This window comes from Cornus florida, unplaced genomic scaffold, assembly GCF_030987335.1.
Source record: "Cornus florida cultivar Cherokee Brave unplaced genomic scaffold, ASM3098733v1 CherokeeBrave_3.0.0_Hap2_Chr04, whole genome shotgun sequence".
Taxonomy (NCBI): domain Eukaryota; kingdom Viridiplantae; phylum Streptophyta; class Magnoliopsida; order Cornales; family Cornaceae; genus Cornus; species Cornus florida.
In genome coordinates, this window is record NW_026775574.1 from 34,117,699 (window position 1) to 34,189,787 (window position 72,089).

Sequence of the window (72,089 nt, forward strand, 5' to 3'; positions counted from 1 at the left end):
AAGGTATATTTCTTAATTTTCTACCGGTATGTATTCATTTCATTATTTACTCATTTTTTTCAACTTTTTTTTTCCCCAAAGGGTACTGTGCAATGCTCAGATCTATTAAGCTTTCTAAATCACTCATGTAACGAGTTTTCAGCTAATGACTCCTAAACCAGAAAGTTTTAGGGCATTAGGTGTTAAAACACCCCTAAGGACCTAATTGCTCAAGTAATTATGTAGCGAGTTTTCTGTTAATGACCCCCAAACCAAATAGTTTTAGGGTATTAGGTGTTGAAACACCCCTAAGGAATTAATTGCTCAAGCAATCTAGGTACAGACCTAAACTTGACCCTTTATTTCTTTCTCTCTTTTTTTTTTTCCTTCTTAGTGAAAAAGCCCTCTATTTTTTTTTTTTTTCTATTGCATACAGACCATTTTTTAATATACCTTGGTTCTCAAAATCATCAAATTCACCTGCTCATCTTAGTTTAACACAAATTAAAATAAGATTTCAAGTTTATACCCTACAGAATGCATGTAAGTGTGAACATGTGCAAAGTGAAGTATTCTAGAGAACAAAATTATCAAATTGCAAGTATCCTGACATAGTGGACCACAGGCCACCAACTGATATAAAAAAATTTTCAAAAATTCCTATTTAACATGAATTCGGCATACAAACCATCTTAAACCAATATCAGACTGCATATGGACATCATAACAATCAACATACTCAAATTCATGCTTAATAGTTAAATTTCATTCCCTTGTGCACAATATATCTTCAGCAAAATTTTAAAGGACAAGGACACCGTCTTACCCCCAAACTTAATGTTCACATTGTCCTCAATGTGTGAAAACAGATGTAAAGTTAAAAAGATATTACCAAATATGCAAAACCAGGAAAGATCAAGAATTGTAGCACAAAAGGGCAAAATAGACATCTCATCCCCAAACTTAGTCCTTAGTACCTAACAAAATAATCAAACTCCACAGCACATATCAGAGTATCTAGTATATGGAGTAAAATAGATACATATCATCATACACAAGTAAAACTTTTTTTTTTTTTTTAATTAATAACCTAAAATAACCTGATCTAAAAATAAAAGAGAAATACACAAATAAACTAAAAACCTAGAAAAACTAAAAAGAATAAAAATAAAAATAAAAATAAACTAATCTAAAAGAAAATTAACTAAACAAAAACCTATAAAAACAAAATAAAAGGAAAAATCAAAATCAAAATAAACTAATCTACAACTACAAAGGAGACATGGTAAGCCCCTTTGAGATGCTAAGTTTAGCGTCTCTAGCAGACATGGGGGCGACTCGCTAGTCAAAACTATCAAAAACGAGATACAGAGTTCCACATTTAATCTCTTATCAATTTTTCCCATTACCTATTCATTCATAACAGTGAGATAATCTTCCAAAGAAATATCTTGAAAATAAATGGAAGATTTAATTAATATCGTTCCCTTCATCCATGGTCTTGAAAACAAAACAAATAGTAGTTTGCCTTGCATCCTTGTTGTGCTTTTGAAGTATATTCAAAGAATTACTTCCTTTGTTGTTTAGCAAGACAATATCTTTCAAAGACTCAATTGGATTTTTAGGAAATGCACCCTCTTCATCCCTTTTCTCTTCCTCTATATTGACTACCGTCTCCTCACCCTCTAAGGTATTGATAGCCTGAATAAATTTATGATCTAAATTACAAGAAATATCCTCATCAATCATGTTGTGCTCTATTGGATTTGCCATTAGTTGACTTACAACCTCCTCCTCTTGAAATAGAATACTCACTATTTGCTCAACATGAGCCTCTAGCTTGGCTAGGGCTTGAGAATGAGAATGGAGAAGTTGGGTTTGAGCATTAAGTTCAACATGAGCATTTAATACTTTATCTTCAAATCCAGGCGAGTACCTAAAAGGTGATGGAGTTGGTTCATCATAGAATTGTTAGGGAGGGTAGTAGTTATAAGGAGGATAAAAAGAGTAATCAAGTCCATAATAAGATGGTGATGCTTGTAGCGAATTGGACACAATGTCATAAGGAACAAAACATGATGGAGGGTTATAAGTAGAAGGGATGTAATGGTCCCTATAACCTAGATCTAAAAATTCTACCATTCACACTCAATTCCCTTTAACATAAATAATAATAATAATAATAATAATAATATACAACAAAATTAAGTGCAAGGATAAGAATAAGAAAAACTCACAAAAGGTTCTAAAAATTTTATTCCTTTTGCTTTATTGCTCCAGCGCTTAAAATCTTGCATCTGAAAATAAAAAGAAATCAAAAAAATAAAAATAAAAAATATATACAAAGTCCGAAACTATAAATTAAAATAGAACTAATCTAGAACTCAATAAATCCGTGACACAGTCCCCGGCAACGGTGTAAAAAAATTGATGTGTGTATTTATATATCAATAATAAATTACCACTCGCAATAGAACAAATCCTTGTAGGATAGGACTATATTGAGGGTGTCGAACCTCAAGGACTGTGGTGGTTTATCAAGTTTTCAATTAATTGCTATTTTAATTAAGAAGGAAGATGATTTCATTTATTGTGGTGCAATAACATGAATAGAAAATAAACAAAGTAAAGGGATTGAGATCACGAGAAGAAATACTTAGGGATTGACTTCACCACGAATCTCATATTATGGGCAACCATTCTACCTTGAAATTTTACAATTTATGTATCAGATGAATTAAACTCAATAACATTAATTTAATTCAGGTTTAAAGAAAGATGTTCCATGAAATTCAACTAACTATAACCTATCTTCGGTTGGCACAAATTATCTACTTACCTACTTCTAACTAATGTTGCAGTATAACTCGTCTTCCCTAGGCATAGATTATGAAAACATTCATTCATGAAAAATGTTGGAACACACCATTGCATAATCTACATTCTTATGTCCGATAGGCATCGACCAGTTCCGTACAATAAGAATGGGTTGAGAACAATTAAATCTAAGATAAGGTATTAATTATTCAAACACCATTATTTTATTAAAACATCAATTGATATGTAATCAATTACTCGTAACTATACAATCAAAATACATAATAAATTAAATTCCCAAAGTATAGAATTCGGATTCGGGTTATATCAATGCCCTAAGATGGAGTTTAGCTACTCATCGTGAGGAAATATATCTTCGTTGATGTTGTAGAAGCCATCTCCATGGACCACCAAAAACTCCTTTGGATCTTTGTCTGCAAAACCCTAAAAGCCGCCACTTAGATCTAGAATTATTTACAAGAGAGAAAGAGATAGATAAATTATTCCCTTAATATGTCTTCTTTGCTTCTTTTATAGTGGAAAATAAGTCCTAATCCCCTTTGGATTTGTTTTATAGCTTTTCGGAACAATTGGGCCCCATAAGAAAATAAATAGGGATGAAAATATATAATTCCGAAATGTATTTTTAACCTCCAGGATGTCTTGGCTCGAGCCCATGAGTTTGGGCTCGAGCCTTTTCTGTTAGCACACTGTTCTAAAGTTGTAACGCAATTTTGATATCTTTGGAGTGTGAATCTTGAAATTGCTATTAGAGACAAAAACATCAGGCTTCAAGTCTTCTTTCCATAGCCACTAAGTTTGCTTAATTTGAAGTTTCGAGTCAAAAGTTATACCTAAAATACTGAAGCAAGTTCAGAATTTTCTGAGTTGTGCTCGAGCCCAAAGTCTTGAGCTCGAGCCCTGGGAGCAAAATTTGTCCGAAATGTCTTTTTATTCAATACTTAGCCATTTTAGGACTTCTTCTTGAGAGTGCTCAATCACTTTAGCTTGGAGCTTGAGCCTTGGAAGTTGGGCTTGAGCCTTATGGACAAAGGCTCAAGCTTTTTGATAAAGGCTCGAGATTTGGCAACTTAATATTTTTTGAAGCATCTTTTGGCGTTTCGAGGCACTTTTGGCTCGATCACTTTTGTAAGGGTTCGAGCACCTTTAGTTTAGGCTCAACCCTTTTTGCCTTAGTTGGATTTCTTGCTTCAGTTTGATATTGGCTCGAGCCTTAGGAATATAGGCTCGAGCCTTGGTACTTAAACTTCTCCAAAATTACCCTTTTGACCTTAGAATAGCTTCAGATGACCGGCAACGACTCTGTAAGCTTCAATGTCAGTTTTTTCATCACAAAAACTCGATTTTAACCATTTCTTTGGGAAAACACCTAAAAACATGAAATAAACATCAATTAGTATAAAACTGGATAGAAGTATCACTTTAGGTCTTAACATATGCGTATTTAGGGGTTCGAATATGCAATATTTAGCGCTCATCAATAATTTAAAACGTTCCAAAGCTTCATACAAGCATCCACAACGTGGAAAATCAAAAGTAATGTGTGAAACATGCTCAAATGCATAATTTAACACAAAAACACATAAACTTCCAAAAGATGGCTCCAAGGCCTAAAATTAGGGTTGTGTAAGTTTACGAACATGCCAACAAACGTAATTTACATATTAAAATGCGTTACAATGGCTTACGCATTACATGTCAAATACCAAAAATCATGTTTCAAAGGTCCATAATTACAAAACTACGTCAAAATAAGCATGTTAAACATTTTGCACGCATTCAAAAGATGTGTGTGTCCATGACAAAAGTCCACAACAGACTAAGGATGATGTGCATCCAAGAACAACACTTCTTTACCTGAAAAATCACATATCAACTAAGGTGAGTAAACAAGTTACTCCGTAGGATGAAACATATGCGTATACCCTAAAGTTTCATCAGTTCTTTACAACGTGATATAAACCAAACACATGTGGATCATGCATCATAACGTCTAGTCTCAATGGGAAGCTAAGGGATCATCCTAAGCTATATATGAAAAAATTTGAAAATAATCCACAAAGGTAAAATGTACAACAATATTGGAACTTCCAATGAAAATAACAAACTACAGCTTCAAAAGTAATGTCAACTTGTAAATGAACGCTAAATCATGCAATGTGGAAAACTTAGGAGTGGCATCCAGTTATGAACATCACAACACAAGATAATTAGTTATTTCAGGTTATTAACCCTCATGGAACTACCAAAGTGCGCACTATATTGGGGAGAACTCGTACCTCGCGCACTAAGGCCTTACCCTAGCCATTTCAATAATATCTTTGCCCCAAGTGTTTCCAAAATCAATCAAGAAGGATACAACTATCATATAATGTAGACAATGCAAGTAATCAACTTCCATACACATCTAATTTCTGAACTACACATAAGATATACCCTAAGTCCTCAAGCTATGATGGCATACACAATGTCAAGTTCACAATGAATATCAATCCAATTTACTACAACATTATCAATATATAAAATCTATTCAAGCTAGTATTAAATGAGTTTCAAATCCATGAATTTAACAAAAACACAGTGTTAATTACATAATTAAATCATTGGCAATAAATAAATAAAATCTCTAAAGTTACACTAACCAAATCATATGATTTCAAGTCATCACCAAATGAAACAAGATTAGTACAATGTAAAGATCATCCACAATCCTTAAATAATGTGAAACCCTAAGTCAATTTCATATTATACACATTTAGATACAACCCTAGAAATCAAGAAAAACATGTATACAATGTATATCATCAACAAAGAATGCAAGATACTATAAGAAGATAAACATGGGATAACCCCTACCTCACTAGAGGATTGCTCCTCTAGAATCCAAAGCAAATGTAAGCAAATTGAAAAGCTGAGTAAAGGTGTTCTAGAGAAGGAAAAGATGAAGATTTGATCTTCAAAGTAGAAGACCAAATTCTCAAAGGAAGGGGTTCGAATTTGAGAAGTGATGGCTAGGGTTTCAAGGTTCAACAATGGTGTTTCTTTGTGAGGAAGACAATTTCTCAACTTTCTTCACAAACTAATGGCTTTGATAGTCAATTGCACTATACCAACACTACCTTTCACACACACACACACACACATCCACCCTCCACTTGTCACAAAACTAGGCCCCTTCACAAGATGAAATCAAGGCCTTACACTTGTTACCAATCTAGGCTTCCAAGTGTTCCAATGGCAAGTGAACATGTTGCCCAATGAATGAGTGACACTTGTCACTATTTTTCCCAAATTGCAAGTTAGTCCCTCCACAAAATATCCCAAAGAATAATTGCACAAAAATCCCTAAGGCAAAATATCTCAAAAACATAATTACATAAAGCACCCCGAAAAATAAAAATGTTTTCAAAGAAACTATGCATCCATACCCTTGGAAATAAAAAATAAACGAGCATGCTTTACAATAAAATTAAGACATACGCGGGCAGTAAAAGACAATATAATGCAATGCACGTTGTAATGACCGTGTTTTCTTTTTCCCTTTCCGATTTTCGGTCATAAATTTATTATTATTATTTATTTATATGATTAATTATTTAATCATTTGATTTAATCTTTTTCTTGTGACCTAAGGGTTTCGTCTGACCCGGAGTAGGTTTCGGTGCTTGGAAATGATTTTTGACACCATGTGCGTTACGTTATTTTGCCTTTTACTGGCTACGTATGTCTTTATTTATATGAAAAGCATGTTCGTAAATTTATATTTTGTAGGGGTATGGATGCATAGTTTCTTTGGAAACATTTTCGTTTTTCGGGGTGTTTTGTGTAATTATGTTTTTGAGATATTTTGCCTTAGGAACTTTTGTGCAATTATTTTTGCTAGATATTTAGAGGAAGGACTAAGTTGAAATTAGGGGAAAGAGTGACAAATGGCACTCTCCCATTGGACCATGTCTTAACTTTCCATTGGATATACTTGGAAGCCTAGGATGGTGACAAGTACTAAGCCTTGATCAAACCTTGTGAGAAGGCCTAGATGGATGACAAGTGGAGGGCCTAAATTTGGTCTTGCATATATGTGTGAGAGAGGTGGTGTTTGTGTGTGTGTGGTTTGCCAACAAATACTAGGGTTAGTGGGAAAGTTAGAAAATTCACATAAGCTCCATTTCAGCCAAACAGGAGCTGATTTGCCACTTTCGAATTTTGACACCCTTGCCTTAGGATTTTGAGATCTTGGGCCTTGAAGATCGTAACCTCCTCTCTTCTTGATCTAAAACACATTTTCTCAGTTTCTCCATTGGAGGTTGTTTGTCTTGGATTCTAAAGGTGTAAATCTCGTGTAGGCAGTTTGAGGTATCCTGAGAACTTCTTTGCCATTTTCAGTTTTTGAACCCCTTGCCTTGGGAGTTTAATCTTGGACCTTGAATATCATATCTTCCTCTCCTCTTAATCTAGAACAATTTTTTTCCAGTTTTCCATTTTTACCTTGTTTGCATGCGATTCCAGAGGGGTGAATCTCGGGTTGCCAGTTTGGGGAATACTGGGAACTGTTTGCCATTTTTGAAATTTGACCTCTTTGCTTGAGGAATTGGGTCTCCAACATTAAAGATCATAGCTTCCTCTCTTCATGATCTAGAATACAAATTTTTAGTTTGTTTGCCTCGGATTCTAGAGGGACAATCCTATAGTGAGGTAGGGGTTGTACTATGTTTATACTCTTACTTTGGTTTCTTATTTTCCTTGTTGTGATATATATTTTATGCATGTAAACTAATATTCTAGGATTGTATTAGATATATTTTGATTATATCTAACCTAGGGCGTTATTTTACACAAGGCTTATATGTGATTGCTCACTTGTATAATTGTAGTTATACTTTGTAGAATTTGAAATTTCATATGTAGACTTGTAGTTGTTACCATGATATTCTTGTATATTTATTGTTCCAAATTGTATTGTGAGTTTTGAATATACCATTGTTAATTTAGAAATTTAATGAGTACCATGTGAGCATTATTAAAATCTCTATGTTGGTTACCTAGTATTTAGGTTACTTTGATTCATTTGGTGATGACTTGAAATCACATGATTTTGTTAATGTAACTTTGGTGATTTTAGTAAATTATTGTTAATAATTTAATTGAGTAATTAACACTATGTTGTGGTTAATTTCATGGAATTGGAACTTATTCTATATTAACATGAAAGGATTTCATATGTTAATAATGTATATATAGATAACTTGTGTAGAGGAGTTATTTATTTTAGTAGATTACTGAATTATTGTGATTTCATAGTATTATGAATACGGAATGCTTGTTGTGCATTATTTTGAGTTAAATTGCTAACTTGTTACTATGTGTAGTAATATGGAATTCTTGTGAATTATTGATATTAATTGCCTTGTAAACTCATTGCTACACTATTGTAGAATTGGAGTTTAAAGTTTACCATGGAGGCATGATTTAAATTGTCAAGTGAATGATATCATATTGTACATTGTATCATAGTATAGATTTAACATTATGTATGCCATTTACCTTGAGGACTTAGGGCATGACTTGTGTGTTTCCAAAATTTGATTGCGCTATTTGTTGATTTTGGAAACTTGGGATTGGTATTTGGTTAAGTGCTTTTGGTATATATGTATATACATTTGTTGCACTTTTGGTTTATTTTGGAAACTTGGGATTGGTATTTGGTTAAGGGCTTTTGGTATATATGTATATATATTTGTTGCGCTATTTGTTGATTTTGGAAACTTGGGATTGGTATTTGGTTAAGTGCTTTTGGTATATATGTATATACATTTGTTGCACTATTTGTTGATTTTGGAAACTTGGGATTGGTATTTGGTTAAGTACTTTTGGTGTATATGTATATACATTTGTTGCACTATTTGTTGATTTTAGAAATTTGGGATATCATTGTTATGACTACGGCTAAGGCATGGCTCTAGTACGGGGGATATGAGTTCCCCCTACAATCTAGTACGCACATAGGGAGGTTACCCCTGGGCTAGTAACCTTAAAGTAACCACGTGTCGGTCCAATCCAATTGATGTCCAAGTATCCACCTTTGTTTGATTTCGTATTTTCGTTTCAAGTTGATAACTTTGAGAATTTATATTTTGTTGCGATGTGTTGGATGTTCCAATGTTGTTTAATTGCATAAATATTGTGGTTTATGTTGAATGATTCTAATGTAGCTTAGGAATGATCCTATAGGCTCATTTTGGATATGTACGTTAGGTGGAATGCACCACATTTAACCATTTGTTTTACATTACAAGTTGATCTAACCTAGGGTTGTAACTTGTTGTGTCTTAAGGAGTATTGCCATTATGATAGATTGTTTATCTATTTTGAATTGTTTTTAAATTACTTCGATGATAGTTTAGTATCATTCCTTTGTCCTCCCATTGAACATAGACGTTAGGAAGCATGAACCACATGTATTGGTTTATATTACGTTGCAAAGGTTCATTGAAACTTTAGGGTATACGCATATGCATCTTCCTACGAGTAACTTTGGTTACTCACCCTCGTTGTTGGGATATTTTTCAGGTAAAGAAACTATGTTTTGGGATGCACCACATCCCTAGATTCGCTTTGTAGCTTGGAGTATTTTTTATGTATTTTGTAATCATGCACGTGTTAACATGTTTTACTTCTTTTGGTTTAGTATGTCAAAATGTGTAATTCTAATCTTGGTTATGTAAAGTGTACTTAATTACACTATTTGGGACCTATTTGATATGTATGTAATGAGGCCAAGGGCCATTTACTTTTAAGTAATGAAATGTATGCAAATTTTTAGCCTGTTTGACTTCTATAACATAGTTTCTGTTGGGGGCATTTTTGTCATTTTGCGTTGTTTTCCAAATTTTGTTTGGCCTATGGTTGATCAAAAAACATGATTTTAGGGGGGGTTACTTCATAAACCTTTTCCAAAAAAATTCATTCAAGCATTGAAAATTCTTAAGTCCTGTTAAGGTCACAACCGAACGACCGGTTTCCCATTTCGGACGACCGAAGCATTTGGCTTCATTTTGGCTGAGCCTTCTACCCATTTCAGTCTACTGAAGTGATTAGGTCCATTTCGGTCGACCTAAATGTCTCAGACGCACCTGCCTTTCAGTTTTTGTATCAGCTTTGTTGCCTAGACTTTAAACGGTCATATATTTTTCGTTTCTAATCTAAATGGGGTCATTATTGTGCCTAAATTCAAGGATTTTGAGTTAGATTTCAAATGGTACCAATTCCATTCTCAGATTAAAATCATAGTGGGAGTTATTCATGTTTTAGTGAGACAGTGTCGGATTTTGCTTGAACCGGGAATGGGCGTTTTATGGGATTCTTAGCCAATGTTCTTAAAACCTCTTAGAATGTTGTAAAATGATTAGAATAGGTTGTATGGACCTCATTTGACTTGCTTGGAGTCAAATTCCCTTTTTATTTGTTATTTGACCATTTCACTCTTAATTAACGGATTTTACCCGTTTTAACCTTTGTTTCCATTTTGGTTTCTTTCTTGAGTTCCGTGGCTTTAGTTGAAGTCCACTTTGGGTCTTAGGATTGGTATCAATCCCTAATGACCACTTTCTATTTCGCTTCTACATTTAAGGATCCGTTATCGGGTCATCATTGACGCACCGGGTTGTAAAACTTGGTCCGTCACACACGTGGTGCCGTAAATCAGTTCCGAACACCGAAGCCTACCTCGGGTGCAACGAAACCCTAAGGCAACGTGGAAAAAGAATAAATCAAATAAATAAATAAATAAAATAATTTTAAAAATGAATGACGAAAAATCGAAAAAAGAAAAAAGAAAACTCGGTCTTTACATAAATAGTATAATTGATAGTTGCATAAGAGAAAAGATAATAAATTAATTTAATAAGAAATGACTTAATAAGAGAGGGTAAAATAGTCTTTTGTGATGGATTTGTCCTTAATTGTAATAAATCAATAGTTCAGCGATAGTTTTTAATTCAGGAGTTATTTGCAAAAGGGCAATAGTTCAAGTGGTTTTTTTTCCTCACAAACATGTTCATGAACAAACGAGCCGAGTTAAGAGTTGTTTGAGATTGATTCATTTAATAATAGAACGCAAAAATTTTGTTTGAGTTTAGTTGATTTACTAGATAAACGAACACGAACCGAGGCACAAACTGTTGCCATTGCCAAACCCGGCCTTTGTATCCTACTCCGATCTAGGGGTGGCAATTGGGAGGATTTGGGCGAGTTTTGGCTTGATCATGAATGAGCGAGTCAATAGCGGGTCAATAACCCATTATCAACCCAATTTATAATGGGTGATAAATGGGTTAGGTATTAAATGGGCTAGCTAACGGACACCCAACCCAATTGCCCAAATATTCTTAGATACAAATTGTCAAATTATCTAAGGAAAAAAAAAACAGAGGAGAGAGAAATAGGGGGAAGAGAATAGGAGGAGAGAGAAACAGGGAGAAGAGAATGGACAAAGCTTGCCTTAGGTCGCATAGTAGATAATCCCCGTTGATGCTGACATGGACCAATAAGAGCCAACAAGAGAATGCCATGTGTAAAATGAAAGTCAAGAAAAAAAATTGTATTTAACCATGGTTAGATCTTACCCCCCTTCTCACCACCACATTCCACACCACATTCTAGCCTCCTACCACCGCCCCAACCATGCCCAAAACCTCTCTAACACACAGCCTCAACTTCTCACCACCACCACCTCGACTATGGCTACCACCTCTGCTATCCCCATGAGGACTGCCACCACTCCCAACCAATATATATGGGTTGAGGCGATGGGTAAAATGCGAGACAAAGCGAGAGCACCGCCGTCGGCATCAAAACTGCATCGTCCTCATTGGCCGAGTAAAAGCACTGCCGTTAATCATTGCACCACTCGCCGTCTCCATCTTCTTCATATTTCCATTTGATTTCAATTGTGTATAAGTTGATTTTTGCAACAAAATTGGGACATAGATTCAAATTAGGGGAAACCATATTGCCGACAAGGACAACGCCGTTTTAACGCTTGATTTTGGAACAATCTGAGGCTTGATTTTGGATACGATGGTGCGTTGGTGAGGCGGACTGAAACGATGGCGACAAAGATGTCTTTGGCGAGGATGGCAGTGCTTTGAACCAGCAGCGACGAAGAATGATCTGAAAAGTTAGCTCGCCAAATATATCTCATCGCCAGCCAATTATGTCGCCTAGTGCTCAAAGCTACACATCGTTGAACGTCGGCCTTTGTAAGTTCAGATCCCACGTGCATCGTAGCCGCCATTCTGAGCTTGCTCGACATATCTCATCGTCGTCCAGTCCTTGTACCAGTGGTACTACTCTTTCCTTACCGATTAACATAGTCTGTCACTGTTGGTAATACAAACTCGATCGTTAACCACCTCTTCCCCACCAACCCTATTGAAGTCCAAAATCAGAACCTCCTCCACCAAGTCAATTTTTGGATCTTCCTTCAATCTCTCAAATTTTGGGTATGGTTGGGGCAGTAGTAAAAAACTGGAATGTGGTGGTGAAAAGGGTGATGAGAAGGGGCGTAAGATCTAACTATGGTTAGATTTAATTTTTTTTCTTGACTTTTATTTAACACGTGGCATTCTCTTATTGGTCCATATCAACATTAGCAGGGATTATCTGCTGATGCGGCCTAAGTCAAGCTTTTCTGAAGAGAATAAGAAGAGAGAGAAACAAGGGGAAGAAAATAAGAGAAAGTTATCACAAAACATAAATAAATAAATAAAATGATAAAAAAATAACCGGAGGAGAGAGAAGAGAGAGAATAGGAGGAGAGAGAATAAAGGGAGGAGGGAGATAAAAGGAGGACAAAGAATAAAGGGAGCAGGGAGATAAATGGAGGAAAGATAAAAATAAGAATAGCAAAAGATAGAAATATAAAAATATTAATATTAAATAATAAATATATATGTAAATATATATATATAGAGTAATATTAAATGAGAGAAATAAAAATAGCTTTCAGATAGAGAGAGAGAATGAAAGAGAGAGATGAAAATGGTTTTTCATTCAAGTGTGTCTCAAAGTAGTACATACACATGGTCTTATATAGGCTCAAATTTTAGCTTCCCTTATAAGCCACAAATGTAGCCTTGTTCTCCACGCAAAAAGGTGATATCATGGATTACTTAATCCATTTGGGGACCCCACACAATTATATATATATAACACTCCCCCTTGGGGTCTACAATATTACACTAAGAATATGGCTCGTTAAAACCTTACTAAGGAAAACCTAGTGGGACAAAACCCTAGCGCAGGAAAAAGAGTACAGTATTCTTGTGTATCTAAAAATGGTATTGCATAGATTAAAACTGCCTTATTAAAACCTTGTCAGGAAAACCCAGTGGGACAAAACCTAGACGAAGGAAAAAGAGTACAGTATGCCAATACATCTTTGATCAATTGCTCCCCCTCATTAGTTCAAACCTGAAGGTCTTTTAGTTGACGTATTCCAATGTTGTGCACCAGCTTCTTGAATGTTATAATTGGAAGCGTTTTAGTGAATAGATCTGGTAGATTTTCACATGAACGTATCTTCTGAATATCAGTATTACCCTTTTTCTGGCGTTCATGTGCATAAAAAAATTTTGGTGATTATTATCTTCATATAATACTGTTGGGCTATCTTTTATTGATGAGAGACCACATATTGTTCGAATATATTGGATCATTGATCTCAACCAAATGCATTCCCTACTTGCCTCATGAATTGCGAGTATCTCATAATGATTTGAAGAAGTTAAAATCATTGTTTGTTTCATAGATCGCCATGATATAGCAGTGCCGCCGCAGGTAAGCACATATCCTGTTTGTGAATAAGCTTTATGTGGGTCAGAGAGATAGCCGGCATCTGTATATCCAATTAATTAAGAATTTGGTGCTTTTGAATAAAACAATCCCATATCAATTGTTCCACAAAGATATCGTAATATGTGTTTGATTCCATTCCAATGTCTGCGGGTTGGTGCAGAACTGTACCTAGCTAATAAATTGACTGGAAAAATTATATCAGGTCTTGTGCAATTTGTAAGATACAAAAGAGCACCAATCGCACTAAAGTAGGGCACTTCAAGACTAAGGAGTTCTTCATCATCCTCTCGAGGACAAAAAGGATCTTTCTTGATGTCAAGTGATCGGACAACCATTGGAGAGCTCAATGGATGGGCTTTATCCATATGAAAACGTTTCAGAATCTTTTCTGTATATGTTAATTGATGGATGAGAATACCGCTCGAAAAAGTTCAACCTGCAACCCAAGGCAGAATTTTGTCTTTCCTAGATCTTTCATTTCGAATTCTTTCTTTAAATAAGTGGCCGTCTTTTCGATCTCGTCCAATGTTCCCACAAGATTCAGATCATCAACATATACTGCAACAATAACAAAACCAGATTCTGATTTGTTAATAAAATGCATAGGCAAATATGATTGTTCACATACCCTTCTTTGAGTAAGTAATCGCTAAGGCGATTGTACCACATTCGTCCAAATTGCTTCAATCCATATAAGGATCGTTGTAATTTTATCGAGTACATATTACGTGGTTTTGTTTCAGGTATTTTAAATCCTTCTGGGATTATATAAATATCACTATCTCGTGATCCATATAAATATGTTATAACCACGTTCATTAGATGCATATGCAATCTTTCAGTGACTGCCAAATGTATTATAAATCTAAATGTGGGTGCACTGATCGCAGGGGAGTATGCTTCCTCATAATCAATACCAGGTCTCTGTGAGAAACATTGAGCTACCAGTCGGACATTATATCTCACGATTTCATTTTTCTCATTACGCTTTCGTGCAAATACCCATTTGTACCCAACAGGATTAACACCCTCAGATGTCTGGACTACAAGTCCAAATACTTCACGTTTAGCTAATGAATTTAGCTCTGCTTGTATTACTTCTTTCCATTTTGGCCAATCATTTCTTAATTTACATTCTTCGACATTTTGAGGTTCCTAATAAGCGCCGAATATTGCATATTCAAGCGCCCTTATTTGCATTAGTTAAGTCCATTAGTTGATCATATTGTATATATTAGCTTCATTTGCATGCTTTTGTTTATTTTCAGGTTATTTTCCCAAAGATAGTTAAAAGCGCGGCTTTGTTGAGTTATTGAAGAATAAAAGCATGCCGTTGCCGAGGACCTTCATTTTGGCCAAGCCAGAGATCCATTGAACTCATGGTTATCCCTGCAAAAAGTGCCAAGAACAATGATCGTATCATCGGGCCGAGCTGAAGCTAATTCAAGAAGTAATTCAAGCCAAAGTTACAGCATTGCGCAAGGAGCTGTAGGCGCCTGCCATTTCATCCAGAGAGCTTCGAATTTTACAGGGGCTAGCAATATACTGCAGGCCCCCGCCAAGGGTCACCCCTGACACCTCACGTGCACCCGCCAAGCCCTTGCGGGAGCCCGCCAAATGAGGCAGTAGCAAAGGAAAATACAGGGGCCCGCCATGACATACGGGCCCCCGCCGTGTGCTGCAGCTCCTCCCTTTTGACAATGCGTGGGCGCCCGCCCTGCACTGCGAGCGCCCACCAATCTACAAACAAGTGGGCGTGGGCTACATTATTTCATCCATTGATGTCCCCTTGACCCAATGTGTGGTTCTGCATTCTTCTAGGGATGATAAGCCAGGAAAATGGAGTGCTTGGAGGGCTATAGTGGATGATAAGAGGCTTGATACAATGTAATATTTATATCTCATATTGTAAGGGGTTCTAGAGAGAAAAACATTGAGTGCTAGAGCGTTTGTGTTGTTCTTGGCCTCTAGGTGCGAAAATGAAAGGTGTGGCCATCTCTTCTCCTTCCTCCTTTGCATCTATAGGTAACTAACTCCCTTTCTAGGGAGGTGATGAAGCCCTTCCTTGTAAGCATGCCTTAGTTTTGGGTTAAATTTGGAAATGATGTATATATATAGTTATTTCATAATCTAGAGCACTTTACATGTTGTAATGGATATTAATTTCTATAAATGATCATGTTAAATCTATTATCTTGTCTTAGATTGTATGTTCTCATGGTTGTATGGCTTGCATTTTCATAGTGACAATGGAAATGAGATTGTGAAATGGTTTTAATGGCATATTTTATGAAAAACTTGTTAGTCCATAGCTTAGGGCCTTCCTTTGATGGATTAATCTTGACTCTTGACTTCATATGCTTTTATCATTTGATTGAGAGCTTGATAATCTCTAGCTTAATGAGCATGTCTAAGGCTACACCCTAGTTTAGGTAGTTCAAGCATATGAAACTTTGATAGGTTATTCTTACCTTTTTATTTAATGAATTTCTTGAAGATAATGTAGCAACCATGAGTTACTACATATCATGACCACTTATAGATGTTGTTTCCCCAAGTTAATCATAATTTAGCATGTGTATAGGGTCGGTAGTGGATTCACTTCCTTAGTCCTATCTACCTAAGTTTCTTTCCTCTTTAAATTCCTTGCATTTATTGTTTTATGCAATCTTTAATTCCAAGTACCAAGTGACAAACCAAACAAAAACCTTACACCTCTTTCATCAAACTAAAAGTGATTTTACAATCTTGGTTGCCATAAACTAGCAATCCCAGTGGTTCGACTTACCCGTCCAATAGCCCTATTTTACAATCATTTGTGCTATTGCAAAGGGTTGATTATTATTGAGATCGTCGACCGACCCAATCAATTTTTGGCGTCATTGCCGGGGGTTGCAAACGGTTTTGAAAACAAGGTTCAAAGATCAATTTTTGGTTTGATTGTGAATATTGTGTCTTGTGAATATTTTCTTGTTGGTGTTGGGTGACATTGTGTTCTAAGTTTTCTTGTGAGATTCTAGGGACTAAAGACTTGCCGAGGGAAAACTGAGAATATCATAAGTCTAGAGGACTTCAGGTAAGTTTTTCGAAGTTCTAGTTTCAAAATTGTGAATATCTTGCATGTGGTTAAATTAAAGATATTTGATTGTGGAACCCTTGTCGAGGCTATTTCTGTTTTACTGTTTTACAAAGCATCAATCTTTGTCGTGGCCATTTATTTTCTATCTTGTTGATAACTGAGGAGAACGAGAACATCGTATGTGGAGGTTATGGTGAAGAATTGTTGTGCTTGTTATAAAGTGTGTTGTTGATGTTTGGCCGTAGGTCATTGTCTTTACCAACTCTTGAATCTCCCTTTGATATAAATTCGCTTGAAAGGACTCTTAGAAGAAACCTTAGGGAATCTGCAAACATAAGAGGAATTGAACTTGAATTTAATACAATGGCCAGAAATGAAGGAAATGTCGGGAATGAGGGAATCCATAATGATAGGGCTAAAATTCCAAATGTTGTACCTATGACTCTTAGGGACCATTTCATCCCTACAACTTATGCCTCTCCTTCTTGCATAGTGATGCCAAACATCGAGGCAGCCCAATATGAGATCAAATCTAGCACAATTCAAATGTTTCCATCCTTTCATGGCTTTGAAAATGAAGACCCCTATAAGCATCTTGATGAATTCCTTGAAATATGTTCTACCATCAAGCTGAGGGGCTTCCCTGAAAATGCTCTCCATTTGCATTTCTTCCCATTCGTCTTAAAAGATAGGGCAAAATATTAATTGAACTCCCTTGCTGCAAATCCCATCACTACATGGGCTCAATTACAACAAGAATTCTTTAAAAAGTACTATCATGTGAGTAAGACTAACTAAATGAGGTGTTCCATTCTTAGCTTTTCACAAAGTGATGGGGAACAACTCCATGAGACTTTGGAAAGACTACAAGACCTCCTTAGGAAATGTCCGCACCATCCAATTCCAAAATGGCAACTGGTGCAAGCTTTCTATGCTGGGTTAACTGACCCACATAGATTCATGGTTGACTCATCACGTGGAGGGATGTTCATGTCTAAAAATGCGGATGAGGCTTGGACCTTACTTGAGAATTTGAGTGAAAACTCATTGTAACATAATTCTCGTAAAGCTCTAACCTCAACCAATGCAAATAACACTAATCTATGTCAACCAAAGACAATGAGGGAAGAATCTTCTTAAGTGGATGCCATAGCTTATAAATTTTATCAATTAATGGCACCACATCTCTCTCCTTCCTTGTCTCAAAATTCAGCAAGTGTGGTCTGTGCATCATGCACTAGTCCTTTCCATCTCTCGGAAGATTACCCCACACTGGAGCAATTTCCAAGTAATAATCAAGAGCAAGCAAATGCTATGTTTTCCAGGCCCAGAAATAATCCTTACTCCAATACCTACAATCATGGATGGAGAGATCATTCGAATTTTTCGTAGAGGCAACCCGCCCCACAAAATTCGACGTTTCAAAATCAAGGGCATCAAAATCAGCCCTCTTTTCAATTTCCAAATAAGCAATTTCAAGCCTCGTCAAGTTACCGTCCACCCTATAATCCAAATGTTTCTACTCTACCTCCTGTGTTTCCAACTGATGAAATTCTCGCTGCAAATAAGCAAATGATGGAATCTCTTAACAAGCAAATGTTAGAATCTAGCAAGCAACTGTTGACTTCATTACAGCCCACTCTCCAAATAGTTCATTCACATACTCAGTCAATAGCTAAACTTGATAATCAAGTAGGACAAATAGCTAATTCAATGAACCAACTTCTTTAAAAAGATAAGGGAAAGCTTCCCACTCAACCATTTGAGAATCCTAGAGGGATGCATGTGATTGACGAAGCCCCTCCTCCGAGTGGGCCTACTCATGAACAAGTTCAAGCAATCACCACCATTCAGAGTGGTCGAATTGTGGACAATAAGGTTGATGGAGGAAAAGAGGAACAAGTTCTTCCTCCCAAAAATCCAAAGTCTAGCACTAAAAATTCCAAGCTTGTGACCCCAAATGTGGAGACTTCTTATGAGCCTAAAGCTCCGTTTCCTCAACGTCTCCAAGAGTTGACACATTTTGGGAACAAAAGTTGTAAAATTCAAGACATGTGGGAAGTCTTTAAGCAAGTTAAGATTAACATACCTCTCTTGGATGCTATTAAGCAAATTCCTCCATATGCCAAATTTCTTAAGGATTTGTGCACTCAAAAGCGCACTTCCAAAAGTCATTTACCGAAGAAGGTAAGGCTAACTGAAAAAGTAAGTGTAATAATTCAGCACAGCACTCCTCCAAAGTATAAGGATCTGGGTGCCTCGACAATCTCATGTGTCATTGGTTACAATAAGATAGAGAGGGCCCTCCTTGACTTAGGAGCTAGTGTGAACTTAATTCCATATTCAGTTTACTTACAACTTGGGTTGGGAGATCTAAAGCCAACCATCATGGTCTTACAGCTTGCCGATAGATCGGTCAAGCACCCACGGGGCATTCTTGAGGATGTCATAATCAAAGTGGACATATTCTACTTCCAGGTAGACTTTGTGGTTCTTGACATGGAACTGGTCCATGATCCAAAGAAACATATTCCCGTGATCCTCGGTAGGCCTTTCTTAGCTACGACTAATGCTTCAATAAATTGCCTTTGGAAATATGCAAGTCAAACTCCACATTTTCCATGCAACTCAACATCCTTCCGAAGAGGATGGTTGTTTTCTCATTGATGTGGTAGATGAAGTGGTCGAAGAATCTCTCCCTTTCATTCTAAGCAAAGATACTCTTGAAACTTGCATGTCTCACTTTCATTTCACAAACTTTGATATCAACCAATCCATCCAAGAAGTAAATTATTTGCTCGACATTGGTGCTATCATGGACTTTCCTCCTTGGAAGGTGCCAAAAAAACCACTTCCTCAACTTTCCACTACTCCTCTGCTCTCTTCCTTGAAATCTCCACCACAACTTGAGTTAAAGCTGCTCTCGGCCCACCTCAAGTATGTGTTTCTTGGTGTAAATCAAACTCTTCCGGTCATCATTGCATTGGACCTTTTAAAGGACCAAGAAAATAGCCTTTTAGCGGTGTTACAAGAGCATAAAGAAGCTATTGGCTGGCAGTGGATGATTTGAAAGGAATCGACCTTTCTATTTGTATGCATCGCATTCATATGGAGGACGATGCTAAACCTTCTAGAGAGATGCAGCGCAGGTTGAATCCAAACATGAAGGAAGTGGTCATGAAAGAAGTAATCAAGCTACTAGATGCAAGAATCATCTACCCCATCTCTGATAGCAAGTGGGTGAGCCCCACTCAAGTTGTTCCCAAGAAATCCAGCCTCACCGTTGTTGAAAATTCAGCGGGAGAGCTCGTGCCACAACGCACCACCACCGGGTGGCATATGTGCATTGACTACCGAAAGCTCAATTCTACCACAAGGAAGGATCATTTCCCACTCTCTTTCATTGATCAAATCCTAGAAAGACTTGCTAGCCAAAGCTACTACTGTTTCCTTGATGGTTATTCCGGCTATAACCAAGTGGCAATTGATCATCAAGATCAAGAGAAGACCATATTCACGTGTCCCTTTTGAACATTTGCCTATAGATGCATGCCCTTTGGGCTATGCAATGCACCGGCAACTTTCCAAAGGTACATGATGTCCATATTTTCTGATATGGTTAAAAAAAAATTGGAAGTATTCATAGATGATTTCTCCATCTTTGGATCTTCCTTTGACTCCTGTATCCAAAATTTATCCCTTGTGCTCAAAGATGCAACGAGACAAATCTGATTCTAAGTTGGGAAAAGAGTCATTTTATGGTCCAAGAAAGCATTGTCTTGGGACATGTTATTTTTAAAAGGGGAATTGAGGTCGATAAGGCCAAAGTCGAATTGATCTCTAATCTTCCTCCTCCAAATTCTGTTTGACAAATCCGATATTTTCTTGGTCATGCCGGTTTTTATCGCCGCTTCATCAAAGATTTTAGCAAAATATCCCGGCCCTTGTGTAATCTTCTTGCCAAAGATATTCCCTTCAATTTTTATAAAGCCTGTTTGGAAGCTTTTAAGAAGCTCCGTACTCTTCTCTCATCAGCCCTAATCATGAAACCGCCTAATTGGTCTCTTCCATTTGAGATCATGTGTGATGCATCCGATTATGCCATCTATTACTCTAGCAAAACTCTCTTTGATGCTCAATTGAATTACACCACCACTGAAAAAGAGATGCTAGTTGTGGTGTACGCCTTGGATAAATTTCGTTCTTACCTTCTTGGATCCAAGGTCATTGTCTTTTCGAACCATGCCGCTCTTAAGCATTTGCTCGCTAAAAAAGAGACCAAACCCCGCCTAATTCGATGGATACTCTTACTCCAAGAGTTTGACATTGAAATCCGGGACAAAAAAGGGACAGACAATGTTGTCGCGGACCATCTCCTTGTATACTCATTGAGAAATCTTCTGAATTTGCTGCAGTTCGTGATTCCTTTCCGGATGAGCAACTGTTTCAGATTTCTCAGTCAAATCTTCCTTGGTTTGCGGATATTGTCAATTACCTTGCGGTAGGAAAAATTTTGTCCAAATAGACCAAACAAGAGAAAGACTGGTTCTTCTCCCAAGTTAAAATTTTCTTTTGGGAAGATCCAGAACTATTCAAGTATTACCCGGACCAAAGCATCCGGCGATGCATTCCCAAATCTAAATTCTCAAGTGTCCTAAATTTCTGCCACACATTTACATGTGGAGGAAACTTCAGTGCTAAGAAAACTACTGACAAAGTCCTTCAAAGCGAATTTTATTGGCCATCTTTGTTTCGGGATGCTTACAATTTCTGCAAGTCATGTGAGCGTTGCCAAAAGCTCGGATCCATGTCCAGAAGAGACATGATGCCCCTTACCTTCATCTTAATTATAGAAATTTTTGATGTGTGGGGAATTGACTTCATGGGACCATTTCCATCCTCTTATGGCTATGAGTACATTCTTGTAGCGGTGGATTACGTGTCTAAATGGGTTGAGGCGAAAGCTACCAAAACCAATGATCATAAAGTTGTGGTCAAGTTCGTTTAATCAAACATCTTCAGTTGATTTGGTATGCCAAGAGCCCTCATCAGTGACGGAGGATCTCATTTTCAAAATCGCTATCTCAAATCCGTCCTTCTTAAATACTCCATCATTCATAAGGTTGCCACACCTTACCACCCTCAAACGAGTGGTCAAGTGGAAGTATTTAATCATGAGTCAAGCATATTCTGGAAAAAATGGTTTGACCGGACTACAAAGATTGGTCATTAAGACTAAACGATGCACTTTGGGCCTACCGGACAACGTATAAGACGCCCATTGGCATGTCACCATATCGACTTGTCTTTGGTAAAGCTTGTCATCTCCCAGTCGAGTTAGAGCACCGTGCTTATTGGGCCATAAAACGGTTCAACTTTGATCTTAAGCAAGCCGGCTCTACTCGTAAATTGCAGCTCAATGAGCTTGAGGAAATTCGAAATGATGCGTATGAAAGCGCCAAAATCTATAAGGCAAAGACTAAAGTATTTCATGACAAGCACATTGTTAACAAATCTTTTGCCCCTGGATAGAAAGTTTAGCTTTTCAATTCTCGCTTGCGACTCTTTCCTGATAAACTCCAGTCATGATGGGATGGTCCATATTTTATCTCATCCATCTTTCCTCACGGTGCAATTGAACTTCATGATCCTACCGATGGATCTCTCTTTAAGGTTAATGGCCAACGTCTTAAGCCTTATGTTGATGGCATCGTCCCGATCCAAAAAGTAGAGAAAGTCCTATTGACGGACCCAATTTACGACGACTGATACTAAATCATGGTCGTCTAGCTATCGACTTTAAATTTAGCACTCTAGGGAAGCAATTCTTTCAACTTCTAAGCTTCCCTCTTCCAAGTTGCCTTAGCCAAGAATTTTCAGGAAATTAGCTAAGTATAGCTAAAATGTGACCTTTTCCGGACTTGTCTCGAATTGTGTTTCAAAAGCCACATTCAGTTTTCTTAGTCATTTTAAGGTCTCGGTACCATTTTCGGAATTTTTCAACATCATTTCGGCAATTTTCTCGAAAAATCCAAAAATCACGGGAAATTCGGGCATAAAAAGTAACGCTTTTGCAAATGAGCTCCGATTCTCATTCTGAAGGTTCCGCAAGGTGTCTAGGGTCAATAAGAGCTTAAATTTCAAATTTAAGAATTTTTCGACCCCGGCCCGGCCTCCGTTAGGCCAGCAATTACTTCAGGTAGGCGGTCTGTCCAGAAGCAATTACGGGCACCCGCCAAAACGAGCAGTAGCTTGAAATTTCACGGGGCCACGCCATGTATCTGCGGGCCCCCACCATTTGTCTTCGTCAGAGCCAGTCCAAGCCCTGGACAAGCCACGGGCACCTGCCAAAACCTTGTGGGCGCCCGCCAAAGTGAGCAGTGTAGTCTCGAAACCGCAAACGGTCGCCTTGTGTCACTGACTCTTTAAATGGGCTCTTTCCTAAACCTATCTCAAGTTTTTAACTCTCCCTCCTCTATCTCCTTCGACCCAACCCCTCTATTTTTCCTTCTTCCTCTACTTCCATCTTTCTTCCTCCCTTCCATCTCTTCCTCTGCCATCTCATCTTCCTCCCCCACTCCATCATCTCACCTCACTCCATCCTCAAATTCTCCCATCACCAAGCAAGGAGCCTTTTGCTCTCCACATTGGGTAAGTTTCCTCTACTCTCTATTTCTTTCAATTTTTGGATCAATGGAGGACAGGATTATATATATGGAGGATTGGTGATTGTTTGAGAGTTTGATATTGTCAATTCCAGGTAAAAAATTTTGGGTTTTTCTATCTCTAATCAACCTTTGGCTCTCTTCCATTTTGTCTTGCACGCCAAGTGTTCGATAAATTGCTTGAACCAACTTCTTCTACCAAATGGCGCCCAAAACCTGTTCTAAGCATGCTCGCCCATCTGAGGGGCCATCCGAGGAACCTCCCACGCCAAATTGGGCTGAGTGCCCATTGAACTCGAGGCCAAATTTGTCATCAAAGACGGCTTCGACGAAAATCCGGAAATGGCATGAGCGGTCAAAGAATTGACGGACTATGGCCTAAAATCTCTTTTCAAGCCACACGCTAGGTATTTCTATCTGCGCAAGCCACACGCTAGCTATTTCTATCTGCGCGTAGTCCACCAGTTCTATTCCAACATGTTTTATTCATGTGTGGACCCGGACATCATTAAGACCACCATTGATAGCGCAGAATTAGAGTTCAACATTTATGACCTTGCCACGACCTTGGATTGTCCAATGGCATCTCCGGTGGATAAGGTGGGCCTGCCTCTATACGTTGATCCTCTAGTTCATCTGCAATTGTCAGACATTGTCGAGGAAATTTGCCACAACCAGTATACCGCAATCGAAAATCAAGCACGAATAAGTCGTATCTTCCGTGCTGGCTCTGGTTCGTGGACTCCGTCATTGCCAAAAATGTCCTTGTCATTCCTAAGTATTCTGAGCATAAAGGGGTTTTTCTGCACACCCTTTATGCCGCAGAGAAGAAACAATGGTTTTGCGTCCCACAGCTTGTCTGGGACCAACTGCTCAAGGTCAACAATGACCCTTTTGTGACTTAGTCGGATAATGCCCTCACTTAGGCACTTCCTTTTCCGTACTTGGTCACCAAGCTCATCAAGAATAAACAGTTCAAGGTCCCCTGCGAAGAGGAAAAGAGCACCAAGGTCTTCCTTTCTGACATTGGCGCTTGGAGGTCGAGCACCGTACAGCTTAAGACTTCTCGTTGAGCCCGCATTGGCAGTGTGTTTGATTGGGGAGGTCCAGCTACTCCTATTGCTCCTTCACCGGCTGCTCCTACGCCAGTTGCGCCACCACACCCTACTATGCTCCGTGCCGATTACAGCTCTCTCAACACCCGTCTTGATAACATTCAGCTGCGAGTCGACACTATCGAGGGCATCGTTACGGACTTCCGTAAAGAGACCCAGGAAGGACAGCAAGCATTACAGGCTATACTCCAGACCCTGATTGACCGAACCCCAGGCGGTGTCGGTGGTTTGTCCTCCACTCCGATGAAGTGATTTTATACTTTTAGTATCTATTTTGTTTGCTTTTTAGTAGTATTATTTGGATTTATTTTGGGCCGCTTTTGGCATTACCTTCAGTTCGTATTTTGAACTCATAACTGCAATTGTGTTGCTATTTTGCATGAACACTTCGTTTTTAGTTAAATAAATTACAGTTATATATTTTTATCTCTGTCTGGATTTATATGATGCTTGTTGTGCATAGATGTGTTTTGACAGATTTTTAGAAGCAAGTTTGGGGGCGTTACTTCTGGAATTCACATAGTGGTCTGTTTACACCGCCACTGATTTTTCCTCCACTTGGTATTATTGCTCTTTATACTCTCTCTATTTTTCACTAATCATTCTTTGTCTTCTCACATTGAGGATAATGTGACATTCAAGTTTAAGGGTACATTATTGCATTTTTGGTATTACATTATTATTGCATTTTTGTTTGCATGCGCTAATTGTTCATGTAAAGTAATAAAAATCATTTTTTTTTGGAAAGTAATGATAGAGTAATCTTGGAACTTGTTGGAGATTGAAGCATGTGTTTAATACTTTGTGTATAGAAGCAAATGATAGTTTTGAAAATAAAGAAAAATCTGAAATGATCATGTTGATTCAAACCGGTTTGTATAAATGTTTCAATTAGATTTTCGTCAGATTTCATACTCTTCTATGCTTCACACTGAACAGATGCACATCGGAAACTTAATTTTGAGGCATGCAACCTGATTTACCTTGACCATGACTTAGTTGATTTGAATTAATGACCCTAATGAATGGATATCTTTGGCATTGATCTAAAAAATAAATAAATAAAATAAAATAAAATAGGATAATGACTAGTTTAAGTTTGTAACCTTGCTAACTCGAGTTATTAAGCCCTTGGAGTGTCCTTACACTTAGCACCCTAAAGCCATTCGGTTTGGGAGTTGCTGGCCTAACACTTGCTACATGGGTTAGTTAGAAAGCCTAAGGGACTTAGGCATTACACGGTCATTCACAAAAATAAAAATAAATAAATATGGTTCGTTGGAGTTCGTAGCCTTGCCAACTCGAGTTATTAAGCCCTTGGAGTGTCCTTACACTTAGCACCCTAAAGCCATCCAGTTTGGGAGTTGCTGGCCTAACACTTGCTACATGGGTCGGTTAGAAAGCTTAAGGGACTTCGGCATTGCACGACCACAATATGTATTATAAAAATAAAAAATAAAAGAAGAAGAAGAAGTAGCAACAAAAGTTGTATTTTGAATAAATTCATGCCTTAGAGACCTCATTTAAAAAGGAAATTCAATGATTTGAAGACTTGTGTTTTAAAATTGGAAAAAGAAGGTAAAAGCCACATATTGGGAATTCGGTTCACTTTCATTGAAGCTGAGTTAATTTCTATTAAAGATATGACAATTGAAGTATTTATATAGACTATGATGTTGATGCATGAGAATTGAAATATGTTTAGCCATTTTGTATATCAAGGCTTCATATACACAAGGTAGTCTGCGAAATGAGTCCCTCTCCAATGTTCTATCTGTTCTAAGTTGCAAATGAGTTGAATGCATTTTCTTGCACCATGGTTGATGTTCATAGATAGTATTTCAAATGTTGTCATTTGGTTAGGTTCTTCATTTTGGTTTTGTTATGGGACTAGCAAAATGTAAGTTTGGGGGTGTGATAAGCGCCGAATATTGCATATTTAAGCGCCCTTATTTGCATTAGTTAAGTCCATTAGTTGATCATATTGTATATATTAGCTTCATTTCCATGCTTTTGTTTATTTTCAGGTTATTGTCCCAAAGATAGTTAAAAACGCGACTTTGTTGAGTTGTTGAAGAATCAAAGTATGTCGTTGCCGGGGACCTTCATTTTGGCCAAGCCAGTGATCCATTGAACTCATGGTTATCCCTGTAAAAGGTGCAAAGAACAATGATCATATCATTGGGTCGAGCTGAAACCAATTCAATAAGTAATTCAAGCCTAAGTTGCAACATTGCAGGCGCCCACAAGGAGTTGCAGGCGCCGGCCATTTCATCTAGAGAGCTTCGAATTTTGTAGGGGCCTGCTATGCACTGCAGGCCCCCTCCAAAGGTCACCCTTGACACCTCATGGGCACCCGCTAAGCTCTTATGGGCGCCCAACAAAGGAGGCAGTAACCAAGGAAAATATGGGGGCCCGACATAACCTGCGGGCCCCTGCCGTGTGACGCAGCTCCTCCCTTTTGACAATGCGCGGGCGCCCGTCAATCTGCAAACAAGTGGGTGTGGGCTGCATTGTTTCATCCAATGTTGTCCTCTTGACCCAATGTGTGGTTCTGCATTCTTCTAGGGATGATGAGCCACGAAAATGGAGTGGTTGGAGGGTTATGGTGGATGATAAGAGGCTTGATATAATGTAATATTTCATATCTCATATTGTAAGTGTGACGGCCCAAGTTTTGTAAACCCGGTGCGTCAGTGACGACCAAAAGATGACCCGATAACGGATCCGAAATGCGGAAGCGAAAGGTGAAACAACGGTCTCTAGAGATACAATGCGACTCTAAGACACCAATGTGACCCTCAATAAGGTCATGGAACCCAAAGGACAACAAATGCGGAAATTTCGTTTCAAAAACGGACAAAAAAGAACCTAGGGGCAAAGTGGTCATTTTGCAAAAAAAAATGGATTCAAGTGATATCAAGCACACCACTGGGGAGACAATGAAAAACTAATCGAGATGGACTCAAGAATCGCATGATTCGGAGTCCGGACGAAGGAGAAACCACAAAACAAAGAAAAACGAGCAATAAAGCTAAAAGGGTAAACTGGTAATTATCCAAAACTATCCAGGTGTAACCGAGCACACCTTTGGATATAAAATGAAAAATTAATCAATTTCAAAAAAAAATTCACTTGATTTGGAGTTCGGATGAGGAAGAAAGGTCAAAAACAAAGTCGACGTCGCGGCGGCCCGACGAAGGCCGCAACAGCTACAGTGCCGTCAACTCACTACTGCTGCAACTGAGAGTAAAAACGGGTATCTAAACAGACTTTTTTGGAAAAACTCAAAGAAGATACCCCCCCTAAAATCAAGTTTTCTACCCGATAAGTGAACGGAAACCAAAAAAATACATTGTAAAATGTCCAAAATACCCTCAAGAAAATTAGGTTTAGAGGTCAAAAATCATTCCAAGCTACTGCCCAAAGAAAGGAAATGGGGCTTCGGAAGGTTTTTAAATTGCCTAAATTGAAAATGCAATCTTAAAATACACCCAGAAGACACCCAAAAGTTTCGGATCGGTCGTCACGCTTTTCAAAAAAAAGTTGATGAATAGTACCAAGTACATTTGCACTAAAATCGGCGAAGACCTGGCAGCAATGATTTTTCGGAAAAAAATAGATTTTTGAGGGCTAAGATGGCATTTTCTGGAAAAACACAAAGAAGAAACCCCCTGAAAAATTGAGTTTTCTTCATAACTCCTAAGGAAAAATAAAAAAATGCATTTTGAAATACCCGAAATTCCCCTGGAACAGAATAGGGTAAAACTCCTTAAAAATGCTACTTAGAGTCTTTGTTTCATCAAGGATGGTGTTGTTTGCCAAAGTGAGCATGCAAGCATATGTAATGTGATAAAATAGATGTGTTGCAATGGCCTATCGCCTCATGGCATGTCATAAGCAAAATAAAACCCTTTAATGCATTAATCCACATATCTTCCATAGGCAACAATGAAGTTCAAAGTTAGCATACATTTCACATAAGTGTCTTTGGCCCTTGGCCTCATTACAACCACATTCTAAGAGTGTCAAAAGGTGCACTTAAGTGCACATTACCTAACTTAGACAATAAGTACAAGTGTTATCAAAGTAAGCAAAAGTAGGACAAGATATGCTAACATATGCATATTCTATGTCATCAAAATACTTCAAGAACTCTAGTAAGTCTAAGAATACTGTGCATCTCACACTAAGGCTTCTTTACCTGCAAAACACCCATTAACTTAGGGGTGAGTAAACAAGTTTACTCGTAGGAAATGCATGGGTTTATCTTTGTACCAAGTTATAATCCAATACCATTTAATTCATGCCATCAAGTGACAATAGAACTTTCAACATAACACAATGAGATGTAATTTCACAAAGTTAACAACTTGAAATTTAAATGCGAAATCAAACCAAAGTGGATACTTGGATGTCACGCTGGATCAAACCGACAATGTGGTTACTTTAGGGCTACTAGCCCATGGGTAACCTCCCTATGTGCGCACTAGACTACATAGAGGGACAATCCCCAGTACTAGAACCAAGTCCTAGCCGTAGCCAAATAACGACATCCCCAAGTTTCCAAAATCAACAAATTGTGCAACAACGTATATATATCAACATGTATATACAAGATATCAACTATTTACCAAGCACAATCCAATTTTGGAAACTTATACAATACATGCTCAAAGTTTACAACTACTATGGCATGAAAGATGTCAAATACAAAGTGTGCAATTCCTTACACATAGCAACAATATATTCAATAAGGAAAAACATATTCTCATGAATATAAAAGTAACAACTATGTTATCCAATGCTCAAAAGTAATCAAGTGAACATACACCAAATCCAAATCCATGATTTAAATATAAAAACAACTTCCAAAATGCAATTAAATCCATGAAGTAATAAAGTAGAATTTAATTAAACATAAATAATTAAATTCTCAAAATTCCAAGTTAATCCCAAATAACCTCAATTTAATATATATTGAAGGACATGTCATGGTCATCACATATATAACATCAAATGACAATTTAAGTGATTAAAATACTTAAAACAAAATTAATCAAGCTAATTAATTAATTTCCTCTAGATTTTTAAATAATTCCAAATGCCCTCAATTTAATCTATATTAGAGAACATGCCAAGGCCTACCCAAATATCACATTATATCATGATTTCATGCTTGCTATCACCATGTGAATTAAACTTTCACAAAAGATAAATATTAAATAAAGTTTGCAATTCTTATCCAAATGCTCCAAATTTAATATATGTTGTAATACATGTCATCGTTATTATATAAATCACTTCAAAACTTGATTTAAGTCATAGGAGCATATAAATAAAAATTAATTAAATTAATTCATTAATCCCTCTAGATTTTAAAACAACTCTAAATGACCTCAAATTAACATAAGTTATGAATCAAGCCATGGTCATGTTATTTATCAATTCTAAAGTGAATTACATACAAGTTACAATTAATCATTTATTTCTCATTTTGATACAAGACAAACATATAACTTAGATATCACTATAGAAACAAATAAAATCACTTGGAAGATAAATGATAACACCCCCTACCTCACAAGAGAATTGTTCCTCTTGAATCCAAGGGAGGCAAGCTTAAAAATGGAAAACAAATAAGGGTTTTGTAGAAGAAGAGGAGAGGAACAAAAAGTATTCCAAGGTCAATGATCTAAGGTGAGTGGAAGGGCTGGATGAATCTCCACCCTCCATGTGTCATGAGATTAAGCCTCCAAGTGGTTCCACCTCAAAATCAACAAGTGGCACCATAGGAATGTGACACTTGTCACATTTTTCGGAAATTGCAAAAGGTCCTTTTTGAAAATATCTTCCAAATTAATTTGCAAAATGGTCCCAAAGACGAAAAATAATTACTTTACTTAATTATCCAAAAACCCCTCAAGTTATGGATAATTACAAAAAGTCTTATTTTCATGACTTTTACAAAGAAAGTAAGCATTTAATATGCATTTCAACAAAAGTAAAAATGTAGATGTCATGAAATTTAAATATCATGGATGTATGCAAAACCGGAATCAAATCCTAGCACAAAAAATTATGCAAGTAAAAGTGAAAAATGAGAAGAGGACGAAATAAGGAAAAAACGAAAAAAATGAATAGTGTCAAAAAAACAAAAAATGTGAAAATTACTCGGTCCTTAAAGGAAGTTGTCAATTCAAAGGAAAGAGTCTCGGAAACCATTTCCGAGCACCCGAGACGACACTAAGAGGCAGGAAATCGAACCCGAAAAGGAAAAGACAATGAAAAAATTTATCCACAAATTTTAAAGAAAATGAGAGAAATGAAAATGACCGGGTTATTACAGTAAGGGGTTCTAGAGAGAGAAATATTGAGTGCTAGAGGGTTTGTGTTGTTCTTGGCCTCCAGGTGCAAAAATGGAAGGTGTGGCCATCTCTTCTCCTTCCTCCTCTACATCCATGGGTAACTAACTCATTTTCTAGGGAGGTGATGAAGCCCTTCCTTGTAAGCATGCCTTAGTTTTGGGTTAAATTTGGGAAATGATGTATATATGTGGTTATTTCATAATCTAAAGCACTTTACATGTTGTAATGGATATTAATTTCTATAAATGATTATGTTGAATCTATTATCTTGTCTTAGATTATATGTTCTCATGGTTATATGACTTGCATTTTCATAGTGATAATGGAAATGAGATTGTGAAATGGTTTTAATGGCATGTTTTATGAGAAACTTGTTAGTCCATAGCTTAGGGCCTCCCTTTGATGGATTAATCTTGACTCTTGACTTCATGTGCTTTTATCATTTGATTAGGGGCTTGATAATCTCTAGCTTAGTGAGCATGTCTAAGGCTACACCCTAGTTTAGGTAGTTCAAGCATGTGAAACTTTGATAGGTTATTCTTGCCTTTTGATTTAATGAATTTCTTGAAGATAATGTAGCAACTATGAGTTGCTACATATCATGACTACTTATAGATGTTGTTTCCCCAAATTAATCATAATCTAGCATGTATATAGGGTTGGTAATGGATTCACTTCCCTAGTCCTCTCTACTTAAGTTTCTTTCCTCTTTAAATTCCTTGCATTTATTGTTTTATGCAATCTTTAATTCCAAGTACCAAGTGACAAACCAAACAAAAACCTTACACCTCTTTCATCAAACTAAAAGTGATTTTACAATCTTGGTTGCCATAAACTAGCAATCCTAATTGTTCGACTTACCCGTCCAATAACCATATTTTACAATGATTTGTGCTATTCCAAAGGGTTGATTATTATTGAGATTGTCAACCGACCCGATCAGTTCCAGATCCTCATTATTAATATCAAGAGCAATGACATATAAGAATATGTTGTCGATAACAATTTCATTTCTATTCCATCTCGTTTCATAATTTAGTGAGATCTCATCATTTTCAGGTATCTTTGCCTCATCAAGGGCTATACCATCATCTGTTACCTTTGCCTCATCAATATTTATTATTTCATCATTTTTAGGTACTTAAGACTCATCAAGAGCCTCTGCCTTATCAAAGGCTATTATCTCAGATTGATCAATAATATTTGTTTCTCCTTTGTGGCCTTTTCAGGAATGCCAGCTTTTCTTTGTGATTTCCTCTTAAGAGGAACAATATCTTTTGCATCGACTGGTCTACCACGTTTCAGGCGTGTTTTAGATGCATTTGCTACATTACTGACAGAAGGTCCCTCAGGGACAGCAATTCATGCTGGAACATTTGCAGCTGGTATATGTGATTTTATTACTTTCTTTGTATTAGTAAATGCACCAGGTAATTGATTTGCAGCATTTTGCAAGTGAATGATCCTCTGAACTTCTCGTTCACATTGATTTGTGCGAGGATCAAAATGAGACAATTCCAGGGCATTCCAAGTAATATCATGTTGCTGTTGTGCCTTTTCACCCCCTAATGGTGGGAAAACGTCTTATCAAAATGACAGCCAGCAAATCGTGCTTTAAAGACATCACCTGTCAGAGGTTCAAGATATGTAATAATAAATGGAGAATTAAAACCAATATAAATTCCAAGTCTACGTTGAGGACCCATTTTAGTGCGTTGGGGTGGTGCAATTGGAACATATACAGCACAACCAAAAACTCGTATGTGAGAGATATTTGATTGCTGACAAAAAAATAAGTTGCAATGATGAGTACTTATGATAAGCAGTTGGTCGTATACGAACTAATGATGCAGCATGTAATATGGCATGTCCCTAGGCAGAAATAGGTAATTTTGTTTGCATAAGTAAAGGACGACCAATTAACTGAAGTCTTTTAATAAAAGATTCGGCCATACCATTTTGAGTATGAGTGTGTGCAACAGGATGTCCAACATTAATTCCAACTGACATGTAATAATCGTCAAAAGTTTGAAAAGAAAATTCAGCGGCATTATCAAGACGGATTGTCTTAATTGAGTAATCAGGAAAGTGTGCTCGTAATTTGATGATTTGAGTAAGAAGTTTAGCAAATGCAACATTACGAGTAGAAAATAGACAAACATGTGACCATTCTGTTGAGGAATCAATTAAGACCATAAAATAGCGAAATGGTCCACAGATGATTTTTTGATCCTTTAGTGAGTGTCCATGTGAATTTTCAATAATTCGTCGCATCATTGTACACACCGGGTGACCAAGTCGATCATGCCAAAACATAAAAAGTTTTGGGTCACAAGATTTTTTATGTATCACAACATTTGACTCAATTGTCCTAATGGTTGTATAGTATAACCCGGAAGAGAAAATATGGAGTTTTTATAGTATCGGCTTCTTGCATGAGGTAATGAAGTAATGTAGAGATATTCCACATTTCTTTCATTTGCGGTCTTAATATGATATCCATTACGACGCAAGTCTTTAAAACTCAACAGATTTCTCCGAGATCTTGTAAAATATAATGCATCATTGATTTGCAATCTTATTCCATATGGTAAAATGATGTTAGCTCGTCCGGAGCCTTTAATTTATTAGGTGGGATCTGATATTGTATTGACACTAGCGTCTGTCAGAGTTAGGTGAGAAAAAAAATATTTTTGATCTCGGAGGATTGTGTGTGTCGTTCCACTATCTGCAAGACATATATCTTCACCATTTATTTTGGAACTAGTCAGATCTATTCCTATTCATGCAAATTTCTTTATCAGAAAAGAAACTTTTATAACAAAAGAAACTTTAATACAAACTAGAAAATAAAAACTTTAATACAAGGAAAATAAAAACTTGTTGAAGATAACATAATAGATAGAACATGAAATGAAAATAGGATTAATTGGTGTGGACATTTCCATAACCAATCAGGAAGTCTATCTTTCCATCACAGTCCTCAAAAAAATTTGATACATCCAGATTTGTAATGTTAACTGGTTCATCATGATCAATGAAATTCATTTCTTTTTGTTTCCCCTTTTATTTCATTAAGGCTTGGTAAAGTTCAACCAGATTCTTAGGTGTACGACAAATGCTTTGCCAATGCCATGTCATTCCACACCGATAACAAGTATTATCATGTGCCTTGAGAGGTTGAGCCATATCCTTCCCTTATACTTGTTTCATTTCATTATAATCTCTTCTTTGAGGATATGGTGTGGATCTCTGATTGCGAAAATTTGAGGATTGATATCCTTAACGGTAATAGAAGTGATTTCTACCACGACCATATTCATTATTATGGTAGTTATTTTTACCACGACCATATTCATTATTATAGCCATTTTTACCACCACGACCACAGAATGAGGCAACATATGTTTCAGGGATCGGTGTCGATCCAGTTGGACGAGACTAGTGGTTTATTAACAAAAGCTCGTTATTTTGCTTTACCACAAGTAAATATGATATCAGCTCTAAATATTTTTCAAATCTACGCTTTCGATATTGTTATTGTAAGAGCACATTCGAGGCGTGAAATGTGGTGAATATTTTTTCCAACAAAAGTTCATCAGTGATGGTATCACCACACAATTTCAATGTAGAGCTAATTTTAAATAGGGTAGAGTTATATTCAGCCACAGTTTTAAAATCTTGCAACCGCAGTTGTTGCCAATCAGCCCGAGCCTTTGGAAGGATAACAGTTTTTTGATGATCATATCTTTCTTTCAAAAAATTTCACAAACACAGTGGATCTCTTTTAGTGAGGTATTCAGTTTTTAACTTCTCACTAATATGGCGCTGAAGGAAAATCATGGCCTTCACTTTATCTTGTAATGATGCATCATTCTCTTCTTTAATTGTGTTTTCGAGGCCAATGACATCTAAATGGATCCGAGCATCTAGAATCCAAGATAAATAATTTTTGCCAGAAATGTCCAAGGCCACAAATTCCAGCTTTGTCAAGTTTGACATTTTCAGAAGAACTAGATGTGACAGCAATAAAAATATAATTTAGCATAGTATATAAATAAATAAAATGGCATTAAGTGAAACAATAACATAATATGAATTATTTAAATAACAAAGGTGGTAAAGCCTGAATAAATTATTAAACAATAAAGGCGGTAAAACCGGTCATAAATCATTAAATAATAAATGTTGTAAAACCGACCATAATTAGTAAATCATTAAATAATAAAGGTGGTAGAACCGACCATAATATGAACACATATATCATTTAAGTGAACAAATTTATTTTATGAACAATAATCAATAATTAAAATTTTCTTACCTTTTGGAGTCAGAAATACAATGTTCTTCGATAAAGCAAACAAACCCAACAATTTATCAAAACTAATATCACAAAATAGATATATAGTTGAGATAGAAAGAGAGAGAGAGCGCTTTTTCTTCAAATTTGAGATGGATAAAGCTCGTACTGATAACGTATAATAAATATATGTGTAAATATATATATATATATATATAGTAATATTCAATGAGAGAAATAAAAATAACTTTCAGATAGAGAGAGAGAATGAAAGAGAGAGATGAAAATGGCTTTTCATTCAAATATGTCTCAAAGTAGTACATACACATGGCCTTATACAGGCTCATATTTTAGCTTCCCTTATGAGCCACAAATGTGGCCTTGTTCTTCACGCAAAAAGGTGACATCATGAATTACTTAATCCATTTAGAGACTTCACACAATTATATATATATATAACATATTAATAATACTAGGAGAAAAAATAAAAATAAGAATAGCTAGAGATAAAAACATAAAATATTAATGTTAATAATAATATAACACATACACTAATATTATTACTAGTATAATGGTTGAATAACAAATTTTTGTTTTTTTTTTTTTTTACCCAGGGCCAGGTCTTTGGTTTAAATGGGTACTCGGTTTTTATCCATTATTGACCCAACACACTTAAGTTTGACTGCCCAAATAATTTAATTTTAATGGGGCTGGGCATAAATTGCGACCCGTCTCCCATCTCACGGCTAAGTAAGTAGCTGAGTTTGGCATAAGGATGCTTGGCCAGAGACCTCAGCGGCGGCACTGGCAGGCTTCCCCTTTCTACAACTCAGATTCAGATATTTGTTCCTTTGGGTCGCCTTCTACCTTCCTACCTTTAAGCTCCCAAACCCAAGGCAAATAATATAGTCAATCGCCTGTCTTCCATTAGAGCTCCTCCAAGCACGCTCTCCTGCTGCTTCTCAGCCACCACAACAGCAGGTAAGAATTATCACATCGCCATTTCCTTCTTGCATATATATATATATAGACTATCTAAGTCTCTAATTATATAGGTAGTTGAGATGATTATAAAACGACGACTATTGGACTATAGCTTCCAATTGCACCTTCCTTTCCTCGCCCAAAATCGTGTCTTCCTCAACTTCTTCTTTTCAATATCACACATCAATTTACCTGCCAGTTTCAGTCCCACCAACCATCTACATGATATAGAAACCCAAATAAGATCCCTCTGCGAAAAACCCAACTCCCGATTCCTTGATGCGGTTGTGCTCTTTGACAAAGTTGTCGATTCGGGTCTCATCCCTTCTGGGCTGACCTGTAATTTCATTGTCAAAGCCCTTGTGAAGTCCCAAGAGTATGAATTGGCTCTCAAAGTTTATAACAGGATGACCCTTTTTCAAAATTTGCCTGGTTTTCTCTCACTGAGTGCTATCATTGAGTGTTTTGTGGATGCTCGTAAGCCCAAATTTGCAGTTGCAGTGGTGGGGTTGATATTAAAGCGAGGATATAGTGTTAACATGTACCTTGCCAATACTATATTGAAAGGTTTATGTCAAAATAATGAGGTTGTCAAGGCAATGGAGTTTTTCCGTCAGTTGAATAGGAATTATGTGCCAATTGATACACTTAGTTTTAACACTCTTATGAATGGACTTTGCAAGGCGAAGAAATTGGAAGAAGCTTTGAGTTTGAGGGTTGAGATGGAGGCGTTAAATTGTTGTCCCAGTTTGGTCACATACACTATTTTAATACATGGTCTTTGTAAGGAGGGAAGAGTGGATGAAGGGATGGTTCTGTTGAAAGAGATGAGGATGAAGGGTTTGGATGTCAATATTGTTGCATATGGTGCACTCATAAATGGTTTTTGCCGTAAAGGGGATGTTGATAGAGGGAAGGAACTCTTAATTGAGATTTTGGGGAGAGGAATTTCTCCTAATGTGGTTATATATACTAGTATAATACATGGTCTTTGTAATATGGGTAAGTGGAAAGAAGCCACTGCAATGTTAAATTCTATGACAGACCGTGGGATCCACCCTGATGTTGTTGCATATACAGCTTTAATCGATGGACTTTGTAAAGATGGGAGGGCCACAAAAGCTATGGAGTTATTGCATTTGATGCTAGAAAAGGGTGAAGAGCCAAACATCATAACATACAATGTTCTAATCCATGGACTATGCAAAGAAGAATTGGTGGTGGATGCTTTTAAAATTTTGGGAATGATGCTGGAGAAGGGAAAGAGGCCTGATGTTATTACTTACAATGCGTTAGTGAAGGGGCTTTGTAAAAATGGGAAGGTTGACGAGGCAATGATTCTTTTTCATTCAATGTTGAATGAAAAGAAGTATGTTAAGCCAGATGTTGTGACATATAATGTGCTAATTCAAGGGCTTTGCAAAGAAGGCCGTGTTGATGAGGCTGCAGGGATTCATCATACGATGGTTGAGAACAGGAACTATGGTGATATTCTAACTTACAGTCTTCTCATTGGGGCTTATCTAAATGCAGAGAATGTTGAGAAGGCCATGGGGCTTTGGAAGCAGGTACTTGAATTGAGATTTGTTCCAAACTCATTTACCTATGGTGTTATGATTAATGGATTCTGCAAATTGAGTCTGGTTAATATTGCAAAAGGCATTTTTAGTCAATTGAGAACTCATGGCTTTAGTCCTACCTTGTTCGACTACAATACATTGATGGCAGCCCTGTGCAAGGAAGGTAGTTTGGAGCAAGCAAGGAGGTTGTTTCAGGAAATGAGGAATGCCAACTGTGAACCAGATGTCGTCTCATTTAATATTATAATCGATGAAACTCTTAAAGCAGGGGATAGTCAATCTGCCAAAGAATTACTCATACAAATGCTTCATAGGGGTCTGACCCCTGATGGTCTGACCTTTTGCATATTAATAAATAGGTTTCTGAAACGAGGACAATTAGAGGAGGCTAAAAGTGTTTTTGAGAGTATGGTTGCTTGTGGTTTCACACCGGATACCTTGGTATATGATTCTTTACTAAAAGGCTTTTGTTCAAATGGTAAGACAAAAGAAATCATTGATTTGCTCCATCAAATGGCCGCTAAGGATGTCGTTCTTGACTCAGAAATAACTTATACAATCTTGACATGTCTTTGTGATATCTCTGAAGATCTCAACATAATGGAGCTTCTGCCAAGTTTTTCCCAAGAAACTTCTGAAGGATCAGGCATTTCTTGCAATGAGTTGTTGATGAAACTCCATGAGTCTCTACCTGAGCTTCAATTAAATGCCTCTTAATAAATTTCACCTCGAGAAGGACAGATCCGCACTGTAAATATGGGCCGCTCTCTTTGGTAAGTCTTTATATTTCATAAATTTGGATTAACTTGTGTTCCAACAGCTTCTATGGGAAGATCACTTTTGGAACACAAGTTTACTGATGCATGGCAGAAACTTTTCATAGATCATTAGCATCTGCAATATTTATTCTAGAAAATATCTCTCTCTCTCTCTCTCTCTCTTACCGTCTTTTTTTTTTACCTTAATTGTTCTGGAAGCTAAAAATGGTTTGCTTAGACTAGATTAACTCTGTAATTATTTTTGATCTTAAAATGTTTCCCTGTTGTCTTATATATACATATATATTGTATTGGAAATATTTATAAATTTTACTTCTTTGCTTTATGCATTTTCTAGTCAACAATAGATTCAAAAAGCTAATTTTTTTTTTTAAAATTATCTTAATTTTCTCAGCCCCAAGGTGTTATCTTGATATCTTGAATCTGTTGCATATTGTGTATATTACCATCCTGGCTCAATCTAATTATTACTTCTGCATGTCCCTTGTAAATTATCTAAAATGGTATATAATTATATAATTGCAATTGAGGAGGATATACGAGGGGACAATCATTTATCTGTACATGTGCTGCACGTTTGTTCCCTAAAATTATGTTAGCAAGTACTTATTTATTAAGTCGATTATCATAATTTAAACATATTGAGTGGTAACATCGATAAACACCTGGTAAGACATCAGATTAATTGTAATTAGAATTATGCTGAGATGTTGGCAACTATTGTAAGACTTGGAAGATAGAAATTGTTGGATGTTTTCTGTTGAATTACCCAAGTAAAAAAAGCAATTTAGCAAATTCAAAGACGCTTCTGTTGAGAAGAATTAGGGTAAAGGACTAAGGGGAGTTTTCCAGAAAAGCAAAAAAAAAAGGATAATGGATTCTAGCTGGTGAAGTTTGAGGAGAGTTCAGGGTTTGATATATACCCTGACCTTCAGTCGTACATGACTTGTAATTTATCTTAAGAAAATGTTTGTAGATGTCAGACTGTGACCTTTGCACTGCTTCCACTGTTCCACATATGAATTTATATTGTCTATGAATTTTGGATTTACTTTTATGGTAGTGTTCTTTGTTTACAAATTTTCCATGCCATTTTTCCAATTCCTCATGGAACTGGTAATAAGTTTCTTGGGTGAGGATCACTTTAAGATACAAAGTTTTTGAAGAATGGCTGCTTTTTCATAGGTTTGTACTGAAAATTTGAAACGGTAATGTTGCCCAAGTATTGACTCTAGAGGGGGGGTGAATAGAGTCTATGGCAAACAATGGTCAATTTTCGGATTTGCAAATTCAACTTAACACATTCTAACAATTATGCAATAATCAAGATATGGACATAAGCAATTAATAGCATAAATGTAAAGAAGATAAGGGAAGAGAGATTGTAAACATTCACACGGCGTTTTTAGCGAGGTTTGGAAACTCCTACTCCTCGGTTCAAGACCCCTTTTGAGACTTCCCAATCCACTATGGCACCTCCTTACGGGTGGAGAGCAAACCTTTACGTGAAGCAACTCCTTGCTTCACTTTGCAAAGAGACAACCTCTCTTAGTCTACCTTTGGGTCACACCAACCCTTACAAATTGAAGCTAGCTTGCTTCTGCTTCCTTGGGCCACACAAGCCCTTACAAATGAATATCAAATTTGTTGCATACAAATATATTTCTCAAAGATTGATATGCAAATCAAAGCTCACAACTAGAGTATATATGAATAGATTGAAGCTCAATACTCTATGACTGATATGGGATGAGAGAGTATGATATGAATGAAGAACAAAAGCTCTTATGATGCTAGAAGATGTCTCCCAAGTGTAGTAACAACTAATCCCGAAGTCCCCCTATTTATAGAGTTTTGATGAGCTAATTCAAAATTAGAGCTGTTGTGCACGCTGCCCGAGAGGAAATAGCCGTTCAGATTCGAATCTGGGTAGTTTCGGTCGACCGAACTGAAACACCATTGTGTTTCGATCGTCCGAAATAGTTCAAGGTTGGCTATCATTCCTGTTTCGGTAGGCCGAAATAATTTTCCTTTTGTTTCGGTCGACCGAAACTCCTTCTTCCTTTGTTCCAAAACGTTCTGTGAGAATCAGACGAGCTGATTCATTTGCACTCTCTATTTCGGTCATCCAAAATAACTTGCCTATGCATTTCGGTCTGCTGAAATGAAACTGCTGCTTCATAAGTTGTGTTCTAAGTTAACAGATGGGACAGATTAACACAGGACATCTGCACAGACCTTATTTCCATTGAAAACATTTAAGTAAATAAGGAAGTACCCCCATTTGGATTCAATAAAAAATACTAGAAAATTGAAATCCAACTAAAAATGTAGAAATTCAGTTTTAGTACAAATTTGGATTTTCGACAGTTTTGGTAAAAATGAATCCGTATGTAAACCAATGTAGACTTGGTCAAAAATTCTAATAAAATCAGTTTAGGTTAGTTTAAGTATAAAGAGTTATTACTGAGAAAAATTATTTTGAAATAATTATTATTTCAAAAATCCATTTTTCACACTCAGTAAAAAACACAGTTTTTCATAACGCACATTTTGGAGTCTAATGTCCGTTACCAACTCATGGTAATGAAGGTTTTTCATGCCTTAATTGTTGACCAATATGAATTATATGATTGATGTGCATGGTCTTAGCATTTCTAACACAAGTGATGAGTTCTTTCAGAGCTTATGCAAGCTTGAACTAACTCACTCTTTAGCAAAGACTCCATAAGTCAATTGTATATGAATGAAGTGCATAGTGTGACGGCCCAAGTTTTGTAAACCCGGTGCGTCAGTGATGACTAAAAGATGACCTGATAACGGATCCGATATGCGGAAGCGAAAACAGAAAACAAGACTCTAAGAAGTCAAAGTGACCTTCCATGAGGTTGTGGAACTCAATGAGAACTGATGCGGAAGCAAAAGATCGAAAATATGAAAATTAAGTTCCCAGGGGCAAAATAGTTATTTTGCATAGAAATGACGTCCCTAGAATGTAAATTGTTCTCGAGACACATCCATGACTTCCCGTGAAGTCACGGAACTCAAAAGAAAGTAGCGAAAACGAATTACAAGAAAATCGGACAAAAATAGCCCCAAGGGCAAAATGGTCATTTCTGGAAAAAAAAAATATAGATTCGGGTATTACCGAGCACTCCGCTGGAAAGACAATGAAAAACTAATCGAGATGAACTCAAGAATCTCATGATTCGGAGTCCGGACGAGGGAGAAACAAAAAAACAAAGAAAAACGAGTAATAATGCTAAAGGGGTAAACTAGTAATTATCCAGAAATATCGGGTGTAACCGAGCACACCATTGGATAGAAAATGAAAAATTAATCAATTTAAAAAAAAAAAATCACTTGATTTGGAATCCGGACAAGGGAGAAAAGTCAAAAACAAAATCGACGTCGCGGTGGCCCGACGAAGGCCGTGACAGCTACAGTGCCGTCAACCCACTACTGCTGCAACTGAGAGTAAAAACGGACATCTAAACGGACTTTTCTGGTAAAACTTAAAGAAGAAACCCCCCCTAAAATCAAGTTTCCTACCCCGATTGCGGACGGAAACAAAAAAATTGCATTGTAAAATGTCCAAAATACCCTCAAGAAAATCAGGTCTAGAGGTCAAAAATCGTTCCAAGTTACTGCCCAAAGAAAGGAAATGGGGCTTCGGAAGGTTTTTAAATTGCCTAAATTGAAAATGCAATCTTAAAATACACCCACAAGACCCCCGGAAGTTTCGGATCGGTCGTCACACTTTTCAAAAAAAAGTCGATGAATAGTACCAAGGACATTTGCACTAAACCTGGCAGCAATGATTTTTTGGAAAAAAAAAAGATTTTTGAGGGCCAAGATGGCATTTTCTGGAAAAACACAAAGAATAAACCCCCCTCAAAATTGAGTTTTCTACGTGACTCATGAGGAAAAATGAAAAAAACGCATTTTGAAATACCCGAAATGCCCCTGGAACAGAATAGGGTAAAACTCCCTAAAAATGCTACTTAGAGTCTTTGTTTCATCAAGGATGGTGTTGTTTGCCAAAGTAAGCATGCAAGCATATGTAATGTGATAAAATAGATGTGTTGCAATGGCCTATGGCCTCATGGCATGCCATATGCAAAATAGAACCCTTCAATGCATTAATCCACATATCTTCCATTGGCAACAATGAAGTTCAAAGTTAGCATACATTTCACATAATTGTCTTTGGCCCTTGGCCTCATTACAATCACATTCTAAGAGTGTCAAAAGGTGCACTTAAGTGCACATTACATAACTTAGACAATAAGTACAAGTTTTATCAAAGTAAGCAAAAGTAGGACAAGATATGCTAACATATGCATATTCTATGTTATCAAAATACTTCAAGAACTCTAGTAAAGTCTAAGAATGCTGTGCATCCCACACTAAGCCTTCTTTACCTGCAAAACACCCATTAACTTAGGGGTGAGTAAACAAGTTTACTCTTAGGGATTGCATGGGTTTATCTTTGTACCAAGTTACAATCCAATACCATTTAATTCATGCTATCAAGTGACAATAGAACTTTCAACATGATACAATGGGATGTAATTTCACAAAGTTAACAACTTGGAATTTAAATGCGAAATCAAACCAAAGTGGTTATTTGGACGTCACGCCGGATCAAACCGACAATGTGGTTACTTTAGGGTTACTAGCCCATGGGTAACCTCCCTATGTGCGCACTAGACTATATAGAGGGACAATCCCCCGTACTAGAACCAAGTCCTAGCCGTAGCCAAACAACGACATCCCCAAGTTTCCAAAATCAACAAATTGTGCAACAACGTATATATATCAACATGTATATACAAGATATCAACTATTTACCAAGCACAATCCAATTTTGGAAACTTATACAATACATGCTCAAAGTCTACAACTACTATGGCATGAAAAATATCAAATACAAAGTATGCAATTCCTTACACATGGCAACAATCTATTCAATAAGGAAAAACATATTCTCATGAATATAAAAGTAACAACTATGTTATCCAATGCTCAAAAGTAATCAAGTGAACATACACCAAATCCAAATCCATGATTTAAATATAAAAACAATTTCCAAAATGCAATTAAATCCATGGAGTAATAAAATAGAATTTAATTAAACATAAATAGTTAAATTCTCTAAATTCCAAGTTAACCCCAATAACCTCAATTTAATATATATTGAAGGGCATGTCATGGTCATCACATATATAACATCAAATGACAAGTTAAGTGATTAAAACACTTAAAACAAAATTAATCAAACTAATTAATTAATTCCCTCTAGATTTTTAAACAATTCCAAATGCCCTCAATTTAATCTATGTAAGAGAACATGCCAAGGTCTATCCAAATATCACATTACATCATGATTTCATGCTTGCTATCACATATGAATTAAACTTTCACCAAAGATAAATATTAAATAAATTTTGCAATTCTTATCCAAATGCCCCAAATTTAATATATGTTGTAGTACATGTCATGGTTATTATATAAATCATTTCAAAACTTGATTTAAGTCATAGGAGCATATAAATAAAAATTAATTAAAGTAATTCATTAATCCCTCTAGATTTTAAAACAACTCTAAATGACCTCAAATTAACATAAGTTATGAATCAAGCCATGGTCATGTTATTTATCAAGTCTAAAGTGAATTACATACAAGTTACAATTAATCATTTATTTCTCATTTTGATACAAGACAAACATATAACTTAGATATCACTATAGGAACAAATAAAATCACTTGGAAGATAAATGATAACTCCCCCTACCTCACAAGAGGATTGTTCCTCTTGAATCCAAGGGAAGCAAGCTTAAAAATGGAAAACCAAATAAGGGTTTTGTAGAAGAAGAGGAGAGGAACAAAAAGTATTCCAAGGTCAATGATCTAAGGTGAGTGGAAGGGCCTCAAAATTTAAAGTCAAAGCTTAAGGTTTTAAGCTTTCTTCAATGGAGTCTAGGGTTCTTATGTGTAGGATAATGTGAAAATGAAAAAGATGAAATGTGAGTGGAGGATTTAGAGGTCCTCCACTCACTAGGTGAACCTACACCATGGTCAACATACACACAAAATGCAAGACTAATTGTGAGCCCTACACTTGTCATCATCCTAAGGTTCCCTTCTAGAATTAATTCTAAGCCTACACTTGTCAATCATCCAAGTCAACTAGTGGTCCAATCCTAGGTCAACAAGTGGATGAATCTCCACTCTCCATGTGTCATGAGATTAAGCCTCCATGTGGTTCCACCTCAAAATCAACAAGTGGCACCATAGGAATGTGACACTTGTCACATTTTTCGGAAATTGCAAAAAGGTCCTTTTTGAAAATATCTTCTAATTTAATTTGTAAAATAGTCCCTAAGACAAAAAATAATTACTTTACTTAATTACCCAAAAACCCCTCAAGTTATAGATAATTACAAAAAGTCTTGTTTTCATAACTTTTACAAAGAAAGTAAGCATTAAATATGCATTTCTACAATAGTAAAAATGTAGATGTCATGAAATTTAAATATCATGGACGTATGCAAAACCGCAATCAAATCCGAACATAATTAGTGAGGTTATGCAAGGAAAAATGGAAACCGAGAAAAGACAAAAGTGAATAGTGACGAAAAATGAAAAATGTGAAAATGACTCGGTCCTTAAAGGAAGTTGTCAATCCCAAGAAAAAAAGTCTCAGAAACCATTTCCGAGCACTCGAGTCGACACTAAGTGACAAGAAATTGAACCCAGAAAAGAAATTTCAATGAAAAAAAATTCATCCGTAAAATGAAAGGACGAAGGAAAGGAATGAAAATGACCGGGTCATTACACATAGTCTATTACTAATGAATATAGGAGCATATGAATGATGATATGATATGCATGGTTCTATAGAGATGAGCTTCAAATGGATTCATAAATACTTTGACATTGAATTCTAAAAACTCACCATCCTATATACCCCTTTCTTCATGCTTTGTCCATGATCGTGTAGGCTTTCAGGTAGTCTCGCTTTCTTCCTTTCTTTAAGTTGCTTTCTTGTTCGTTGTAGTCCAAGCTATCTTTGGATGGACTTTGCATTTGGTTCCTTGCAACTTCATGTTCATTTGTCTCCTTTGCTTTCCATAGATGTGATCTTGAATAATGGAATACTTGGAATGATCTCTATAGCTTCATTGAGGTTTTTCTTTGAATGTGAATAATTTATATAGCACTCAATGTAAACATTAGTCCTTAAACACAATTAATGGTTTGTTATCATCAAAACCTCTAAATTGTCCTTGGATGGAGTCATTAAGGTCAACAGGTAATTTCATAATCTTCACTTCCAACCTTCACCCCAGGAGACAGGGTGTTTCAAGATAGTATGATTTTTTAGGAACGTAAATTTCTTTATAATTGTGCTTCATTGGTTTCTTTTTTGTAAACAATAAATCCTTAAGTGTATCTTTTCCATATTTTCCGCTTAACTCTTGTTTATAAAAAAAATATTGTTGAAAAAAGAACTCTTGATTCATTCCATTGCTTCAATTATTGACTAGCAAGCATTGTCTCTGGGAAGGCAATCCTCTTGTTGTTCAGGTGTTGTTTTATCTTATATCTGATGGATACTTTGCATAAAACCTTTCAGGTGTCAATATAGTTTGTTTGAGTATGGATAGTCCTCATCAAACTACTGAAGTAGAACAAATACAGAGTGTTTACCAAAATCACCAAGTGAATGGAGGACCTGATGCAACATTTAGTTTTCTTATGTTTGGAGAGTAATGTAGAGGATGCTTTTTTAGTGAGGTTCATACATTCTACAGGGTTATCTCCCTAAGATTGTAATTCACTCTTGACTGTACTATTTAACTACCTATTGAACATATAAATTAATTTAATAATAAAGATAAGGGTGTAATTGGTCAACTGGGTGAATTCCAATGGGACTCAAAATTGTTGATAATTGTAGGACCTTGTGTTTACACCCTATATTTCAACCAATGACTAGTTGACACGTGGCGAGTTTTACATAAGACTTGCCATATATCAATTCTGTTTACACCATAATTATCAGCCACTTTCCAGTGGAAGGATTGCCCTGGTCGATTCCAATGGAAGGTACTACGACGTTCTAGTGGAAATCACTATCTTCTAAAGACTTTGGCTAAAAACCAATCCAAGGTAGACACATGGCTTAATAAAAGGGCCACAACTATAACTATTTGCACCATAATCATCGGTCACTTTCCAATGGAAAGTTGTTATGGCCGATTCCAATGTAACGGTGATATGCAAACATGGGTGCAATCATAAGAAAGCCATTTGGTGAAGGAACCACCTTGGGACACGTGGCATCCAAGGAAGCAAGCGGTTACATGTAAGTGGAAAGTCACGGGACACATGGCAGCCAAGGAAGCGAGCGGTTATATGCAAGTGAAAAGTCATGGGACACATGGCAGCCAAGGAAGCGAGCGGTTACATGTAAGTGGAAAGTCATGGGACAGGCAGCCAAGGAAGCGAACGGTTACATGCAAGTGAAAAGTCATCGGACACGTGGCAGCCAAGGAAGTGAGCGGTTACATGCAAGTAGAAAGTCATGGGACATGCTAACTACCATTACTAAATTCTATAAATAGGGCATGCTATTGTTACTTAGAAGGTCTGTTCAACACACACAACAAATACAACATTTCAATACAAATTCTCTTTTCATTGCAATGTAATTTCAATATGTTTGGCCTAAGTCTTGCACTTTACTTTACATTAGATTATTTTACATTCAAGTCAATTACTTTCATAATAGTTCATTCCTCCTTAGCCAAATAGCAGTCCCGAAGTCCTTTTTCAAAGGCAAAAAGAACCCAGATGTGTTCATTCCAGACCTTTTCACAATCATCTGGTCTTGCAATCTTTCTTCTGGAATATTGTTTGGATCTTTCTTTGGAACTACAGCAGTTCCTGGCGGGCCCATCCGGTTCCATCGGAACCGACCATTTTTACAAGCCAAACATAGTGGCACGCCTGGCAGGACCTTCTGAACGGAGTGTTTCCATGGCGGGAGGAAAAGACACGGCAAGTCTTTGCAAGATCTTGCCGAGGTTGAAGGGGAGCAGGCTAGTGAACTTCCAGATGATAGTTCACATGTCGTTCCTAAAGAAGAAGATAATATGGTTACAAAGTTCGCCGAAGCAATGACAAACAAACCTATCATGGAAGCCGTTCATGCATAAGACCGAAAGACGGAGCGTATGTTTGACCAGTTAATTATGCTTAATCAGTATTTTGCAAGTCTTTCTCAAAGCTTGGGCATTAGGCCAAGCAATTCAGAAGGTACTCAACAATTGGCCATTCCGGTGAACAGGCCATGTATGTTTGTTGAGGGTAGCCCTTTCAATCAATATGTGCATACCATGCCGCAGGTGCGGACAGTGCAGGTGCCACCTACACAATCAATGCCCATTCCAGTGACACAGTATGGTACGGCTCACGTGGTCAGTCAGGAAATCAGTCGTATTTTCCACCCAATACTACTCAACAGAATGCTCAGTCACCTCCTACCATACCTCAAAGGTTGTCTCAGGTTTTTCCTATGGCAGGTGGGGGGCAAACCTTATCGAGGGATCCTCCTAATCAAGGTGTAAATCCAATCCGTCGGAGGAGTATTTTTCTGGCAGACCTAAACCCAATTCTAGTGGTGTTTGGGGGCATCCAATGGCCAACCTACCCAAAGGTTGGTTTGAAAATACAATTTCATGACCCCAACCTATGGTACTTGATCATAGCCGACTTGTTGACTTCTCCCGGCAAGACTGTGGCTTGTCCATGAAGAAGATCGACAAACCTTTCCATAGGAAGCTTACCACTTCTTCCATTGGAAGAAGATTTTTCACAGTCAGATTTTCTTTTGGAAACGGCAAAATTTTCTCAATCGTTGTATATTCTTCCACCTAAAGAATATAAACGTCATAGTATTTTTCTTCCAATTTTGGAAAAAAATGCTAGTACTTTATTTATCCCAAATTCACATCTTGTGATTTTTGGGGTGCAAAACTTGGCCAATTAACTATGTGTTTGGCCAGAAGATGTACAAATTCGTCCTCCTTGTAAGCCTTTAGACCTCGGGGGACAACGAAATTGGACGTGAGTCTTCAAATCCTTAAGCTTACAACTTTCGTCCTAGTTAATAAGCTAATTAAAGCTTTCGGCCCAATGGTACATTCCGGTTGAAAAGGTTTAAGTTGTTTCATTCCTTACAAACAAGAATATCACATGGCAAATTCTCACTCATATCTAAAATTTGATATGCCTTACAATTCTTCAAAGAATATCTGGCACATCAAATTTGGGGGACAATGTTTACACCCTGTATTTCAGCCAATGACTAGTTGACACGTGGCGAGTTTTACATAAGACTTGCCATATATCAATTCTGTTTACACATAATTATCAGCCACTTTCCAGCAGAAGGATTGCCCTGGTCGATTCCAATGGAAGGTACTACGACATTTCAGTGGAAATCATTATCTTCTAAAGACTTTGGCTAAAAACCAATCCAAGGTGGACACGTGGCTTAATAAAAGAGCCACAACTATAACTATTTGCACCATAATCATTGGTCACTTTCCAATGGAAAGTTGTTATGGCCGATTTCAATGGAAGGGTGATATGCAAACGTGGGTGCAATCATAAAGCAACACGTGGATTCATCTAAGAAAGCCATTTAGTGAAGGAACCACCTTGGAGCGAGCGGTTACATGCAAGTGGAAAGTCATGGGACACGTGGCAACCAAGGAAGCTAGCGGTTACATGCAAGTGGAAAGCCATGGGACACGTGACAACCAAGGAAGCGAACGGTTACATGCAAGTAGAAAGTCATGGGATATGCTAACTACCATTACTAAATTCTATAAATAGGGCATGCTATTGTTACTTAGAAGGCTTGTTCAACACACACAACAAATACAACATTTCAATACAAATTCTCTTTTCATTGCAATGCAATTTCAATATGTTTAGCCTAAGTCCTGCTCTTTACTTTACATTAGATTATTTTACATTTTAGTCAATTACTTTCATAAGTAGTTCATTCCTCCTTAGCCAAATAGTAGTCCCGAAGTCCTTTTTTAAAGGCAAAAAGAACCCAGAGATGTTCATTCCAGACCTCTTCACAATCGCCTGGTCTTGCAATCTTTCTTTTGGAATATTGTCTGGATCTTTCTTTGGAACCACAGCAGCTCCTGGCACGCCCATCCGGTTCCATCAAAACGAACCATTTTTACAGGCCAAACACCTTGTGTGGATTAAATGTTGTTTAGTTATCATCATAGTGTTAATGGAGATGATAGTGCCTAGAAAAACTTTTTACAGTCGGTAAGAAACTTATTAGTAGAATAGTTTGTAAACCATTTCACAAGGCAGCCATCAGCTAAATACTGCATGTTTTGTTTTGTACGTGTGTGGAAAAGTACATGTTTATATTATCATATTCTTGTTAAATCTGTAACAGTGAGACTGGATAAGTAGTTTATCATTTGTAGGCATGCACTTAAAACTGGTCTTTTTGATGCAGAGGGTGTAGTGCAGGAAATGATAAGTTAATGAACTCCACACATAGGAACACCTATCTGTGTGTTCATGTATTTCCTTTGTTAACACACATTTTTATGTGTGTGTGTCTGAATGACGAAGAACCATGGATGGCGAAGTAGTGAGGAAACCATGAGCAGGATGTTGCGCCGTAGGAAAGTGACTGACTGGGGTCTGGAAGGAAGAAAATGATAAGTTCCTTGATGCCTGTTCTTAATCATGAGAGACAGAGAGAAAGAGAGAGAGAACTAGTACTATATTTAAAGGATACAAGTCACCTTAATAACACAAAGGCCCTACTAACATTATGTAATTACATAATGGCCCAACACATATATATATATATAACATTCTAACACTCCTCCTCAAGTTGGAGAATATATATCAAATAATCTCAGCTTAGAACATATAGTCTTTAACCGGTTATGACCCAATGCTTTGGTAAACATATCAGCTAATTAATCTTCAGACTTCACGAATGGAGTAGAGATGCTCCCACGTAATATCTTTTCTCGAATGAAGTGACAATTAACTTTAATATGTTTGGTCCTCTCATGAAACACAGGATTTGAGGCAATGTGAACTACTGCTTGATTATCACAGAACAATGGAGTAGGAGCTTCAACTGTCAATTCAAGTTCTTTTAGAAAATGTTGTATCCAGGTCAACTCACTAGTAGTATGGGCCATTGCCCTATACTCAGCTTCAGCACTAGATCGAGTTACCATCGTTTGCTTTTTACTTCGCCATGTAACAAGATTTCCTCCTACAAATGTGCAGTAGCCTGTAGTAGATCTCCTATCTGAAGGAGAACCAGCCCAATCGGCATCTGTAAAACCTTCCACCCTGAGATGACCATTTGATTTATATAGTAACCCAACACCTGGAGCTTGCTTGAGATATCGGATAATCCGAAGAACAGCTATCCAATGTGGTATTCTAGGAGCTCCCATGAACTGACTTACAACACTAACTACATATGAAATATCAGGTCGAGTGATAGTGAGATAAATTAATTTCCCAACAAGGTGACGAAATCTGCCCGGATCATTAAATAGATCACCCTCATCAGACACAAGTTTTGTATTCGAATCCATAGGAGCATCAACTGGGCGACCACCCAACATACCTGTTTCTTCTAATAAATCCAACACATATTTTCGTTGGGATATACTTATACCCTTCTTGGATCTAGCAACTTCAATATCCAAGAAATACCTAAGTTTACCCAAGTTTTTAGTGTGGAATCGATATTGCAGAAACAACTTCAACTTAGCAATGCCTTCAGAATCATAACTTATGATCACAATATCATCTACATACACCACAAGAAAGGTGAAGCCAGCTTTAGTGCGCTGGTGAAATACCGAATGGTCGGTTTGACATCTGTTAAGACCAAATTTTATTGCCGCCTCAGAGAATTTTCCAAACCAAGCCCGTGGAGATTGTTTCAATCCATATAGGGCCTTTTTAAGGCGACAAACAGTGTGAAGATACTCCCCCTGAGCAACAAACCTAGGTGGTTGCTCCATATAAACCTCTTCTGCTAAGTCACCATGCAAAAAAGCATTTTTAACGTCTAACTGAAACAGAGGCCAATGTCTATTAGCAGCAAGAGAAATCAAAGCACAAATAGAAGAAATCTTAGCAACAGGGGCAAACGTCTCATCATAGTCAATACCATAAGTCTGGGTATAACCTTTGGCAACAAGACGGGCTTTTAAACGCTCAACGGACCCATCTGGAAGATACTTCACAGTGTATACCCAGCGACAACCAACCGGTTTGACACCTGGAGGTAATGGAACAAGATTCCATGTGTCATTCTGATGCAAATCATCCATTTCATCTTGCATTGCTTTCCTCCAGCCCGAATCAGACAAAGCATCCTGCACAGTCTTAGGAACAAATGTAGTAGACAATTGAAAGGAAAAACATGAGAAGGATGGCGATAAGGAATTATAAGAGACATAATGAGCAATGGGATGATTAGTGACACACGAGCGAGTACCTTTACAAAGTGCAATAGGCAAGGAATCAGACACAGTGGACTGTGTTGGATCCAAAGACTCTGAAGACGATGGAGGAGGCACGACAGCAGATGGCTTTGGTCTTCAAGTGTACACATGTAACGGGGCAGGCAAAGGAGATCTAGGTTGAAGAGAAAGTGAGGGAAATGGAACCGCAGGAAGAGGCGACTCAGGAGTAATATCAAGAATTGAATCACTATCTGAAAAATATGGGACGGACTCACAAAAGGTCACATCCGCGCTAATAAAGTACCGTTGAGAAATAGGACTATAGCAGCGATAACCTTTATGAGAACGAGAGTATCCAAGAAATACACACTTTGTGGCATGTGGGTCAAGTTTATCTAAACCAAGACCAAGATTGTGGACATAACATACACATCCAAAAACTCTAGGAGTAAGAGAAAACAGAGGAGAATCTGGAAATAAAATAGAATGTGGAGATTTGTCATCTAATACAAATGACGGCATACGGTTAACAAGATGACAGGCAGTAAGAACAGCATCACCCCAAAACTGTTTAGGCATGCGCATGTGAAACACAAGAGCACGGGTTACTTCTAAGAGGTGTCGATTCTTACGTTCTGCAACTCCATTTTGTTGAGGAGTATAAACACATGAATTTTGATGAATAATTCCTTTATCACTAAGATATGTATCAAAGGGGTTTGAAGAATATTCCTTAGCATTATCAGAACGTAAAATACGAATTGGGCAGCCAAACTGAGTTTTGATTTCTTTTTGAAATTTTTGAAAAATTAAAAATAACTCAGAACGATCTTTCATAAAAAACAACCAAGTCAGGCGAGAATAATCATTCACAAATGTCACAAAATAATGAAATTTATTGATTGAAGAATGTTTTATTGGACCCCATACATCTGAATGAACCAAATGAAAAGGACTAGAGACACAATTATTAACCCTAGACTTGAAAGACACGCGATGGTGCTTACTAAGTTGACAAACTTCACATGACAAGAATTTCAAATTACTAAGACTAGGAACTTGACGTTGCAAAACTTGAATTGACGGGTGACCAAGACGATAGTGCCACTGGAATGGAGACAAAGAAGACTGAAGAGCCATAGGATAAGGTGCCAAATCAAAGTAATATAAGCCACTAGCTTCATACCCCTTACCAATCTTCTTCTTCGTCTTGAGATCCTGAAACACACAAAAAGTAGGATAAAATGTAACAGAGCACTGAAGAGATTTAGTAAGCTTACTGATAGACATTAAATTAATGGGAAACTGAGGAACATATAAAACAGACGAGAGAGACAGGGAATCACTAAGTTGAGTTGTGCCCAAACTTGAAACCTTAGCAGAGGAACCATTAGCAAGGGCAACTCTTTGAGAAGGAGGTACAGAATTAAAATCAGATAGAAGAGAAGAACATCCAGTCATATGATCGGATGCTCCAGTGTCTATGATCCAAGGACTGCGAGTGGAAGATAATAGACATGTGTGTGCAGTACTTGACTGGGCAAAGGTAGCCGTGGAAGATGAATTAGATGTTTGCTTATAAGACAAAAACTGAGTATACTCATCACGTGGAACAAGGACCGTATCTGATTCAGCAACATTGTGAGATCCAGAAGCAACATCATTCGGAGAGGAGGAAACTTGATTTGCATAACTAGGTGGTTTGCCATGAAGGTCCCAACAAAAATTCACAGTATGATTAGAAAGGCCACAATGAGTACATTTTTGTGGTTCCCTGCCACGGCCACGTCCTCCCCGTGAATCACGACTGCCATGTGTGGAGCGTCCCCCACGACCTCCATGGAAAGCAGTATTTTCACCCTTTGAAACGATCAAAGCTGAACGCTCACCACTCTGCCCAGTATTCAAAGTTGAGGTATCACTGACAAGTGTAGCGCGCTGAAGTCGAGAAAACACATCAACAAGAGATGGAAGTGTGGGACTACTCATAATCTGTGAATGAAAAGACTCATAAGCTGATGACAAACCAGTAAGAAAACGGACAACATTAAAGTCCTCACGTTGTTGTTGCATACTTCGAACATCAGCAGTAATGGGCTGATTCATATTCAGCTCCTCACAAACTCCCATAACTTTGGAATAATACTCTTCTATATTGTGATTACCTTGTTCAAGATTGAAATACTGCTTACAGAGCTCATAAACACGAGTGATATTACTTATCCCAGAATACAGTTGCTGCAATCTGTCCCATATCTCCTTGGCAGTATCCAAATAAAGTAAAGTTGAACTAATTTGGGGTTCAATACTGTTTATCATCACAGAGATGATCTGAGCATCTTCCTTTCCCATGCATCAAAAGAAGCATCAGTTTCCTTGAGTTTCTCTTTAGTCAGGTGAGTACCAAGGCCTCTACCTTTGAGAAAAATTTTAACAGATTTAGCCCACAGTATGTAATTCTTCCCATTGAGTTTAACGGAAGTCATGGGAGAATGAAGACCGGATGTGGGAGAAAACAAATCTGAACTGGACACCATGTTGAACCCAGCAAAACAAAGAAGAAAAAGAAGCAGAATTTGTATTATGGCCGAACCTGGCAAACGGGCCGGATCTGAGCGAACGGGCCGCATCTGGGCGAACGGGCCGGATCTAGGCTATCCCAGGTTTAGTAAACCAAGGTTGGAATAGCTATTCTAGGTTTAGTAAACCAGGATTGGAATAGCATAACCGTGTAGCCAAACAAGGGTCTTCTTCTTCACACCAATCGCCGATGAACAAAGCAGTAGAGACAATGGCGACCCAGTCACAAGCAACGGTACCTCTGCAACTTCCGGCAAAAAAAAAAACGATTCAATGAACCTCACCTCTGTAAATCAAGACGGCAGATCTGATGACGAGCTCGCTGACAACCAAAAAGAAGCTGCTGGCAACGATGATGATGAACGATGCAGATCTGACGACGACGAATGACGATGCAGATCTGATGACGATGAACGAGGAGCTGTCGGCAACAAATGAAGAAAGCAGGAACACCAACACCACAATCGCGATTCTAATCGTGATTCCGATCTTAAACCACACAATTACAGACCCTCACACCCATGAATTTGTAGTTGCTCTGATACCATGTTCTTAATCATGAGAGACACAGAGAGAGAGAGAACTTGTACTATATTTCTCACACTTACAACGTAATAAGCCTACATAGGCTTATATAAAGGATACAAGTCACCTTAATAACACAAGGGCCCTACTAACATTATGTAATTACATAATGGCCCAACATATATATATATATATATATATATATATATATATATATATATGTTATGTAACATTCTAACAATGCCTATAAAATAAAATGATAAGTTTATTGACCAATAATATTACACTCCTTTTTGGTACATAAAGATGGAACTCTTTTACAAGTGCCCAAATGATTATCAAACACAGATCGACACAAGTGTCATGTAACACTAAGTGCCCAACAATTTCATTTTAGAAGTGCTTTAATCCTGTTTTCTGCTAATAGTAGCTGACAGTAATGATATATATATGTATATATATGTATGTATGTATGTATTGTGGTGTGGAAAATTTTATTTGATATATGTATGTATGGTATGGAAAATTATACGTATCAAATAATGAAAAGAATTATAAGAACAAGAAAGCCTCTCAAATGAAACTGGGAACAGAAAGGGCTTATGGGAAATAAGGTCTAGAAAGCCAGTCATCTAGAGGGTCAAAAAACCTCTCCCAGCCGAGAAGGTACTTAAAAGTATCTTTAAGCCTAGAATGCATAGAACTCATTAAGGCCACAATATACAGGATTAGCATTAGCTTCTGAAGGCTAGATGAGGAAGGCTGAACAAGGAAGTACCCAGAGAAGACACAGGCCTGGGATTTTTGTTTGGGGCAGCTCTGACCTCACCAAGTTAAAAAGAACCCGTTCGATTTTCAGTATTTTTGTTTGGTCGATAACTAGTCTAGCTGCAAAGAGAGCAGCAGCCCACAACAGCGTAGCTACCGAAGGAGCTGTATACCAAACTGTCTTAGGGACTCAAAGGATAAGATGATTGATGAGAAAATGAAAAAAACACGAGCTATAACAACACAGGGCAGTGTGTGGTGCTGGTGATTCGATCTGCTAGCTCAGGGCAATGTTTGTGTTTCTTCCCTTGGTTGTATGGTTTGAGTTCTTTGGTCAATGCTAATGTTTCTGAGTCTGGTGATTAGATCTGCTACCTCAGGCAGGGCATGTGGTGCTGTAACACAGTTTTTAAGTTTCAAGGGATCTCTTTTTGGAATGTCATGTCTTATTTTTCTCTTCTTTCTGAAAGATATCCTTCACATTTTACTTCGTTTTTTTTGCATGCCTTAAATACATCCACGCGCTTTTATTACCAAATGTACGATTCATTAGAATCAAGGATTTCAGGTGTACGTATGATAACAGTAGTGATCTGTGCAATACTTGTGTTTACAATGAAAATCCTTCTACTTGTTTCTATCTTATGTTTTCTATCCCTCTCCTGCAGCAGGTTGATAACCGTTGTTTTGACAAGACTGGAACACTTGCATCAGGTGACATGGTATGGCTGGGCTTTTACTTGTAGATTGGTGGGAATGGATTGATGTCCCTCTTTAATACTTGTAATTAATGGTTTTGTTAGTAATCCTTTTTTTTTTTTTTTTTTCTTCGCTGTAGCACAATTGGAAATTTCAGTTTTTGTTAGTAATCTAATTCTTAGTATTTATTTACCAAAAGAGGATGTAAAATGGTCAGTCATATTAGGGGTGCACAAAAGAATCTTTTAATTTTTGTCAAGTCCATAACCGCCGCGAAACCCGCGATGGGTTGGATTTTCATGTTCAGCCTCGCCCCGTTGGGAAATACGGTGCCCCCGTGTCCGCCCCGCTAACAAATTTTTTTCTCCCATTTTTTGGAACTTAAGCTCCTGCTATTTAAATGCGGAAAGTTTGGGAATGGCACAACATAAATGAAATTATGTATCCCAACAAAAATTAAAAAAAAATAACAAGAACATAACATAATTCAGATAATATAATAAACAAAAATAAAAGTTTAATACAACCAAATCATAAGAAGTTCTAAGTTCCAACTTTCACCATAATTAAAACAAAAGCAAATTTAATACCAAGTTTACATCCCAAATTATGATTGTAAGAGATGGGTAACTGGGTAAGCCACAAAAATAAGTTATTAATATATATATATATTAAACATAGTTATATGCTTAGCGGGGCGGGATCCCTAGGATATGTATATTGAACCCTTATCCGCCTCGTGACCCGCGACGGGTACAAAATTTGTATCCATGCCCGCCCCAACGATATAAAAAGTATTCACATATCCGTTATTAAAGGGGTAGGACGGGGCGGGACCCCGGTGGGGCGGTAAAAATTGACATCCCAACCAGAACCAGAACCGGAACTGTGAGAACCGGAACCGAAATTCCAGTTCTCACGGTTCCGGTCCCTAAAATGAGGAACCGTTGAGATTCGGTTCGGTTCCGGTCTCACGGTTCGGTTTCGGAACCAAACCAAACCAATATATATATTTTATTATATTATTAATATTAGTAACCCTAATTTCTAAAGCTTTAAAACAAAATATTTTAGGGCAAATCATTTCAGCCTCCCCAACTCCAAGCGCCTCCATCTCTCTTCTCGTTCTGGACTCTGAACTTGCCCTCTCTCTCTGTCCGTCTCTCTCTGCAACTACAAAATCTACAAGAATCAGAAGTTCAAAACCCATATATTTCAAATCTGTCTGCAAGAAGTTCAAAAAATCAAAACCCATATCTTTCAGTTCCAGTTCAGGTTCGCCGTTCGCAAGTTTCAACCGCTTTCTCTCAACTCTCAAGCTTTCCCCTCTCTCTTTGTGCAACTGCTAACTTGTATGTATGGGTTTTGTTTTAATTTTTTTTTTCTAAATCAACTAATCAAGGTCTATAATTCTTCATTAGATATATATATATATATATATATATATATATATATATATATATCAAGGTCTATAATTCTTGATTTTGTGTATTCTTGTTTTATATATAAGGTCTGTGATTATTGTGGCCAGAGATTTGCGAAGCTGATTCAGACAGTTAACGGTTCCTTGGAACCGAACCGAAAATGCCAGTTCGGTTCGGTCCGGTTCCAGATCTCAACGGTTCAGTTCTGGTTCCATTTTTAAGGAACCGTTAAGATCAGTTCCAGTTCCGGTTCCGTCAAGAATCGTACCGAACCGAACCGTGTGCACCCCTAGGTCATATGTTGGTTGGCGCTTTATTTTATGATAATTTTGTGCTCGCATTTGCGGGAGTTCCTGTTCTGTGCATGGAATTGTTGGATTGAATCATGGAGTGAATCTAGAAACATTATTATGAATATAGGGCCACCCCGTAGGGGTGACCGCGAATCGGATCAGATTAGGCATTAAACATAATCCCATCCGATCCTTACGGATAGGGGCGACTCAATATAGTTTGAGCCTTAAGCAAAAAAAAATTTAAGAACGACCTTTTGATAAGTAATACAATATTAAATACTAGTTAATAAAACTTATTTAGGATAAATTGCACTCACACCTTTTGAGCTTTAGTCAACGCCACTCAGCGGACTGTCAACTCACAAGTTTACATTGACGCCCTTCACAAGTTTATATTGACACCCCTGAGGTTTCAAAAGTCATATTTACCCTCAATCCTGTAAATTGGCAAAAATAATCCCCATCTAATCCCTCTTAACCGCTGACGCCACACCCACACACCAGCACAACCACCATCCCACACAACACAACCACCACCACACCCATATACTGCCACACGCCTCTAGGTCAAAGAATATATGCATACAACCAAACACACCTCTGGTTCAAAATTTTGATTCTTTGAAATACAATAATATAACTTTCAAACCAAGACAAACCCATTCTCGCTCTATAGCAGCCATCATATGGCTTGGGAAAATTTTAGATCTTAACATTGTTTATTGTATATATTGTTGATGGTGGTTCGTGAGTAGGATGAGGAGATCGTTCCATGTAAGCCAAGAAATCTGAGATCAGTATCCAAGTGGAGATCCAAGCGATACAAGGGACTCTTTGCACAGTAAAGATTAAGAAAGGGAAGGTCGACCTCGGTACCTAATGAACTCGACCTCGGCAATGTCTGGTGGTTAGGGTCCCTGTTCTCCCCTTAAGAGGCTGATTAATACGCCTATTTATAGTGCTCATTCCCTCGATCAATGTCTCTCAGTCCTTTGGGTGAGCCCGTTCTTGCCCAAGGAGGGTTCGAGGGTCTCCCCTCCCGACAGATGGGACATTGACGGATGGACCGCGGCATTTTGCCCCCCGGTCCAAAGACGTAATGACGCTCCTTAATTAATACAGGTCTTGTCAAATGTCTTTCATAATTAATGCACTTTTTATCACTCATAGCTCGAGCTCGGATACCGAATGTCCTTTCCCCCTTACATCGGCCTCGGACTGAGGCGGTACCTTGGATCTCAGCCACCTGTCCACATGCCCTCAGATTCCCGAGCCCAGCATAGGAATGAGCCTACTCCAAGGTTCTGCCTTCTTGACCTCACGAGGCCACATCCCGAGTCTATTTTCCAGGTCCCTTTATCCAAAAAGAGGGGTGCTTATAAAGCAGAAAGCTCAAGGTCGCTCCAGCAGGAAGCGACCTCGGAAAAGCAGGAAGGATGGTTGTTTCGGACGAGTGCGAGTGAGTGTTAGCATGAGTGAGTGTGAGGTGCTAGCGAGAGCGAGTGCGAGGTGCTAGCGCGAGCGAGTGCGAGGTGTGAGTGCGAGCTAGCGTGAGGTCGTAGCGCGAGGGAGTGCGAATCGCTAGCACGAGTGAGTGCGAGGTACTAGCGAGAGCAAGTGCGAGGTGCTAGCACGAGGGAGTGTGAGGCGCTAGCGTGAGGGAGTGCGAGGCGCGAGCGCGAGGGAGTGCGAGGCGCGAGCGCGAGGGAGTGCGAGGTGTGAGCACGAGGGAGTGCGATGTGCTAGCGTGAGTGAGGGCAAGGGAGTGAGAGGCGCTAGCACGAGCGCGAGGGAGTGCGAGGTGTGATCATGAGGGAGTGCGAGGTGCTAGCGCGAGCGAGCGCGAGGGAGTGCGAGGTGCTAGCGAGAGCTCGAGGATACTTGGTCCTTTCAGGAGCACGCCAGATAAATACTGGCCAGGTGTGCTTATTTTCAGAGGTGGCGCTACTTGGACAGTTAGCGTGGCGCGATTATCAATATTTTGCCCCCTGCTCGAGGTCGTGAGGAGGGAGCTTGAGCAAAAGACTGAGGGGAGCTCAATAGAAAAGTCAGCTTCGTAAATGTGAGCTAACCTAGCTCTGCGTCTCGAGGTCCTTACCATTAAAGAGAGTTCGAGAGAAATAAAGCTCGAGGTTACGCCTGCAAGAAACAACCTCGGAAAAGAGGGGAGGAGGGGCCCATCCGACTAGAGCGGGGCGCGTCCATAGGAGAGGAATGGTAGCGACCCTTTCCTCGGCCAGTGAGTTCAGTTATAGGACGAGTAGCTCGAGGATACTTGGTCTTTTCAAGAGCACGCCAGATAAGTACTGGCTAGGTGTGCTTATTTTCAGAGGTGGCGCCACTTGGATAGCTAGCGTGGCGCGATTATCAACATTTTACCCCCTGCTCGAGGTAGCGAGGAGGGAGCTCGAGCAAAAGACTGAGGGGAGCTCAATAGAAAAGTCAGCTTCATAAATGTGAGCTAAACTAGCTCTGCGTCTCGAGGTCCTTACCGTTAAAGAGTGCTCGAGAGAAAAAAAGCCCGAGGTTACGCTTGCAGGAAGCAACCTCGGAAAAAAGGGGAGGAGGGGCCCATCTGACTGGAGCGGGGCGCGTCCACAGGAGAGGAAGGGTAGCAACCCTTTCCTCACCTAGTGAGTTCAGTTATAGGACGAGTAGCTCAAGGATACTTGGTCCTTTCAGGAGTACGCCAGATAAGTACTGGTCAGGTGTGCTTATTTTCAGAGGTAGCGCCACTTAGACGCTAGCGTGGCGCGATTATCAACATTTTACCCCCCTGCTCGAGGTCGCGAGGAGGGAGCTCGAGCAAAAGATTGTAGGTAAAAGGAAAGTATTTGTAAAGAGGATCTCAATCAACTCATTGAGGTTTATCTGTAGAGAGGAACTTGTAACACCCCCACATTTTCCACGCATAAGTTGATCAAGCTTATACACGAAAAACGAGGGATATCAAAAACAATTGGCAATATACAAGCATGGAATACAAAATGATGGAAATAAAAGAATTTAGACAGGAAAGAAACATTAAATAATACAACATCCATCCATCCTTTATTTAATACAGTACTACAGTACTTCATTACAACTTGGAAATCCTACGTCAGGGATCCCTAAATATAACCCTGAGAGTTCAACGTCAAAAGTAAATAAAAACTGAAACTGAAGTATTACATAAAACTTCTACCCTGCACTGGATCGTAAGAGTAGATGAGTTCGGATGATGGTCCCACACTGCTAACCTCAGCCTTGAAACGGATACTGACCGTATCCTGAAATAACAACAATGGTGGGTCAACCCCACGAGCAAGTCCTCTCTACTATGACCCAAATCAGAGAATCAAATAAATTAATCATTATGAATCGGATGAGTACTATATCTGTATACATCCTAAGGTAACTATCCGATGTATAACATGACCTCAACCAGAATAGACGGTGATCACTTAGACTCACACTAGGTGGTTAAGTGTGTCGCCTTTCCCTACCCGGGAAATCAGCTATTATACATGGTGCACGGTACTGACAACACAGACTATAACGAACTACACAGTGATAACACCTCGCAAAGTACTGATGAATATACTGAGCATATAAATTAGGCAACACATGCCAACAATATTAATAAAGATACCGAGAATGTCAATTAGGCAACACATGCCAATAATATTAAACCACATACCCCGACAGCCACACATCTGTCTATCGCAACGAATGCATAAGGTATAAATGAGTCTAAACTTATTAGCCAGCTCATATGGTTCTATATGGCAACACATCCATATAATATAAATGCGACATAATTAAACAGTCCATTTATTTCCTGAAATGCACACAGCATAATAATCATGATTTATATACGATTAACAGTATAAACATCCCGTAAGATATCATGGATAATTTATCTGACTAAAACCATGGCCTTATTTAATTTAACAGTAATGTTTGATACCATTTAATACGATAATAACACTATTTATATTTAACAATGTCGTTAAATAAACCACATTAGTATCCGTACTGAGAACGAGCCAATAAATGCTTAAAAAAGATTAATCGGTCATAAGAATAAGTAACGGGTGTTAAAATAATAATTTCGTGGCCCGTTAAACCCGTAATTACCAACACAGTACCTAAAAATCCAAGTTTAAGGTTCTGGAATTTACAAAACAGGCCCTAGGGGTATTCTGGTAATTTCCAGCAGCTGTAGGGACCCCACACGCGCCCTCACGCGCCTCCCAGAGCCTCCCCACGCGCAGCCAAGCTTTCCCCACTCTCCCACGCGCCTCCACGCGCGTCTGGCATCAGCCACGCGCCTGCACGCGCTTCCACGCGCGTCTGGAGAGTCTCACGCGCGCGCACGCGCTGCCACGCGCGCACTAAGGGTGCCTTGCTGACGTGGCGTCCTCCGGTTGGTTGGCTGTATCAGCTTTCCTGCATGCGCGCCACACCGGATCAATCCACCTGCATCTCCTCCATCCAACGTTCCCTGATCCGGGTGTACCGCGGTATCATGGACCGCGATGCACCGGATCAATCAGACTCCATTAATGGCCAGGATGCGCGCGTACACCCTCCTCTGGTGCGCCGCGTCGCACCGGATCACTCCGGTCGTCTCCCCCACTGCCGGCGACCGGAAAACTCGCCGGAAGGTCGCCGGAAATTGCAGAAAATGCCCGGAAAAATCTAGAAAATTCTAGAAAAATCCCTAAAGTCTTATTTAATTATTTTTAGCCATTATTAATTTCATAGGACATTAAATAAATATATACCATCCTATATAATTAAAATTTCATTAATTTAATAAAATAAAATTAATAATTTATTAACCTCCAAACCTTGGCTCTATGCATAAAAATAAGCTAAACAATTAATTTATTAATTCAAAGGGGAAAAGTAGATAATAACTTGCCTTTTTGGATTTAAAATAAATCCGCCGGTCTGCGCGTAGTCGGGTAAAATTGCCTACACCGGTCCAAGCTTCTTTCTCTTTCTCTTTTCCTTTCACTCTTATAAAATAGCTCTCTAGAATTTATACTTTGCTTCTAACTCCCTTTATTTTTTCTAAGGCAAGCTAGTTAATTTATACACAAAATATATAATATAAATATTACAAATATCTAATTTATAATAACTTCTCACCCATTTCTCATATTCCTACCTATATGGCTTTAATTCCAACCATAACCATTGATGCAATCCTATCCTAATCTCTAATTTCATCATGACTTTGGTTTAATACTATTATTATTATTATAAATATTATTATTATTATTACTAATATTATTATTAATAAACTTTTATAATAATTATTATTATTATTATATTATTATTATTATTATTATTATTAAACTAATATAATTATTATTATTACAAAATAATACATTATATCATCATAATACTATATAACACAAATATAATACTTTAATTAACTAATAATGATTAATATAAGCATAACCAACAAATAAAATTATTATTAATAATACATGCATAATTAAATGAATAAATTTACTATTTTAACATACACAATCACTTTACATGCACAATTAAATGAACATAATATAATAATGTAGTATGCACAAATAAATAAAATTAATTAACCTAACACAAAATTAATTTAAATACATTCTTTAAAATTACGGGGTATTACATTCTCCCCCCCTAATAAAGGAATTTCGTCCCCGAAATTCACTACATACCTGTATTAAAAAGTTCTGGATACTTGGCACGGATAATATCTTCCCGTTCCCAAGTAGACTCTGTAGCACTATGATGACTCCACTGTACACGTACTAATGGAATAGTCTTCGTGCGCAGTATCTGATTCCTACGATCGAGAATACAGTAAGGTTGTTCCAAATAGGTTGCATCGGGTTGCAACTCAATCTCACCCACATCAATGTGTTGGTATCGATCTTCATCCCGTAGAAATTTTCGCAGCATAGATACATGAAAAACATTATGTACTCTATGAAGATTATCTGGTAGAGCCAGACGATAAGCTACTGCTCCAATCCGATCTGTAATCATAAAAGGACCCACAAAACGAGGCGATAACTTACCCTTTGACCCAAACCGCATTACTCCCTTCATGGGAGAAACCTTAAGCAAAACCTGATCACCAACCTTAAACTCCAAAGCACGAGTTCGACGGTCAGCATAACTTTTCTGTCTGCTTTGAGCTGTACGCATCCGATCCCTAATGATAGCGATCTTTTCTGACGTGTCCTTAATAAATTCAGGACCCAAAAAGCTGTTCTCACCAACTCCAAGCCAACAGACAGGAGACCTACACGGTCTGCCGTACAAAGCCTCAAATGGTGCCATACCAATAGTTTTCTGATAACTATTGTTATAAGCAAACTCTGAAAGCGGCAAATATTCCTCCCAATTGCCCTTAAAATCAAGAACACATGCCCGCAACATGTCTTCTAAAATCTGATTAACTCGCTCAGTCTGTCCATCTGTTTGAGGATGATAAGCAGTGCTAAGATATAGTTCTGTACCCAAAGCCTGCTGAAAGCTCCTCCAAAATCCTGAGACAAACTTCGGATCTCTATCTGATACGATGGACAATGGTACACCATGAAGTTTCACCATTTCTGCAATATACAGCTTAGCATACTGTTCTGACGTAAAGTTTGAACGAACAGGCAGAAAGTGAGCGGACTTGGTCAATCTATCAACAATGACCCAAATAGAGTTGTGATTTTGCTGTGAAGTAGGTAATCCCTCTATAAAGTCCATGGAAATACTTTCCCATTTCCACTCTGGTATGGGAAGTGGCTGTAACGATCCTGGCGGTCTCTGATGATCAATCTTAATCATCTGACAGGTGCTACATTTAGAGACAAAGATAGCTATATCTCTTTTCATGCCGGCCCACCAAAACTGGCGTTTCATGTCCTGATACATCTTGTCTCCCCCTGGATGTACAGAGAACTGAGAAGTGTGTGTCTCTCTCATCACAACATTTCTCAAATTATCAGCTGAAGGCACAATTAAACGTCCCTTGTACCTCAATCCTCCATCAGTCCCTATAGAGTAAAAAGGAACATCTCCGGAGGCTAACTCCGAAACCCGATCAATACACTGTTGATCTGAGAGTTGCGCTTGAATGACCTGATGAATGATAGAAGGAGTTACTACCACACATGCCATAAAAGCGTCTGCTAACTCATCAACCGTCTTCAAAGCATCCCACTCTGTTGTAAACAAAGCTGAAAGGCTGACATAGGGTCGGCGGCTGAGTGCGTCTGCTACAACATTCGCCTTCCCTGGATGATACTGAATAGAGAAATGATAGTCTTTCACGAACTCCAACCATCTGCGCTGTCTCATATTCAGTTCCCTCTGTGTGAACAAATACTGTAGACTCTTATGATCGCTAAACAATCGAAAAGTCTCCCCCAAAAGATAATGTCTCCAAATACGCAAGGCAAAAACCACTGCGGCGAGCTCTAGGTCGTGAGTCGGGTAATTAAGCTCATGAGGCTTAAGCTTCCTAGACCCATAAGAAACTGGTCGCTCTTCTTGCATCAACACACAACCCAAACCCTTCAGAGAAGCGTCGGTAAATACTAAATACTCGATTCCACTCTGAGGTGTGGCTAAGACAGGTGCAGAAGTTAACTTACTCTTCAATTCAGCAAAAGCAGTCTGACAAGAATCATCCCATACAAATGGTACATTCTTCTTAGTTAGATGAGTAAGTGGACCCGCAATTTTGGAAAATCCCTGGATGAACCGGCGATAATACCCCGCTAATCCCAGAAAACTGCGAATCTCTGTCGGTGAGGTAGGCTGTCCCCACTCCATAATGGCCGCAACCTTGGCTGGATCTACTGCTAATCCTTCTTCTGACACTACATGACCTAGAAATTTGACCTCTTTCTGCCAAAATTCACACTTCTCAAACTTCGCAAACAACTGATGTTCTCGAAGTGTCTGCAATACTGTGCGTAAATGTCTGGCATGATCCTTCTCCGACTTAGAGTAAACCAGAATATCATCAATGAAAACAATGACAAACTGATCTAAGTATTCTCTGAATACTCTATTCATCAAGTCCATAAAGACAGCTGGAGCGTTCGTTAAACCGAAAGGCATAACACGAAACTCATAAGATCCGTACCTCGTGAGAAATGCTGTCTTTGGAACATCTTGTTCTCTGACTCGTAGCTGATGATAACCAGACCTCAAATCGATCTTTGAGAAGTAAGTAGCTCCCTTCAACTGATCAAACAGGTCATCAATTCTGGGTAACGGGTACTTGTTACGAACAGTGACCTTGTTCAGTTCTCTGTAATCAATACAAAGACGAAGAGATCCATCCTTCTTCTTGACAAACAGTACTGGTGCTCCCCATGGTGAAGTACTCCTGCGAATAAATCCCTGGCTGAGCAACTGTTGAATTTGATCTTTCAACTCTCGCATCTCTACTGGTGCCATTCGGTACGGCGCCTTAGCAATAGGCGTAGTGCCTGGAGCTAAATCAATAACGAAGTCTATCTCTCGACTCGGTGGCAAGCCTGGAATTTCCTGGAATACATCCTGGAATTCCTGTACTACCGGGATGCTGTCAAGAGATACCGCAGTCGCTTCCTGTGAGTCCTCCTCAAGAACGAATAAATAAGTGCTAGGCCCTCTATCAGGTTGTGGTACAACAAGAAGATACATCTCCTGTCCTGGTATAGAAAATACAATAGACTTTTCGTAACAGTTAACCTGAGCATGGTACTGAGATAACCAGTCCATCCCAAGTATAACATCATACGAATGCATATCTAACACTAACAAATTTGCAAGAAATCGAAGCCGGCCCATATCTATAAGGATATCACCGCTATACTCTCGTAAAATTGCGCCAACTCCCAATGGTGTATAAATATTAAGAGGTTGGTCACATAACTGAGTCGTCATACCAGATAAGATAACAAAAGATCTAGACACAAAAGAATGTGAGGCACCAGTGTCAAATAGTATACGAGCAGTTCTACCATGTATAGAAAACATACCCTCTATAGCCTGAGGAGCCTGCGCATTATGTGGCATGAAGTTATAAACTCTGCCATGATGCAATTGCTGTGGAGGTTGCCCCGGAGGAAATGGTGGTGCTGGAAGTGCCGGAAAATTCTGAACTTGCCCACGTGGCATCGGTGGGGCCGGTAGAGGTAACGGCTGATTAGGTCTCGGCTGCCCATACTGTCCCTGTTTAGCTTTGGGACACATCTTGGCCGGATGCCCAATCTCTCTACAGTGATAACAACGTCCCGTAAAAGGACCTGCCTGCCTCCTCTGTTGACTTCCCGACCACTGTTCCTGTCCGGTCTGAGGTATCCCACCTTGTCTACCCTGATTAGGGACTCCATCCCTCTGCACATCTAGGTTTCCTTTGTTTTTCTTCCAAGGTTGATGTCCTTGAAATCTGCCCCGATCATTGGACCTGGTACCACTGCTGCTTCCTTTCTCCACTGTCTGGTAGTCTCGGTTAGTCCGCTTATCTCCCTTGGACTTCCGGTAATCACTCCTCATCTGGCAGTGCTGTAAGGCGGCATTAACCACCTGGATATAAGTAGTATATGCCGGACTACCTAAGATCACCACTTTAATCGGCCATATCAACCCCTTCACAAAGCGGTCTCGCTTCTTTTCTTCTGTATTGACCTCCTCTGGTGCAAATAATGATAAATTAATGAACTTCTGTTCATACTCAGCCACAGTCATATCTTCCTGTTGCAGATCCAGAAATTCGGTCTTCATCGCTGATCTTACTGACATAGGAAAATACTTGTCGTCAAAGCGAGTCTGAAATTCAGCATACGTCAATCTGGTCCTCTCATCGACAGTAGTAATAGACTCCCACCACTGCAATGCATTGCCTATCAGCATAAACGTAGCCAGCATCTGTTTCTGCACTTCGGTACAGATTACCATCCGAAGATGACGCTCGCTCTCCTGTTTCCACTGATATGCTAACAAGACATCTGTGGACCCCGCAAATGTCGGTGGATTTCCCCGGATGAACGAGTGACGAACTTTGTCCCATGACATTGGCTGTGCCACTGGTTCAGGAGCAGGTACTATCGGAGGAGGTTGCTGGTTTCGTAGAGCAGATGCTACTCCTGCTGCCACAGCTCGTGCAATGATGTCAGCAACTTGAGGAGAAAATTCCTGATTCTCATTTTGAGTTGGGGAAATACTGCGATGACGGTTCGCATTCCTTGTCCCACGCCGAGACATCCTTCTTTTAAATTCAGAAAGAATCTAACGTCAGTACATTATCATGGACCGACTAAAAGAATACAAAGAACCCTAATACTTAGGCTCTAATTATCAGAATACACAACGCGGAAGTATAGTAATCACAGATCCCTAAGACACTCGAACCTGGAATGCTCTGATACCAACTGTAACACCCCCACATTTTCCACGCATAAGTTGATCAAGCTTATACACGAAAAACGAGGGATATCAAAAACAATTGGCAATATACAAGCATGGAATACAAAATGATGGAAATAAAAGAATTTAGACAGGAAAGAAACATTAAATAATACAACATCCATCCATCCTTTATTTAATACAGTACTACAGTACTTCATTACAACTTGGAAATCCTACGTCAGGGATCCCTAAATATAACCCTGAGAGTTCAACGTCAAAAGTAAATAAAAACTGAAACTGAAGTATTACATAAAACTTCTACCCTGCACTGGATCGTAAGAGTAGATGAGTTCGGATGATGGTCCCACACTGCTAACCTCAGCCTTGAAACGGATACTGACCGTATCCTGAAATAACAACAATGGTGGGTCAACCCCACGAGCAAGTCCTCTCTACTATGACCCAAATCAGAGAATCAAATAAATTAATCATTATGAATCGGATGAGTACTATATCTGTATACATCCTAAGGTAACTATCCGATGTATAACATGACCTCAACCAGAATAGACGGTGATCACTTAGACTCACACTAGGTGGTTAAGTGTCGCCTTTCCCTACCCGGGAAATCAGCTATTATACATGGTGCACGGTACTGACAACACAGACTATAACGAACTACACAGTGATAACACCTCGCAAAGTACTGATGAATATACTGAGCATATAAATTAGGCAACACATGCCAACAATATTAATAAAGATACCGAGAATGTCAATTAGGCAACACATGCCAATAATATTAAACCACATACCCCGACAGCCACACATCTGTCTATCGCAACGAATGCATAAGGTATAAATGAGTCTAAACTTATTAGCCAGCTCATATGGTTCTATATGGCAACACATCCATATAATATAAATGCGACATAATTAAACAGTCCATTTATTTCCTGAAATGCACACAGCATAATAATCATGATTTATATACGATTAACAGTATAAACATCCCGTAAGATATCATGGATAATTTATCTGACTAAAACCATGGCCTTATTTAATTTAACAGTAATGTTTGATACCATTTAATACGATAATAACACTATTTATATTTAACAATGTCGTTAAATAAACCACATTAGTATCCGTACTGAGAACGAGCCAATAAATGCTTAAAAAAGATTAATCGGTCATAAGAATAAGTAACGGGTGTTAAAATAATAATTTCGTGGCCCGTTAAACCCGTAATTACCAACACAGTACCTAAAAATCCAAGTTTAAGGTTCTGGAATTTACAAAACAGGCCCTAGGGGTATTCTGGTAATTTCCAGCAGCTGTAGGGACCCCACACGCGCCCTCACGCGCCTCCCAGAGCCTCCCCACGCGCAGCCAAGCTTTCCCCACTCTCCCACGCGCCTCCACGCGCGTCTGGCATCAGCCACGCGCCTGCACGCGCTTCCACGCGCGTCTGGAGAGTCTCACGCGCGCGCACGCGCTGCCACGCGCGCACTAAGGGTGCCTTGCTGACGTGGCGTCCTCCGGTTGGTTGGCTGTATCAGCTTTCCTGCATGCGCGCCACACCGGATCAATCCACCTGCATCTCCTCCATCCAACGTTCCCTGATCCGGGTGTACCGCGGTATCATGGACCGCGATGCACCGGATCAATCAGACTCCATTAATGGCCAGGATGCGCGCGTACACCCTCCTATGGTGCGCCGCGTCGCACCGGATCACTCCGGTCGTCTCCCCCACTGCCGGCGACCGGAAAACTCGCCGGAAGGTCGCCGGAAATTGCAGAAAATGCCCGGAAAAATCTAGAAAATTCTAGAAAAATCCCTAAAGTCTTATTTAATTATTTTTAGCCATTATTAATTTCATAGGACATTAAATAAATATATACCATCCTATATAATTAAAATTTCATTAATTTAATAAAATAAAATTAATAATTTATTAACCTCCAAACCTTGGCTCTATGCATAAAAATAAGCTAAACAATTAATTTATTAATTCAAAGGGGAAAAGTAGATAATAACTTGCCTTTTTGGATTTAAAATAAATCCGCCGGTCTGCGCGTAGTCGGGTAAAATTGCCTACACCGGTCCAAGCTTCTTTCTCTTTCTCTTTTCCTTTCACTCTTATAAAATAGCTCTCTAGAATTTATACTTTGCTTCTAACTCCCTTTATTTTTTCTAAGGCAAGCTAGTTAATTTATACACAAAATATATAATATAAATATTACAAATATCTAATTTATAATAACTTCTCACCCATTTCTCATATTCCTACCTATATGGCTTTAATTCCAACCATAACCATTGATGCAATCCTATCCTAATCTCTAATTTCATCATGACTTTGGTTTAATACTATTATTATTATTATAAATATTATTATTATTATTACTAATATTATTATTAATAAACTTTTATAATAATTATTATTATTATTATATTATTATTATTATTATTATTATTAAACTAATATAATTATTATTATTACAAAATAATACATTATATCATCATAATACTATATAACACAAATATAATACTTTAATTAACTAATAATGATTAATATAAGCATAACCAACAAATAAAATTATTATTAATAATACATGCATAATTAAATGAATAAATTTACTATTTTAACATACACAATCACTTTACATGCACAATTAAATGAACATAATATAATAATGTAGTATGCACAAATAAATAAAATTAATTAACCTAACACAAAATTAATTTAAATACATTCTTTAAAATTACGGGGTATTACAGAACTCCTCATGAAGACCATCATCTTGGTAGCGCGATGCAATTTCCCTGCTGAGGTAACGCCGCTGCGTAACTTGGCGGCAAGCTTGACCTCGTCTTCAGGAAGGGACCAAGAGCTAGGGTCGTGCTCTCCAAATACGCTTGTACCACATCCTCAATAGTAGGGGTAAACTTCCCCCAAGCAATGACAAAGGTATGGGTATCTCGGCTCCACCGAGACAGGAGGAGCGCAAGGTCGTGAACATCCTACGGTATGGTTAGCTCCCGAGGTACCTTTTCTTGAAGTAAAATCCATTCTTATAGCATTCAGGCATTAGATAATGCATTCATACATTAGAAGTATGTAGGGAAGTATAGAGTCCCTTGGGCCCTTTTCAATTCACATTCTTATTTTACAAAAGATAGAGCCAAGGCTCGCCAGAAAACCTTATACAGATGTAGGGCTTCAAGAGAGGCATTAAGAGAGATAAATATATATTTTTTCAACCACTTGGCGTTGAATGTACCTAAGATTTTATTATTGCCTAT

At 38.1% G+C, this 72,089-nt stretch overlaps 1 protein-coding gene across 3 annotated transcripts; it reads left to right on the forward strand.

Annotated features, from left to right (window-relative positions):
* Positions 1 to 35,924: 35,924 nt before the first annotated feature.
* LOC132303132 (pentatricopeptide repeat-containing protein At4g28010) lies at positions 35,925 to 56,827 on the forward strand. Of its 3 annotated transcripts, none has more exons than XM_059800247.1 (2): positions 35,925 to 38,535; positions 56,646 to 56,827. In XM_059800247.1, the coding sequence occupies exon 1, from the start codon at positions 36,263 to 36,265 to the stop codon at positions 38,477 to 38,479; it is 2,217 nt and encodes a 738-aa protein (XP_059656230.1). In that variant the 5' UTR covers positions 35,925 to 36,262; the 3' UTR covers positions 38,480 to 38,535; positions 56,646 to 56,827. The 3 variants fall into 3 exon arrangements, with proteins under 3 accessions (XP_059656230.1, XP_059656231.1, XP_059656232.1); XM_059800248.1 differs by having other exon boundaries at positions 56,649 to 56,827; XM_059800249.1 differs by lacking the exon at positions 56,646 to 56,827 and adding an exon at positions 46,185 to 46,390.
* Positions 56,828 to 72,089: the final 15,262 nt, after the last annotated feature.

Excerpts from the sequence above, each read along its gene's own strand:
- LOC132303132 (XM_059800247.1), top strand. The coding sequence starts at position 36,263 with ATGATTATAAAACGACGACTATTGGACTATAGCTTCCAATTGCACCTT.